Here is a 72,089-nt window from a genome sequence, read left to right on the forward strand (position 1 = left end):
CTCCATGGATACTGATGAGTCCCAGAGTAGCATGAGGATGTCCAAGCATCATGGACACGAGATGGCTGATTGACAGCCACAGGAGCAACACAGCCAGCAGCAACACTACTGTAACACAGAGTTTTAGCAAATATGTGCCTCCAGCTGTTGCAAAACTGCAACTCCAAGCATGCCTGGACAGTCAAACGACGTCTGGGCATTTTGGGAGTTGTAGTTTTGCAATAGCTGTAGGCACACAGCTGAAGGGAACACTGATGCAAAAAAGTTATCCAAACACTGTACCTCCAACTATTCCAAAACTACAAGTCCCAGCATTACAGGACTGCTTGCATGATAGGACAGGAGAGAGCAAATGGGAGTACTATCAATTCCTGGCAAGGACAGAGGTGGCCGCAGAGAGCACTGTGGTCAGACAGAAAAGAACTATACAACAGCCCCTGGAGCATACAGCAGCTGATAACTACTGGAAGGATTAAGATTTAAATAGAAGTCATTTAAAGGAGTAGTCCAGTGGTGACTCAGTGGTGAACAACTTATCCCCTATCTTAAGGATAGGGGATAAGCTGCAGATCGCTGGGGGTCCGACTGCTGGGGCCCCCTGCGATCTCCTGTACGGAGCCCCGACAGCCCGCGGGAAGGCGGCGTGTCGACCTCCGCACGAAGCGGCGGCCGACACGCCCCCTCAATACAACTCTATGGCAGAGACGAAGCGCTGCCTTCGGCAATCTCCGGCTCTGCCATTGAGATGTATTGAGGGGGCGTGTCGGCCGCCGCTTCGTGCGGAGGTCGACACCCGCTATCTGGCCGGAGAGCCGGGCCCCTGTACAGAGAGATCGCAGGGGGCCCCAGCGGTCGGACGCCCCGCGATCTCAAACTTATCCCCTATCCTTAGGATAGGGGATACGTTTTTCACCACTGGACTACCCCTTTAACCTGTATAACTTTCTGGCACCAGTTGATTTAAAAAAAAAAAAAAAAGTTTTTACCCCTCTTTAAAGGGGTACTCCGGTGAAAACCTTTTTTCTTTTAAATCAACTGGTGGCAGAAAGTTAAACATATTTGTAAATTACTTCTATTAAAAAATCTTAATCCTTCCAGTACTTATTAGCTGATGAATGCTACAGAGGAAATTCCTTTCTTTTTGGAACACTGATGACATCACAAGCACAGTGCTCACTGCTGGCATCTCTGTCCATTTTGGCAACCATGCATAGCACATGCATAGCACATGCATAGCAAATGTATGCTAAGGGCAGCATGGTGGCTCAGTGGTTAGCACTGCTGCCTTGCAGTGCTGGGGACTTGGGTTCAAATTCCACTAAGGACAACAATAAATAAAGCGTTATTATTATTATAATAACGTCAGCAGAGAGAATTGTGCTCATGATGAGAGCATTCAGAGAGCATTCCAAAAAGAAAAGAATTTCCTCTGTAGTATTCAGCAGCTAATAAGTACAGGAAGGATTAAGATTTTTTTTAAAAGAAGTAATTTACAAATATGTTTAACTTTCTGCCACCAGTTGATTTAAAAGAAAAAAGGTTTTCACCGGAGTACCCCTTTAATTGAAGTTGATGGATTTTTATCAAGACATACAGTTACATAGTTACATAGTTACATAGTTAGTATGGTTGAAAAAAGACATACGTCCATCAAGTCCAACCAGGGGATTGAAGGGAAGGATGTAAGGGGATAAGGGAAAGGGATGTAGTTTTATAATTCTGCATAAGCATTAATGTTATTTTGTTCCAGGAATGTATCTAACCCTGCTTTAAAGCTGTTAATTGTTCCTGCTGTGACCAGTTCCTGAGGTAGACCGTTCCATAAATTCACAGTCCTCACGGTAAAGAAGGCGTGCCGCCCCTTTAGACTAAACCTTTTCTTCTCCAGACGGAGGGAGTGCCCCCTCGTCCTTTGGGGGGGTTTAACCTGGAACAGTTTTTCTCCATATTTTTTGTATGGGCCATTTATATACTTATATACGTTTATCATATCCCCCCTTAAACGTCTCTTCTCAAGACTAAACAATTGTAACTCCTTTAATCGCTCCTCATAGCTAAGATGTTCCATGCCCCATATTAGTTTAGTCGCGCGTCTCTGCACCCTTTCCAACTCCGCAGTGTCCCTTTTATGAACAGGCGACCAAACAGTCGCGATGAACAGGCGATGAACAGTTATCAAAGTCCAGTAAGTGAGGGTGGGCTAGAACTCCCCTGTGCTCTCTCCTGTCTGATAGGACTCCTCAGTGCTCTCTCCTGGACTCATCTGTTCTCTCTCCTGTCTGACAGCACTCCTCTGTGCTCTCTCCTGTCTGATAGCACTCCTCTGTGCTCTCTCCTGTCTGATAGTACTCCTCTGTGCTCTCTCTTGTCTGATAGGACTCCTGTGCTCTTTCCTGTCTGATAGTACTCCTATGTGCTCTCCCCTGTCTGATAGTACTCCTCTGTTCTCTCTCCTGTCTGATAGAACTCCTCTGTTCTCTCTCCTTTCTGATAGTACTCCTCTGTGCTCTCTCCTGTCTGATAGCACTCCTCTGTGCTCTCTCCTGTCTGATATTACTCCTCTGTGCTCTCTCCTGTCTGATAGGACTCCTCTGTGCTCTCTCCTGTCTGATAGCACTCCTCTGTGCTCTCTCCTGTCTGATAGGACTCCTCTGTGCTCTCTCCTGTATGATAGGACTCCTCTGTGCTCTCTCCTGTCTGATAGCACTCCTCTGTGCTCTCTCCTGTCTGATAGCACTCCTCTGTGCTCTCTCCTGTCTGATAGGACTCCTCTGTGCTCTCTCCTGTCTGATAGGACTCATCAGTGCTCTCTCCTGGATTCCTCTGTTATCTCTCCTGTCTGATAGCACTCCTCTGTGCTCTCTCCTGTCTGATAGCACTCCTCTGTGTTCACTCATGTCTGATAGCACTCCTCTTTGCTCTCTCCTGTCTTATACTACTCCTGTGCTCTTTCCTGTCTGATAGTACTCCTCTGTGCTCTCCCCTGTCTGATAGTACTCCTCTGTGCTCTCTCCTGTCTGATAGGACTCCTGTGCTCTCCCCTGTCTGATAGTACTCCTCTGTTCTCTCCCCTGTCTGATAGCACTCCTCTGTGCTCTCTCCTGTCTGATAGCACACCTCTGTGCTCTCTCCTGTCTGATAGCACTCCTCTGTGCTCTCTCCTGTCTGATAGCACTCCTCTGTGCTCTCTCCTGTCTGATAGTACTCCTCTGTGCTCTCTCCTGTCTGATAGGACTCCTCTGTGCTCTCTCCTGTCTGATAGGACTCCTCTGTGCTCTCTCCTGTCTGATAGGACTCCTCTGTGATCTCTCCTGTCTGATAGGACTCCTCTGTGCTCTTTCCTGTCTGATAGTATTCCTCTGTTATCTCTCCTGTCTGATAGCACTCCTCTGTGCTCTCTCCTGTCTGATAGCACTCCTCTGTGCTCTCTCCTGTCTGATAGCACTCCTCTGTGCTCTCTCCTGTCTTATAGGACTCCTGTGCTCTTTCCTGTCTGATAGTACTCCTCTGTGCTCTCCCCTGTCTGATAGTACTCCTCTGTTCTCTCTCCTTTCTGATAGTACTCCTCTGTGCTCTCTCCTGTCTGATAGCACTCCTCTGTGCTCTCTCCTGTCTGATAGTACTCCTCTGTGCTCTCTCCTGTCTGATAGGACTCCACTGTGCTCTCTCCTGTCTGATAGCACTCCTCTGTGCTCTCTCCTGTCTGATAGAACTCCTCTGTGCTCTCTCCTGTCTGATAGTACGCCTCTGTGCTCTCTCCTGTCTGATAGCACTCCTCTGTGCTCTCTCCTGTCTGATAGCACTCCTCTATGCTCTTTCCTGTCTGATAGGACTCCTCTTTTCTCTCTCCTGTCTGATAGGACTCATCAGTGCTCTCTCCTGGATTCCTCTGTTATCTCTCCTGTCTGATAGCACTCCTCTGTGCTCACTCCTGTCTGATTGTACTCCTCTGTGCTCTCTCCTGTCTGATAGCCCTCCTCTGTGCTCTCTCCTGTCTGATAGCACTCCTCTGTGCTCACTCCTGTCTGATAGCACTCCTCTTTGCTCTCTCCTGTCTTATAGGACTCCTGTGCTCTTTCCTGTCTGATAGTACTCCTCTGTGCTCTCCCCTGTCTGATAGTACTCCTCTGTGCTCTCTCCTGTCTGATAGGACTCCTGTGCTCTTTCCTGTCTGATAGTACTCCTATGTGCTCTCCCCTGTCTGATAGTACTCCTCTGTTCTCTCTCCTGTCTGATAACACTCCTCGGTGCTCTCTCCTGTCTGATAGCACTCCTCTGTGCTGTCTCCTGTCTGATAGTACTCCTCTGTGCTCTCCCCTGTCTGATAGTACTCCTCTGTTCTCTCTCCTTTCTGATAGTACTCCTCTGTGCTCTCTCCTGTCTGATAGCACTCCTCTGTGCTCTCTCCTGTCTGATAGTACTCCTCTGTGCTCTCTCCTGTCTGATAGGACTCCACTGTGCTCTCTCCTGTCTGATAGCACTCCTCTGTGCTCTCTCCTGTCTGATAGAACTCCTCTGTGCTCTCTCCTGTCTGATAGTACGCCTCTGTGCTCTCTCCTGTCTGATAGCACTCCTCTGTGCTCTCTCCTGTCTGATAGCACTCCTCTATGCTCTTTCCTGTCTGATAGGACTCCTCTTTTCTCTCTCCTGTCTGATAGGACTCATCAGTGCTCTCTCCTGGATTCCTCTGTTATCTCTCCTGTCTGATAGCACTCCTCTGTGCTCACTCCTGTCTGATTGTACTCCTCTGTACTCTCTCCTGTCTGATAGCCCTCCTCTGTGCTCTCTCCTGTCTGATAGCACTCCTCTGTGCTCACTCCTGTCTGATAGCACTCCTCTTTGCTCTCTCCTGTCTTATAGGACTCCTGTGCTCTTTCCTGTCTGATAGTACTCCTCTGTGCTCTCCCCTGTCTGATAGTACTCCTCTGTGCTCTCTCCTGTCTGATAGGACTCCTGTGCTCTTTCCTGTCTGATAGTACTCCTATGTGCTCTCCCCTGTCTGATAGTACTCCTCTGTTCTCTCTCCTGTCTGATAGCACTCCTCGGTGCTCTCTCCTGTCTGATAGCACTCCTCTGTGCTGTCTCCTGTCTGTTAGGACTCCTCTGTGCTCTCTCCTGTCTGATAGTACTCCTCTGTGCTCTCTCCTGTCTGATAGGACTCCTCTGTGCTCTCTCCTGTCTGATACGACTCCTATGCTTTCTCCTGTCTGATAGGACTCCTCTATGCTCTCTCCTGTCTGATAGCACTCCTCTGTGCTCTCTCCTGTCTGATAGAACTCCTATGTGCTCTCTCCTGCCTGTAGTACTCCTCTGTGCTCTCTCCTGTCTGATAGCACTCCTCTGTGCTCTCTCCTGTCTGATAGCACTCCTCTGTGCTCTTTCCTGTCTGATAGGACTCCTCTTTGCTCTCTCCTGTCTGATAGGACTCATCAGTGCTCTCTCCTGGATTCCTCTGTTATCTCTCCTGTCTGATAGCACTCCTCTGTGCTCACTCCTGTCTGATAGTACTCCTCTGTGCTCTCTCCTGTCTGATAGTACTCCTGTGTGCTCTCTCCTGTCTGATAGTACTCCTCTGTGCTCTCTCCTGTCTGATAGTACTCCTCTGTTATCTCTCCTGTCTGATAGTACTCCTCTGTGCTCTCTCCTGTCTGATAGCACTCCTCTGTGCTCTCTCCTGTCTGATAGCACTCTTCTGTGCTCTCTCCTGTCTTATAGGACTCCTGTGCTCTTTCCTGTCTGATAGTACTCCTCTGTGCTCTCCCCTGTCTGAGAGTACTCCTCTGTGCTCTCTCCTGTCTGATAGCACTCCTCTGTGCTCTCTCCTGTCTGATAGGACTCCCCTGTGCTCTCTCCTGTCTGATAGTACTCCTCTGTGCTCTCTCCTGTCTGATAGCACTCCTCTGTGCTCTTTCCTTTCTGATAGGACTCCTCTATGCTCTCTCCTGTCTGATAGTAGTCCTCTGTGCTCTCTCCTGTCTGATAGCACTCCTCTGTGCTCTTTCCTGTCTGATAGGACTCCTCTGTGCTCTCTCCTGTCTGATAGGACTCATTAGTGCTCTCTCCTGTATTCCTCTGTTATCTCTCCTGTCTGATAGCACTCCTCTGTGCTCTCTCCTGTCTGATAGCACTCCACTGTGCTAACTCCTGTCTGATAGCACTCCTCTTTGCTCTCTCCTGTCTTATAGGACTCCTGTGCTCTTTCCTGTCTGATAGTACTCCTCTGTGCTCTCCCCTGTCTGATAGTACTCCTCTGTTTGCTCTCCTTTGTGATAGTATTCCTCTGTGCTCTCTCCTGTCTGATAGCACTCCTCTGTGCTCTCTCCTGTCTGATGGTACTCCTCTGTGCTCTCTCCTGTCTGATAGGACTCCTCTGTGCTCTCTCCTGTCTGATAGGACTCCTCTGTGCTCTCTCCTGTCTGATAGGACTCCTCTGTGATCTCTCCTGTCTGATAGGACTCCTCTGTGCTCTCTCCTGTCTGATAGGACTCCTCTGTGCTCTCTCCTGTCTGATAGCACTCCTCTGTGCTCTCTCCTGTCTGATAGCACTCCTCTTTGCTCTCTCCTGTCTGATAGCACTCCTCTTTGCTCTCTCCTGTCTTATATGACTCCTGTGCTCTTTCCTGTCTGATAGGACTCCTCTGTGCTCTCTCCTGTCTGATAGCACTCCTCTGTGCTCTCTCCTGTCTGATAGTACTCCTCTGTGCTCTCTCCTGTCTGATAGGACTCCTCTGTGCTCTGTCCTGTCTGATAGGAGTCCTCTGTGCTCTCTCCTGACTGATAGGGCTCCTCTGTGCTTTCTCCTGTCCTATCAGACAGACAGAGTGCTAGCCCACCCTCACTTATTGGATTTTGTCCATGCCTGTGCTTTAGCTTGAACAAAGCCATGATTTTATAAGCCATGATTTCTATAAAAGGTAAAAAAAAATTATTTAGAAGTATATTAGAAAGGCTAATGTTTTGCCAAGATGTATAATATATAAAAAGTTTTTGTATCTGTTTTTTTACTTATGTGATCTACTGCTATGTAGGTTTGCACATTTTAGATCACAGATTTTATGTCAATGTTATGCACAGGTTGCCTCACATTGTTTAATATGAAACCATAGGATTAGATTTATTTATTTTATTTATTATTGGTTTGATCTCATTTATTTAATTGTGCATATTTGATTATCTGTTTGAAGCATTTCTGTCATTAAAAACAACTTTTGAAATGTCAATCAGACATGTCAAAAGTTATTGATCACATCGGGTCTCAATGCTGAGACAATCTGCAATCGTGAGATGTTTGCTGGGGAAGTTGGCGCGATTCGCTCCACTCCCTGGTGGTCGAGAGATCTGTATATTTCTCTGTCTAGACATCTAATGCTTTAAGTTCATTATTATATTCATGTACGCTGCACACTGTTCACGTAATGCATGTTTTAAGGCAATGTTCACAGGATGGCGGTTTGTTGGTTTATTTTTTTGATTATTAGTGTTTATTTCTCAATCACTGTAACAAAACATAGGGGTTCTCAATGGTTTACAAATATATTCACTGGGTATAATGTATTTTATGTTTAACCTGTTAATGACCATTGACGTCTATGCTCATGGAATACAAGTCAAGTTTTAAAGATTTTCACCTTGTACTGGTGGAGCAGCTGGAGGCCCCTGCTTGTTTGCCCCCCTTTTTTCCTCTGGACTTTCGGGACCCGGCACGCTGTTTGACTGCCCTGCTCTCCCAATCTTACAGAGCTCCTGTTTCCGGTACCATACAGTGGTGAGCTGAAGTATCCTGGTTTTTCTTTTCGTATTCATTTTCATGCATGTAGTTATGATTTTTTTCCAGAAGTACGACAAAATCAAACCTATATAAGTAAGGTATCATTTTAATCGTATTGACCTACAGAATAAAGATAAAGTGTCATTTTTACCGAAAAATGTACTGTGTAGAAACGGAAGCCCCCAAAATTTACAAAATTGTGGGGGGGGTTTTCTTCCCAATTAATTTTTTTTCCTGTTTCGCCGTAGATTTTTGGGTACAATGACTGATGTCATTACAAAGTAGAATTGGTGGCACAAAAAAGAAGCCCTCATATGGATTTTTAGGTGCAAAATTGAAAGGGTTATGATTTTTAACAGGTAAGGAGGAAAAAACGAAAGTGCAAAAACAGAAAAATGCTTGGTCCTTAAGGGGTTAATGTACGGTTTAGTATTTGGATGGCACGTTACGCTTTGTACGATTTAGTATTAGGATGGCACATTATTAGATGGCCTATGGTAGAGTGCGCGCATACTGGGTGTAATAAGGTAGGAAATTATTGGACTTGTAAAGAGATTGCTGTGAATGCTAGTAGGATTTTGCAGGCGCTGGGAGACACTAGGATAGTGCCGGCACATTAGGTAGGTGTTATGTATTGGAAGGAGACCTTCGCACGTACAGAATCTGCGTCATATTCGATGCGGTGTTAAATCATTGAGTTAGACTGGTATCTGCTGCATCAGTTCTGCAGCAGATCCTGTACGTGTGCATGTACCCTTAATCGTTATTCAGTTATATAAGGTTACTTGTCAAAGTTGCTACAATACCCCAAGGAAATTGACCGCAGGGCCCATACGTGTGGGCCAGGGCATGATGCAGAGGGCATGGATTAAAGCTATTTTGCACATTTTGATGCTTGGGTAACTTTTATTATTTAAGGTTTGTGAGCACTGGGCTTTTTCATTGCAGTATACTACGATATCTAGTGTTTGCTATTGCATTATATACTATGTATAAGGTGATGATGGTACATGGACCAGTGTGTTGTCATAGTATGCATTGATACAGACCCTTTATGTTAAAGTGACAGGCTTATTTTCTCCTAGTCGATCTGTTGTTAGTTCTTTCTGTATACAGGATTTTACCTTTTTACCTGTGTGTGGGACTTTATTAAAGATGGATTTTATTAGATAATTACTGGGTGTGCAATTTTGTTGTCACCCCCTCTTTTTTTTAGTATTTTTATATCTTGTTTGGGGTGGTAAGTAACGCACTCTGATTTAGGTGTAGCATAAACATGTATTATCTCTAGTTATGACATGAATGACTAGGTTATCTGATGGTCCCTTTAATGGTGTCACCTCTAGGTGTTGTTATCTGCCCTTCCTGTGATAGGACTCTGTTATCTCACCTGTCTGTGTGTAGCTGTCTGTATGCTCCCCAGCCCTCTGTGTACTCTGCCTGCAGCTCATACCAATATGTCTAATCTTTTCATGAATTATTAGGGTTATGATCCTTTAAAGCAGTGTTCCCCAACTTGCGGCTCTCAAAACTAAAACTCCCATCATGCCAAGACAGCCGAATTCTGCCAGTGCATGATAGGAGTAGTAGTTTTGCAACTGATGGAGACCTAAAGGTTGGGGATTGCTGCCCTAGAGGGCACTTCAAGGATCCTCTTAATACTGCCAACCATAAAATGGTGCTAGACTAGTCTGTTATACATTGAGCATGAATATTACAAGTTATTGCTCCGCCCCCTTTATTGGTTGGAGGATAGCCATGTATTTGTGCTTTAAATACATTGCAATGTAGATTGACCTTCAAGAAATGTGTTCATGTCCTTGTCAAGCTTCTGCGCTGTCACACAGCATCTTCTAGCTTCATATTTTTTTTTCCAGCTTTATGACATGTTATGTTCTGCACAAAATGTTTATGACATTATTTAAAGGCATATTGGGGGAGATTTATCAAAACCTGTCGAGAGAAAAGTTGCTGAGTTGCCCATAGCAACCAATCAGATCGCTTCTTTCATTTATAACAAGGCCTCTGCAATATGAAAGAAGCAATCTGATTGGTTGCTATGGGCAACTCAGCAACTTTTCCTCTGGACAGGTTTTGATAAATCTCCCCCCAATGTCACTGAAATAGGTTACCTTTATGTGTATAGGGAGCATAAACCCCACTGTTTAGAGACAGGTGTCCAAGGGTTAAAACATTAACAGAACCCACTGTCCAGCAGCTAGAACCAGAGGTACTGAGTTAAAATACTTCTGAAGACTGTACACCGGGGACTCTTCAGGAGCCCCTTACCAGCTTTTTACAGATGCCCTGTCTAGAGATGAGCGAACTTACAGTAAATTCGATTTGTCACAAACTTCTCGGCTCGGCAGTTGACTTTTCCTGCATAAATTAGTTCAGCTTTCAGGTGCTCCGGTGGGCTGGAAAAGGTGGATACAGTCCTAGGAGACTCTTTCCTAGGAATGTATCCACCTTTTCCTGCCCACCGGAGCACCTGAAGGTTGAACTAATTCACGCAGTCATCAACTGCCGAGCCGAGAAGTTCGTGACAAATCGAATTTACTGTAAGTTCTCTCATCTCTAGCCCTGTCCTTTAGTTATATAGCGCCAACATACTCTGCAGATCTGTACAGAGATTGGGACGACTTCCATTTGGCCCTGTTTCTAGTGGGACTCACAGTCTAAATGCATCTATGTTTTTGGAGTGTGGGAAGAAATTGAAATCCCTGGAGGAAACCCATGCAAACATAGGGAGAACATACAAACTCCTTGCAGAAGTTGTTTATGGTGTGATTTAAACCCAGGATTCGGAACACAGCGCTGCATGGAAACAGTGATTGACAGCTATCTCTGTATACCTGCTCATGCAGCAAAGCAGTCAGTTATGGAGTTGGGCTGCCCTTTGGACTTCCTAGAGCAGTGGTCTTCAACCTGCGGACCTCCAGATGTTGCAAAACTACAACTCCCAGCATGCCTGGACAGCCAACGGCTGTCCGGGCATGCTGGGAGTTGTAGTTTTGCAACATCTGGAGGTCCGCAGGTTGAAGAACACTGCCCTAAAGCAAAGGAAACAAAGGTTAAAATGAATAAAAGACAAGTAATACAGGACAACAAACCCATATATCAATATGGCCAGCTCTGCCTGCCCTATAACTTGCTGCTTGGAGACTGGATTGTAACTGTGACAGATTCCCATTCATTAAAGGAATTATGCAGTATAACAAAACTTATTCCCTATCAGCAGTAGAGGGGATAGTGTCAGATCACTGGGGGTCCCAGCATATCGTGTGGATAGGGATACATTTTTTGTTATACTGGACTACTCCTTTAAAGGAGATCTGTAGTGCAATATTACTTATTCCCTATCCGAAGGATAGGGAATAAGTTATAGATCGTGGGGGGGGATCCGAGCTCTGGGGCCATCCGGGACTCCCTGGACGGGGCTGCGGCAGTATACTGGAAAGGGGGTGTTCTGTCCACGCATGACGCGGTGGATGACACGCTCCATCCATGTACCCCATAGAGATACAGCGCTCGGATCCCCCGTGATCTATAACTTATCCCCTATCCTTTGGATAGGGGATAAGTTATGTTGCGCCGGAGTACTCCTTTAACTCCCATCATCACTATCCACTGCTGGAACTGCTGTAGTCCTCATGCTGCACTGCAGATAATTCTGGCCTGATGTTTTTTCTGCAGGACTCTCATTGTCTGGGAGTAATAGAAGTGCTGACATGATGGGACTTGGCACCACCTTCTTTACTAAGCTGTTGGATTTTCCAGGAAGTGGCTGTGACTTTCTAACTAAATAAAACCTATCCGAAAATGTTTTTTTTTTTTTTTTTTTTTTTTTTTGTGGGAACTTTACAGGGGAACTCAGTGTGGAATATATTTTAACCAGAGTTTAAAGGGCTTCAGGCCATGTTTTTAGACACTGGTGATATAAATAATGCTGCTTCTATAAACACAATCACTAAGAATAGTGCAGGACACCATCTTTGGATGATTTTAATATAGTGATCCCTCAAGTTACAATATTAATTGGTTACAGGACGACCATTGTATGTTGAAACCATTGTATGTTGAGTCCATAACTCTATGGAAACCTGGTAATTGGTTCTAAAGGCACAAAAATGTCATCCAAAAAAATTAGGAAAAAGTGAGAATTAAAGAAAAATAAGTAGATAACTAATACAGATAAATCAAATCCTTACATATAAAAGTAAGAAAGATCTGCTGGGAGCTGTAAATCACTGTCTATGTCAGTGTTTCCCAAGCATGGAGCCCCCAGCTGTTGCAAAACTATAACTCCCAGCATGCCCGGACAGCCGAAGGCTGTCCGGGCATGCTGGGAGTTGTAGTTTTGCAACAGCTGGGGGCACCCTGCTTGGGAAACACTGGCCTATGTAGAGGACAGGATCTTCTTCAGGGTCCTGTACAGTACACACAATGTCCTAAAAAAGTAACATGGAGTCGCCCTTACCTGGTGTCCAGAGGAGCAGGTAACCCTGGTACAGATAAAGTGTACAGAACATGTAATACCTCTCTGTACTGTAGGGGGCGCTACTAGACATTAGTCAGTGCATACACTTCAGTAATACAGGTGTTTTACCAGCCTATTCTGATTGGTCGGTTCTTCCAGCCATTGACACGTTTCACAGATCTGGACTGTCTGTATCATTGTATGTTGAGTCTGGTTTCAACTTACAATGGTCCAGAAAAGACCATTGTATGTTGAAACTATTGTATGTTGAGGCCATTGTAAGTTGAGGGATCACTGTACTCTATTTGTACAAATGAATTTACTATAGGTAACCAGCCACCTTGAGTGATTACTTGATTATTTGTAAACAATTGTTTGTTTCATAATTCAGGGAATGTTTACATTTTTAAATGTCATTTGTCAGTATATATGCAAACGGCAGAGGTGGAACACTGGTGATATAATAGGATGGGGTATTGAACATTATGGATAGCGGGGGGGGGGAAACACTGCGTGTCCTAAGTGTCAGAAATACAGCAAACTGCACTACAGTGATCCCTCAACTTACAATGACCTCAACATGCAATAGTTGCAACATACAATGGTCTTTTCTGGACCATTATAACTTGAAAACAGACTCAACATACAATGTACAGATAATCCAGATCTGCAAAATGTGCCAATATACTGACCAATCAGAATGGGCATTCACTGGTAACACACCTGTATTACTGAAGCATATGCACTGAATTCCTGTCTGGTAGCGCCCCCTACAGTACAGGGAGGTATTACATGTTCTGTACTACTCTTTATCTATGCCACAGTTAGCTGGGCGGCTCCATGTTACTTTTTTGGGGCATTGTGTGTACTGTACAGGACCCTGAAGAAGCTCCTGTCCTCTACATAGACAGTGATTTACAGCTCCCAGCAGCTCTTTCTTACTTTTATATGTAAGGATTTGCTTTATCTATATTAGTTATCTACTTATTTTTCTTTTAATCCTCACTTTTTCCTATTTTTGGATGACATTTTGGAGGCTTCAGAACCAATTACCAGGTTTCAATAGAGTTTTGGTCTCAACATACAATGGTTTCCACATACAATGGTCGTCCTGGAACCAATTAATATTGTAACTTGAGAGACCACTGTATATACATTATGGCCCGGATTTATGAAACTGTGTGAGAGAAAAAATAGAGGGATTTTCCCACAGCAACCAATCACAGATCAGCTAATGAGCTCTGGTAAAGTGAAAGCAGAGCTGTGATTGGTCACTGTGGGAAAATCACTCCATTTTGTGGTGTCCGGGTACAGGACATGTCCTTTCCCTTTTGTCTGGAGTCCCCTCAGCCAGAGTCACGCCATGATAATGGGCTCTCCTGGAGGGCTAACCCCTAGTCGCCTCTTAATATATTGATATTTAATAAGTATATTTATATATTTCATATAGGATAACTATGTATAGGACCTTAGAGGTCATGTGCCTATAATATATGTTATGCTATGGTTTAAGGACCTTTGGGTCATGTGATATACCCAGGGTTCCATGAGTCAGGACTGACAGGTTTGGCTTACCAATGAGCTTTGTCCCACCCCCTTAACCCCTTATGGACCCTTGACGTACGAGTACGTCATGACAACCTGGTACTTAAGGACCCATGACGTACACGTATGTCATGGAGAATTCCGGCCCCTGCCGCGTGCCGGGTGGGGATCGGACCGGGATGCCTGCTGAAATCGTTCAGCAGGAATCCCGTGCAAACGCCCAGGGGGGTCACCAGACCCCCCTATGTCGGCGATAGCTGCAAATCGCAAGTGAATTCACACTTGCGATTTGCGCGATTCCGGGTCATTACGGGTCTATAGTGACCCGTTGACCCGGAATATAAGGGGGATCGCGGTTGTCTAAGACACCCACGATCCCCCTGAAGGCATAGGAGTGAGGTGGCAGGGGTGCCACCCCTCCTATCCCTGCTATTGGTGGTCTAGACACGACCACCAATAGCAGATCAGGGGCGGGGGGGGTTAACTTTCGTTTTCCCCGTCCTGTCCACCCACAATAGGCGGGGCAGAACGGGGAACGAAAGGAGACCGGCGCCGAAGATCCACTTACCGATCTGGGCGGGCGACGGAGATCGGCGGGCAGCAATGACGTGCGGCTGGATCCGACGGAAGCCGGTGAGTTGCCTAGCAACATCTGGAGGGTACAGTTTGAGACCATTATACAGTGGTCTCTAACTGTAGCCCTCCAGATGTTGCAAAACTACAACTCCCAGCATGCCCAGACAGCTGTTTGGGCATGCTGGAATATGTAGTTTTGCAACAGCTGGAGGGCTACAGTTTGAGACCACTATATAGTGGTCCCTAAACTGTAGCCCTCCAGATCTTGCAAAACTACAACTCCTAGCATGCCCAAACAACTGTTTGCTGTCTGGGCAAGCTGGGATTTGTAGTTTTGCAACAGCTGGAGGACCACAGTTTGGAGAACACTTAACAGTGTTCTCTAAAACTGAAGCCCTCCAAATGTTGCAAAACTGCAAATCCCAGCATGCACAGACAGCAAACAGCTGTCTCAGCATGCTGGGAGTTGTAGTTGCGTACCTCCAGCTATTGCATAACTACATCTCCCAGCATGCACTTCGGCGATCAGTGCATGCTGGGAGTTGTAGTTTTGCAACAGCTGGAGGCACACTGGTTGGAAAATACTGAGTTAGGTAACAGAACCTAACTGAAGGTTTCCCACCCAGTGTGCCTCCAGCTGTTGCAAAAGTACAACTCCCAGCATGCATGATCTGTCAGTACATGCTGGGAATTGTAGTTTTGAAACAGCTGGAGGTTTGCCCCCACCAGCCCCCCCCCACCACCACATTCACATGGGCAGGTTTACAGCAAGTTTCCTGCTTGAAGATTGGACTGCGGCAAATTTTTCACCGCAGCGCAAACTCCTAGCGGGAAACTCACCGTAACACGCCAGTGCGAATGTACCCTAAAAACACTACACTAACACATAATAAAGAGTAAAACACTACATATACACCCCCTTACACTGTCCCCCCAAATAAAAATTTTAAATGTATTGTATGGCAGTGTTTCCAAAACGGAGCCTCCAGCTGTTGCAAAACAAAAACTCCCAGCATTTCCGGACAGGCATGCTGGTAATTTAGCAACAGCTGGAGGCACCCTGTTCGGGAATCACTGGCGTAGAACACCCCTATGTCCACCTCTATGCGATCCCTAGTTTAGTCCTCAAGTGCGCATAGAGCTCTCTCACTTCGGAGCCCTGTCGTATTTCAAGGAAACAGTTTAGGGCCACATATTGGGTATCTCCGTACTCGGGAGAAATTGCACTACAAATTTTGGGGGGCTTTTTCTCCTTTTACCCCTTATGAAAAGGAAAAGTTGGGGGCTACACCAGCTTGTTAGTGTAAAGAAATAATAAAATGTACACTAAAATGCTGGTGTTGCCCCATACTTTTTATTTTCACAAGCGTTAAAAGGAAAAAAAGACCCCCAAAATTTGTAACGCTATTTCTCTTGAGTACAGAACTACCCCATATGTGGGCGTAAAATGCTCTGCTGGCTCACAACATGGCTCAGGAGTGAGAGTGCACCATGTACATCAGCGGTTCTGACATAAACGCAAAAAAATAAATACCGATATGTGACCCCATTTTGGAAACTTGACCCCTCATGTAATGTAATAAGGGGTACATTGGGCATTTATGCCCCACAGGTGTCTGGCAGATTTTTGGAACAGTGGTACTTGAAAATGAAAAATTTAAATTTTCATTTGCACAGCGCACTGTTCCAAAGATCTGTCAAATGCCAGTGGGGTGTAAATACTCACTGCACCCCTTATTAAATTCTGTGAAGGGTGTAGTTTCCAAAATAGGGTTACATGTGGGGGGGTCCACTGCTCTGGCACCACGGGGGGCTTTGTAAACGCACATGGCCCCTGACTTCCATTCCAAACATTTTTTTTCCTAAAAGCTCAATGGCGCTCCTTCTCTTCTGAGCATTGTAGTGCGCCAGCACACATGGGGTATTTCCATATTCAGAAGAGATGGGGTTTCAAATTTTGTGGGGCATTTTGTCCCTTTACCCCTTGTAAAAAAAAATTAATTTGAGGGAAAACTAGCATTTTAGTGAGAAAAAAAAAATCATTTACACATCCAACTTTCACGAAAAGTCGTCAGACACCTGTGGGGTGTTAAGGCTCACTGGACCCCTTGTTACGTGCCTTGAGGGATGTAGTTTCCAAAATAGTATGCCATGTGTGTTTTTTTTTTTTTTTTTTTTTTTTTTTGCTGTCCTGGAACCATAGTGGCTTCCTAAATGGGACATGCACCCCAAAAACCATTTCAGCAAATTTTGCTTTTCAAAAGCTAAATGTGACTCCTTCTCTTCTGAGCATTGTAGTGCGCCCACAGTGCACTTGATGTCCACACTTGGGGTGTTTCCATACTCAGAAGAGATGGGGATACAAATTTTGGGGGTCATTTTGTCCTATTATCCCTTGTAAAAATTAAAAATTTGAGGGAAAACTAGCATTTTAGTGGGAAAAAAAATCATTTTTACGTCCAACTTTAACGAAAAGTCGTGAAACACCAGTGGGGTGTTAAGGCTCACTGGACCCCTTGTTACGTGCCTTGAGGGGTGTAGTTTCCAAAATAGGATGCCATGTGTTTTTTTTTTTTTTTTTTTTGCTGTTCTGGCACCATAGGGGCTTCCGAAATCTGACATGCCCCCCAAAAACCATTTCAGAAAAACTCACTCTCCAAAATCCCACTGTCGCTCCTTCCCTTTTGAGCCCTCTACTGCGCCCGACGAACACATATGAGGTATTTTCTTACTCGAGAGAAATTGGGTTACACATTTTAGGAAGATTTCTCTCCTTTTACCCCTTGTAAAAATTCAATAACTGGGTCTAAAAGAACATGCCAGTGTAAAAAATGAAGATTTTGAATTTTCTCCTTCAACTTGCGCGAATTCCTGCCCTTCCCCTTGCCCTTCTAATCCACTTCAAAACAGAACTGGTCCCTGAAAAATTTAGATTTTGAAAATTTTATGAAAAATTGGAAAATTGCTGCTATACTTTGAAGCCCCCTGATGTCTTCCAAAAGTAAAAACATGTCAACTTTATGATGGAAACATAAAGTAGACATATTGTATATGTGAATCAATGTATAAATTATTTGGGATATTCATTTTCCTTATAAGCAGAGAGCTTCAAAGTAAAAAAAAAATGCAAAATTTTCATCAAATTTTGGAATTTTTCACCAAGAAATGATGCAAGTATCGACAAAATTTTACCACTAACATAAATTAGAATATGTCACGAAAAAACTATCTCGGAATCAGAATGAAAGGTAAAAGCATCCAAGAGTTATTAATGTTTAAAGTGACAGTGGTCAGATGTGCAAAAAATGGCCGTGTCCTACAGTGAAAATTGGCTGGGTCCTTAAGGGGTTAATATATAAGGGGCTGCTGCCACTAAATTCTCTCTCTTAGTTCCGGACTAACTCAATTATCTTCAAATCAGTAGCACAGTGGCTAGCAAACCAAAGCTCATTGTATTCAGAAGTCCCAGCAAATCTGTGAGGAACCTGAACTACGGTCCTCTATACAAAGACTGTTTTGTTAACTGCAGTTGCATAAAATATGAAGTAAAGTTTATTCCGGTTTCCTCAAGTATCTGCTGTGGACATTCAGTTATTTCTCCCTACCGTTTCTGGGACTGTTGGTAGTAGGACCATTTATCTAAGGAAACCGCATCCTGGTGTCACGACAATATAGGGTTAATGCCAACATACCCTACACTATTACCTGCACCACCTAGTCACCACAATTTTTCTTCTCTCACACAGTTTTAGAAGTTTGGGCTTATATATGAGTATGTGTATAGATTAGGGGAGAAGTAGCAAAAACATCTCCTACTCTTTCTGTATGTATATATCTACCATTGACCGTCTTGCACCTGACCTGTGGCTGCATGATCCTTCTTGCATTCTCATCTTTAGGGCACGTTCCCACTTGGTGTATATGCAGCGTATTTCACGCTGCGCAAAATCTGCAGAAGCAGCGGGAAATACGCAGCATATCCCTCGCTCACCATTCACACAGGGATTTCCGGCAGCAGCCCTATGTGTGTAGTGAGTTTTGGAGGCAGAGCCCTGCGTCACAGTCACGCCGACACACAGCCCCACCTCCAAAACTCACTGCACACATAGGGCTGCCGCTGGAAATCCCTGTATGTGCGTAGTGAGTTTTGGAGGCGGGGCTGTGTGTCGGCGTGACTGTGACGCATGGCTCTGCCTCCAAAACTCACTACACACATAGGGTTGCCGCCGGAAATCCCTGTGTGAATGGTGAGCGAGGGATATGCCGCGTATTTCCTGCTGCTTCTGTAGATTTTGCGCAGCATTAAATACGCTGTTTATACGCTGAAATACGCTGTGTCACTTTGCCCCATAGTAGTGGTCTTGTCTGCATGTACCACTAGTCAGGTGTCACAGGAAATTGTTTGGGACATGCAGCCTGAGACCTGGGGCCCAGTAGCCCCTTGCTGTCTGCATAGCAGTCTCCTTGGTTGTTTGGGTTGTCTTAGCCAGTATAAATTGAAGCAGTCAGTGCGCTTGTACCTGCTTGTTGTTAGTTGTTGCTTTTATGACAGCCGGATTGCTTTAATAGCTGCAATTCAGTCAGTATCATGTTTGCACAAGTTTGGTCTTTGAAGATTCCCTGGTATGTGGAATGTGATTGGAGCTGTAACAAACAGACTCAAATGTTTTATAACAAAGAGGAATGTTCACTGTGCTGCAGTTCTACTGCATGTGTAATCCAGACCCCTGTCCACCCTGCAATCGCTAAAATGGTTTGTTGTAAGTGAATACCTTGCAAATAGTTTAGTATTTATCTGCTTAGGCTGTGCGCTTTATAATTATTGCATGTGCACCTATGTTTTTTTATGTATTTTTAAGGATGTTGAATGCTGGTACAGGGTGGAGGTGAGGTGAGGTACTATGATCATCTAGACCACCTGTTGATGAATCCGGTTTATTGATGATGAGTTTTCCTAGACTTTAAGGGTGCGTTCACACGCTAGTAGCTAGCAGCGAGTTTCCCACTGCGGGAAACCCACTGCGAGTTACGCTACCATTAATTTAAATGGGTCTGCGGACAGTCCGCAAATCTGACACTATTGCGGACTGTCTGTGAACCCATTCAAATCAATGGTAGTGTAACTTGCAGCAAGTTTCCCGCTAGTAATAGCGTGTGAACGCACCCTAATACAGTCTTCTTAATCGGAAGGCACTAACTTTTAAGGCAAGTTGAAACAGTACTGCTAGTTTTTTCAATTACCCACTTGGGCAGTCGCCAAATCTTCTATGACTCACCATAGACACAGTGACAATCTCTCTTGAAAAGCAGCAGAAACACTACACACAGTCTTTATAACTCCATTAAATAGCCGAACATTCTGGCTTCATAAAACTCACCTCAAATCATGAAAAAAGTGAATTATCTTAATAAATGACAAAGAAAAAAAAATGGAATCACTTAATGGTATACTTTAAAATGATGTCATCACCTTATAATATTCATCGCCAAAGCAAATACGGTTAGCAGTCTAACAAAGTAAATGAGCTTGTACCGTATATACTCGAGTATAAGCCGACCCGAATATAAGCCGAGGCCCCTAATTTCACCCCAAAATCCCAGGAAAAGTTATTGACTCGAGTATAAGCCTAGGGTGGGAAATACATCATCCCCCCTGTCATCATCCAGACCCCCGTCATTAACACCCTCATCATCACCCTATTATCATCCCCCCTTCATCATCACCGCCTGTCATCATCCCCTTGTCATCATCCCACACACCCCCTCATCATCCCCTTGTCATCATCCCACACCCCCCTTCATCATCCCCTTGTCATCATCCCACACCCCCCTTCATCATCCCAAACCCCCTCTTCATCATCCCCTTGTCATCATCCCACCCCCCCTTCATCATCACCTCCCCCCTTCATCATCCCCTTGTCATCATCCCACACCCCCCCTTCATCATCCCCTTGTCATCATCCCCACCCCCTTCATCATCCCACACAAACCCCTTCATCATCCCCCTGTCATCATCGCACCCCCCCCCCTTCATCATCCCCTTGTCATAACCCCACACCCCCCTTCATCATCCCCTTGTCATCATCCCACACCCCCTCTTCATCATCCCCTTGTCATCATCACCGTTTGTCAATATCTGATACAGTGGTCTTCAACCTGCGGACCTCCAGATGTTTGAAAACTACAACTCCCAGCAAGCCGGGACAGCCATCGGCAGTCCGGGCTTGCTGGGAGTTGTAGTTTTGAAACCTCTGGTGGTCCGCAGGTTTAAGACCACTGCGGCCTTCGACATCATCCAGCCCCCCCCCCCCCCCCTCTTCTCACCCCCTTTAGTTCTGTACTCACCTCCGGCGGGACGTTAGGGTGCGCTGGTCCGTTGCTGCAGGACTGTCCAGTGGGGAGGTCGTCCGGTGGGATAGTGGTTCCGGGCTGCCATCTTCACCGGGGGGCCTCTTCTCCACGCTTCGGGCCCGGAATAAAGGTGTTGCCTTGACGACGACGCAGAGGGACGTTGGTAATGAACGTCCCTCTGCATCGCGTCAAGGCAACGTGACTATTCCGGGGCAGGGCCCGAAGTGCGGAGAAGAGGCCCCCCGGTGAAGATGGCAGCCTGGAACCACTATCCCACCGGACGACCTCCCCACCGGACAGTCCTGCAGCACCGGACCAGCGCACCCTAACGTCCCGCCGAGCGGAGGTGAGTACAGAACTAAAGGGGGTGAGAGGGGGGGGCTGGATGATGTCGAAGGCCGCAGTGGTCTTCAACCTGCGGACCTCCAGAGGTTTCAAAACTACAACTCCCAGCAAGCCTGGACAGCCGAGGGCGGAGAGTTCACTCGAGTATAAGCCGAGGGGGGTGTTTTCAGCATGAAAAATCGGTAGTATACGGTAGTTATAATGGAAAGTGATTTTAGAACTTAAAGGGGTACTCCGTCCCTGAGACATCTTCACCACTGGAGTCCCACCCCTGGGGACCCCCGTAATCTTGTATTCGCCACCCGCCTGTTTGAGCTGCACGCCGCAGTGCCAGCTCACAAACAGCCGGGTGGTGACCACGTGGCCGGAGTATCGTGACGTCACACGACTCCGTCCCCGTGTGACGTCACCCCCCGCTATGCAACTCTATGGGAGGGGTGACGTTACACGGGGGCGGAGTCGTGATGTCACGATACTTCGGACCCATGGTCGCCACCCGGCTGTTTGTGAGCTGGCACTGTGGCGTGCAGCTAAACAGGTGGGTGGCGAATACAAGATTGTGGGGGTCCCCAGCGGTGGGACCCCAGTGGTGAGACATCTTATCCCCTATCCTTTGGGGCCGGAGTACCCCTTTAACATGCTGTGGGCTTGGCTTACTGAATGTGAAGCTGAATGTAATATGAGAATCATCAGTTGTGTCAATGAAAAGTATGCTGTTTGTAAAGTTTTGTGCACATATAAACAAAATTGCAAGGTTATAAAAGAAAGGTATAAGGGTAGACCAAGGAAGATGAAAGCATAAGGGTGGACCAAGGAAGATGAAAGCATAAGGGTAGACCAAGGAAGATAAAAGCCTAAGGGTAGACCAAGGAAGATATCAGGATAAACAAACTAAGAGTAGTATACCTTGAAAATTAAAAACAGAATAAACAGTGGTCAGTGTTTGCGATAGAAAGGTAAGAAATCAGCTAAGGGAGATGGGACTTGCATATACTGTACTGTGAAAAATTTAAAGCCAAGACTAACACCTAAACATGTGAAAACAAGGTTACAGTGGGCTAAAGAGCAGTAGTGATGGAGTATGGATGACTGGATAAAAGTGATATTCAGTGATGAATCACTTATCTAGATTGGTCAAGAAAATGATGTAGAAAGGTTTGTCTAGTGCCACCCTAATGAAATATACAAAGGTGACTAAAGAGTCAAATGTCCTCTCTCATAAATTATCATATGATAATTCATAGTTACACCATAGGTTTAATGGCCCTTTGCAGGATCACTCTTTATGAGCCAGAGCAAAGAGCTGCTAAAAAAAACCCAGCTCTCATTGTGAAGTAGCCAGCCTGCTCATATATATATTATTTATTACATTCTGACTTTCTTCAATATAAGCCAATCACCAGGGGGTTCTAAATCCATCTCAGCTGATCACTAGGTCAGCTTTAATATTTAACAGGGTGATTATCTTCATGGTCTGAACTGCTCCTTACCGGTGCCACAATGAGCTGATCCTTTGGACATCAAGGAGAGAATTTATCATTGTTGGTGTAGATGAATGATTTTTGTGCACCTTTATTTTGTGTGGTGCTAATGTATACATGCACCAAATGTTTGAAATGGTTACAAGGCATTTGATAATTTTTGCTCAGGTACACGTTTCCTAAAATTTAGGATATTTTCATGGGTTGTGGCGTGTTGTGGCTTAAAAAAACCCTCAACACTAGAAGGACATATTACTATTGCAGTGACTGAATAATATCATCACACTGTTATGACATAAAAACTGCTATACACAGACCAATACCACCACTATACAAGGGAAAAATAATACTGCCGCCTGGATGATACCACAATACTGATACCATACTACACTGCACACACACACCAATATATCCTCATACAGTGACCATATACTGGGGATCCCAGCTGTACAGAGGAGTTGCAGACCATAATAGAGGCTTCATTGGACTTACATTCAGTGACTCACAAGTGGTGTTTTCTTGGAGTCATTTTTCCAGCAGCCCCCCCCCCCCCCCCTCGTCTTATGTAGGTAATCTCCCCACACACATTATGTAGATGACCACAGTATGTAGATAATGCCTGCACCCCCATAAAGTAGAAGCCCCCAGTAGTAAACCCCCCCCCCCCCTGAATTAGATAGATATCACCAGTAGGTGTAGGTAGGTAGTTTCTCCCCCATGGAGCGGTGCAGGATTTATCCTACAGGCTGCACACAAAGTAATTACCGAATCAATTAGGCCTGCAGCAGAGGCCCTGCACCGTTGAACAGTACAGTAGAAGTCTGGATAGGATAGGAGTCCATGATCATGTATATACCTTTCTTAACATGATAAGCTACTGGCACCATGGGCTGGCTCTGCCTATAGGCAAAATAGGCAGCTGCCTAGAATGCCCCCTTGATGGGGGGTGCCGCTCTGCCCGCCGCAGGAAAGTTAGATAACAAGCATCCGAACCACTCGCTCAGTCAGAAGCACCACCACCCCACATCAACTCGGCCCCAGTAGTAAAGGGATTACATGAGGAGGAGGTCCCCAGTAGTAAGCTAATTACATGAGGAGAGGGCTTGTTACAGTGTGTCACCCCAGTAGTAAGATAATTACATGAGGAGAGGGCTTGTTACAGTGTGTCACCCCAGTAGTAAGCTAATTACATGAGGAGAGGGCTTGTTACAGTGTGTCACCCCAGTAGTAAGATAATTACATGAGGAGAGGGCTTGTTACAGTTTGTCACCCCAGTAGTAAGAAGATTACATGGGGAGGAGGTTTGTTACATTGTGTCACCCCAGTAGTAAGGTGTGTGTCAAAGGGCGGACAAATGTGCAGAGTCAAAGGGCTGCAAAATTAGCTTTTGCTGAGGGTGGCAAAAATCTATGCACCAGCCCTGCTGCCACCCCTAAGAATTTTGCACCTAGGGCAACTACGCTGTTGCGCAACTACGCTGTTGCACAACATCTACTCTCAGCATGGCATGCTGGGAGTTGTTGTTTTGCAACAGTGGAGGTATCTTGGTTAGAAAACACTGGACTAGACAGTTTAACATACACAGTCACTGGCAAGTACACTTTGGCTTTTTCCCAGTATGGTCAGTGCTTTCTCCAAATGTTTTTAGTTTGTTCTGGATTTATAGTTGTCCCTAAAAGGAGAACTGCCATTGCCGTTTTTGAGCCAAAACCAGAAGTGGATGCAGTAGGAAGAAGCATAAGTCCTTCCTTTTCTATTTTCCGTTCCTTTTGAATCCACTCTCAGTTTTGGCTCGAAAATAACTCCTGTGTGGCAACAGCCTAATAGTAATTGTTTATTTATTTGTGTCTGCTATTGTATTACAAATAAATGTTTCAAACTATGCAACTCCAAGAAACAAGGGTGTGCTAAATAAATCATATTAATGTGAATTATAAATAAGCTGTATGTAATTATAGTACTGAATGTATTGTATCATTGTAGTCATACTGTGATCTTATCAGTAAAAATAAATAACAAGGGAGAGCATAATGTCCATTGGGTAGTGCCATTCAGTAAAAATGGGTTGTCCTGCCCTTAAATATAGTTTTCATTGTAAAGATTAGAAATAAATTAACACATTTGGCACTTACATCCATTAAAAAATGATCCATTCAAGCGTTATGAAATGTACTAGGATGGCACCACGTGGTGCTGATGTATAGCAAGATGCACATCCCATGTTCAGTCCCTTTCCCCATAGCCAGGTGCCAGAGTGGTTCCCAATCTGGGGTACAAGTACCCCCAGGGGTACTTAGCAGTTCTCCAGGGCGTACTTGGAAAAAAAAACAGTAATGGCGGCTGCAGCCACTGGTCACTGCTTATAAAGAAAAAAATAAATAAACCATAGATCTTTGTAGGCTGGTATGAGTGCGCCGAGGAGTGTAGTAGGAGGACAGCAGTAAAGAAGAGCGGGTATCGAGCTGCTGTGGGCAGTTAGTACCATTAGCTTTGATGCTCCATTGCTCTTGCGGACCCGGGACCTACTGCTTATAGCAATAGATTCCCAGACTAAGTGAAGCACCGAATCAAGACAGTATGGGGGCCTAAAACTATATATGGGGGCCTACAGCCATATATGGGGCACAAAAGGGGCCTGACTACTTTATGGGGCACAAAACATGAACTATTACTGTGTGGGGCATGGAGAGTTTGTAAAGTGGTGAGTATTGTACTGGAGAAAGAAGCCTAAAATGTTTGCTTGGCTGGTTTTGTGGGGACATGTCTTGGCCAGGAGATATCTTAATCGGGGTCTAGGCCAGATATTGAAGAAATGGAAAAGTAAAAAACTCTGATCAGAGAAGACATCACCTGTGAATCACAGGACTGGGGACATAGGGAGAAGAGCGGGGGACCTGGTGAGAGGATATGGAGTAAAGTTAAGCTTATAAATTATACTACACTGCTCAAAAAATAAAGGGAACCTTAAAGGGGTATTCCAGGGAAAAAAAAATTTTTTTTATATCAACTGGCTCCAGAAAGTTATACAGATTTGTAAATTACTTCTATTGAAAAATCTGAATCCTTTCAATAGTTATCAGCTACTTAAGTTGAGTTGTTCTTTTCTGTCTGGCAACAGTGCTCTCTGCTGACATCTCTGCTTGTCTCGAGAACTGCACAGAGTAGAAGAGGTTTGCTATGGGGATTTGCTTCTAAACTATGCGGTTCCCGAGACACGTGTCATCAGAGAGCACTTAGACAGAAAAGAACAACTCAACTTCATCAGCTCATAAGTACTGAAAGGATTAAGAATTTTTAATAGAAGTAATTTACAAATCTGTTTAACTTTCTGGAGCAAGTTGATATATAAAAAAAAAGTTTTTTACTGCATAACCCCTTTAAGATAACACATCCTAGAGCTCACTGAATGAACTAATCGTGTGAAATGCATTCGTCTTTACATAGTTGAATGTGCTGACAACAAAATCACACAAAAATTATGAATGGAAATAAAATTTATCAACCCATGGAGGTCTGGATATGGAGTCACACTCAAAATCAAAGTGGAAAACCACACTACAGGCTGATTCAACTTTGATGTAATGTTCTTAAAACAAGACAAAATGAGGCTCAGTAGTGCGTGTGGCCTCCACGTGCCCGTATGACCCCCCTACAATGCCTGGACATGCTCCTGATGAGGTGACATCCTCCCAGACCTGGACTAAAGCATCTGCCATCTCCTGGACAGTCTGTGGTGCAACGTGGTGTTGGTGGATGGAGCGAGACATGATGTCCCAGATGTGCACAATCAGATTCAGGTCTGAGGAACAGGTGGGCCAGTCCATAGCATCGATGCCTTCCTCTTGCAGGAACTGCTGACACACTCCAGCCACATGAGGTATAGCATTGTCTTGCATTAGGAGGAATTCAGGACCAACCGGACCAGCATATGGTCTGACAAGGGGTCTGAGGATCTCATCTCGGTACCTAATGGCAGTCAGGCTACCTCTGGCAAGCACATGGAGGGCTGTGTGGCCCCCCAAAGAAATGCCACCCTACACCATTACTGACCCACCACCAAACCGGTCATGCTGGAGGATGTTGCAGGCAGCAGAACGTTCTCCACGACGACTCCAGACTCTGTCACCTCTGTTACATGTGCTCAGTGTGAACCTGCTTTCATCTGTGAAGAGTACAGGGTGCCATTTGCGAATTTGGCAATCTTGGTGTTCTCTGGCAAATGCTAAACATCCTGCACAGTGTTGGGCTGTAAGCACAACCCCCACTTGTGGACATCTGTCCCTCATACCACCCTCATGGAGTATGTTTCTGACCATTTGAGTGGACACATGCACATTTGTGGCCTGCTGGAGGTCATTTTGCAGGGCTCTGGCAGTGCTCCTTCTGCTCCTCCTTGCACAAAGGGGAAGGTAGCGGTTCTGCTGCTGGAATGTTGCCCTCCTAGGGCCTCCTCCACGTCTCCTGGTAGTGCCTCCATGCTCTGGACACTACGCTGACAGACACAGCAAACCTTCTTGCCACATCTCGCATTGATGTGCCATCCTGGATGAGCTGCACTACCTGAGTCACTTGTGTGGGTTGTAGACTCCATCTCATGCTACCATTAGAGTGAAAGCACCGCCGGCATTCAAATATGTTAAACGTATATAGCTATACGTTTAACATATAAGTCAAAAAGGCACAGTGCAGCTGCTTCTCTCCTCATCGGTCTTGAGTGACACATCTCTTCCTAGTATAGGCCACCATTAACCAGATGTTCCTGGCCACTTTTAAAGATTTGTTGTCTTTGAAACACCCAAGAGTTTCAAAATAACTCATAGTTTACTGTCATTGGTTTGGGCAGCATGAAACAAACAAAAGAATTACAGCAGCACATTGCTAGCGCTAAGATATATGTGTAATATAACACTTTTTTCATTGCAATATTGCTATAGAGAGGTCACCCTATCGTGGTGGGATGGTGCACACTATTTGGCCAAAAGGTAAGCTAAGAGCCTTTATTTTTCTATATAGCAGTATTGCAATTAAAAAGGGTAATATAAGGCTGCTTTCACACTATAAAATGTATCCGTTTTAAAGATCCGTTCAATGTTCTGTTATAAAAAACCTGAAAATCGGCCACTAAACGGCCGTTACAAAATCCCATACGGCCGTTACAAAATCCCATTATAGTCTATGGGATTTTTACATAATCCGTTTTAACCCGTTATAGCCAGTTATTAATAACAGACGTTATTTTATGACGGAAGATATTAACGGGAGACATGGTGCATGCACTTTCTTCTGTTCATTCACCCGTCACAAAATAACGTCTGTTATTAATGACGGGCTATACTGGGTTAAAACGGATAATTTAAAAATCCCATTGACTATAATGGGATTTTGTAACAGACGTTTAACGGATGATTTTCAGGTTTTTTATAATGGAACATTGAACGGATCTTTAAAACTGATAAATTTTATAGTGTGAAAGCAGCCTTAGTGCTAGCAGTGAGCTGCTGTAATTTGTTTGTTTGTACTTGTAGTTCAGCTGCAGCAGCTTGCACCTGTGTACTTGATATATATAATAGTTGTGTAGGATCTGCTGACCTATTTTTCCATTTTACGGCAGCATGAAACAGCTGTTAGGTTCCCCTAAAGCTTGTACAGCTAATGTGCAATCTCTGTGTTCCACCCCTTTTATACGCTTTCCTAAAACTGACTGTACACTGCTGAGGCAGTAACTAGCTTAAACCTTGACAATGACCTTTGAGCCTATTTGTCAATTTCATGATGAGACAGATCGCAGCGAGTGTAACTTCTGACACCTGTTGCGATCTGTCTATTAATGCAGGTACTACAGCTCCCAGCATTGAGCAGAGTGTGCTCCATGTTGGGAGTAGCAGTAGTTGCAGTTAAGGAAAGATCACAGCGGATGTCACTCCTGACACCCGCTGTGATCCTCCTGTATAATGTATAGACGCGGCCGGACACTCTTCTATGGTCCCCTGCACTGATGTATATATACACCTATTCATATTTCCCACAGAGAGTTGTGATTGGCTGGAACCATCTGGCCAATCACAGCTCTCTGCTGGAAATATGAATAGGTGTATATATACGGCAGTGCAGGGGACCATAGAAGAGTGGCCGGCCTCATCTATAAATTATACAGAAGGATCGCAACGGAACCCGGGCGATCTGTCAGTTAGTACAGGACTTACTACTCTCATCATGGAACAGTTTGTTCCATGCTGGGAGTAGTAGTACCACCTAAAAAATAAAGGGAAAAAAAGTGAAAAACACACACGCACTACATTTTTATTACCGGTATTGTCAGCTATATTTTTAGTGCCCTGCCCGCCCACATAAATTGATCCCTGTTTAAAAATTTATAAAAATGTTGTTATAAAATAGATACATTTTGTTAAATATTATTTTTTCCATCATTGCTGTATCTTTTTTATAATTTTTTTTTAATGGTACCCTACAAAATTTTATTAAAAAAAAGGTATCTCCATCACTTTTTTGGATCGGTAAAGTCCAAAAGAGAATTAAAAAAACACCTGAAAAAACGCCAAAGATAAAACCGACATGGCCACAATTTCAGGAAAAAAAACGCCATAGGCTCAACATGCTGCAATTTTTCAAAACCGCCAAGGAGCTTAAAAACACCAAAAAAGAGGGAAAAAACGCCAAAAGGATTTAAAAAAAAAACTCCAAACTGAAAGACGCCAAGTGGAAAAAGAATTTAGCAATTTCTCATAGATTTCCAGCTAACATCTGGCCATGCGGCATAATTTGCGTTTTTCCCCAAAAAAAACAAGTGGAATTCCAGCCTCATGGAGGACAAAAAATGCAGATATTTCAGGGCAAAAGAACCTGCTGCTAAATGTTATTGGGAAGGAATCCTAAGGGCCCGTTCACACGTCGGAATTCAAGAGGAATTTACGCGAGTAATTCCTCTTGAATTATCCGCTCCAAAAGAATTGCCATCTCCTCTGCCATTGACTTCAATGTAATTTCTGCTGTCCTGTTCACACAGCGTAAATTCCGCTAGCGGAATTCCGACGCTGAATTCCGTTCCGCTTGAAGAAAGAGCATGTTCATTCTTCAAGCGGAATCCGCTAGCAGAATTCAATTGAAGTCAATGGGGAAAAATTTTTTACGCCCGAGATCGTTTCCGCACGGAATTCACACGGAATTTGCGAGGAAAAATGTAGACAGCCCATGGAAAAAGGATGACACCCATTCTACACCCCACACCTTTTTTTTACTCTTCAGCCACATCAACTTGTAATTTGTTTGTAGATTTTTTTCGGGACATTTTGGGGCTTATATAACACTTGCAGCTCTAATTTCTGACTAGTACAATCATAAAATGGCCGATTTGGCCCCCTCCCACAAACCCTCCCCTTCCTTCTTCCCCCTTTACGCGCGAAATTAAATTTCGATTTTTCAGACGTAATTTTTTCTGCTCGAATTCCTCTTGAATTCCGACGTGTGAACGCACCCAAAAGGTTCCCATTAGAGATGAGCGAACTTACAGTAAATTGGATTCGTCACGAACTTCTCAGCTCGGCAGTTGATGGCTTTTCCTGCATAAATTAGTTCAGCTTTCAGGTGCTACGGTGGACTGGAAAAGGTGGATACAGTTCTAGGAGACTCTTTCCTAGGAATGTATCCACCTTTTCCAGCCCACCGAAGCACCTGAAGGCTGAACTAATTTACGCAGGAAAAAACCTCAACTGCCGAGCCGAGAAGTTCGTGACGAATCGAATTTACTGTAAGTTCGCTCATCTCTAGTTCCCATAATTGTGATATTGTTGTCTATTGGTCTTAGTTGTAGCTTATAGGCTACTTAGAGTTGTAGCTTATAGTCCTTACATTTATATGTGGGTTTTTTTCGTAGAAAAGAGACATGTTTATTTCTCCTATTGAGCTGCTGGATTTGTGCCAGACTTCTGACATAAAAGGGCATTGCAGCTGCTGAGTTTAGCATTGCGGTCTGCTGGGAAAAAGTGAGCACTCAGGCAAATGACAGGGCTTGCCTCGCCTGGATGGAGGCAAAGTGCGTGAAAAGAGTTCACTAGTTTGGTGCATTTGCTGTATAAGCTGTCTGCTCTCCCTGGTTATCTCTCAACGTCTAAAATTAGTTGTGTAGTTTTTCTTCCCTTATTTTATTTTTTAAACAAAATACTTTACAGTATTATAAGACACATGGATTCCATTTCTTTGTCTCCATGAAATCCAATAGAAAATAAACAACATATTTACCAAGTGTAGTAAAGATCTAAACTCAATTAGCCTTTCTACTTATGGGAACCTGACAAATTAAAGGGGTACTCCAGTGGAAAAAAACTTAATCTCTTATCAACTGGTGCCAAAAAGTTAAACTGATTTGTAAATTACTTCTACAGTGATCCCTCAACTTACAATGGCCTCAATAGTTTCAACATACAATGTTTTTTTCTGGACCATCGTAACTTGAAACCAGTCTCAACATACAATGTACAGACAGTCCAGATCTGTGATATCTGTCACAACTGGAGGAACTGACCAATCAGAATGGGCATTTTACTGGTAAATCGCCTCTATTACTGAAGTGCATGCACTGACTGGGTGTCTGGTAGCGCCCCCTACAGTACAGGGAGGAACTACACTGTGCCAGGGTTAGCTGTTCTTTTGGACTCAAGTAAGGGCGGCTCCATTTGGGACACTGTGTGTACTGTATAGGACCCTGAAGAAGCTCTTGTCCTCTACATAAACCATTGTTTCCCAACCAGGGTGCCTCCAGTTGTTGCAAAACTACAACTCCCAGCATGCCCGGACAGCCAACGGCTGTCCGGGCATGCTGGAAGTTGTAGTTTTGCAACAGCTGAAGGCACCCTGGTTGGGAAACACTGACACAGACAGTGATTTACAGCTCCCAGCAGATCTTTCTTACTTTTATATGTAAGTATTTGCTTTATCTGTATTAGTTATCTACTTATTTTTCTTTAATCCTCACTTTTTCCTATTTTCAGATGACATTTTGGTGGCTTCAGAACCAATTACCAGGTTTCTATAGAGTTATGGTCTCAACATACAATGGTTTCAACATACAATGGCCGTCCTGGAACCGATTTAATATTGTAACTTGAGGGACAGCTGTATATGAAAATCTTAATCCTTCCAGTACTTATCAGCTGCTGTATGCTACAGAGAAAGTTGAGCAGTTATTTTCTGTCTGACCACAGTGCTCTCTGCTGATACCTCTGTCCATGTCAGGAACTGTCCAGAGCAGGAGAGGTTGGCTATGGGGATTTGCTTCTGCTCTGGACAGTTCCTGACATGGACAGAGGTGTCAGCTGAGAGCACTGTGGCCAGACAGAAATGAACTCCCCCTGAAACATACAGCAGCTGATAAGACTTCGGCTGTCTGGGCATACTGGGGGTTGTACTTTTGCAACAGCTGGACGCAACCTGGTTGGGAAACACTGTCATAGGGAAAGGCTAAAAGTCACTGATAAGGATTGCCAACTGGACTCATGAGCTGAGAAGAAGCAGAAATTAATAGATAAAAAATTATCCTAGATCCTTTCTTATAAAACTATATATCCAATCGCTCTGCTTCCCTTGCTTTATAACATGCTGCATGCAGAATGAAAAATATTTTTAATGTGACAGGTTTTCTTTAAAGAGAAACTGACAACTATTTAATCTGCACTAAACCCAATATACTGGGCTATATTGCGGGTGAATAGCTGTAAAAAATAAATAAATAAATAAATAAATAAAGTGCTATTTACATATTTGCGTTAGGTATCTCCTGCATTTTACCTATTAGTAGGTACGTTGTAATTGAGCTCTAGCGCGCAATGGAGGCAGGTAGACGGCTCACCCAGCTCCCCTGCCTCATCAATATTCCGCCCCCAGCCCGCCTGCGTGTTGGGGGGAAGGTTTCAGCGATGAGCGTGTCGCTGTCTAGCTACAGTCTGGTGAAGCGAGGAGCAGAGCGCCCCCAGGCACTCGTCATGGAATGGGCAGAACTCTGGTCATACCTAATGAAAATAGGTATATTATGTTGGGTTTGGTGTGGGTAAAAAAGCTGTCAGTCTCTCTTTAAGTGAAAATGCACTTTACTGCTCTATGTATTCATTTCAGTTTCTGCTTATTCTGCCTATTATGCAATGATGAGTCCAGGGGTCAGTTCTAATCTCTGCTTAGAATGACTAGAGATTTAAAGGTGTACTCAGCTGCTCAGCTGTTCCAAATGCTTGAGACGGGAGCTCGTGACGTCATAGCCCCACCCCATCATGACGTCACACCCCGCCCCCTAAATGCAAGTCTATGGCCATCATGCCCCTCCCATAGACTTGCATTGAGGGGGTGGGGCGTGACGTCATGAGGGGACAGGGCTCCCGGCTCCAGCGTTCGGAACAGTTTGTTCCAAATGCTGAGCAGCAGAGTACCCCTTTAAACACAAATATGAAAAAACAAACAAATAACAAAACTATCAATCTGCTCAGCTCCTCCTTCTCTATAACAGGCAGATTGGGATTCATGTTTAGGTTTTCTTTAAATAATCGCCAGGACACCTAAGCAAGTTTCTCCACATGTAAAACACAGTAAAAAAAAAAACATGTATGTATTTTTAAATTTCCATTTTTATGCACCAGCTTATATTAATATGCATTACTGCAGTAGATTAGCTCATGTTCATTATACACATAGTGTAAAGTAGCAGGGACATAATAAACCATTATAACAGGAAAGCCTTAGGTCCACTCCAAGGAGCCATGTTTCCTGTTCTTATAAGATAAGCTAATAATGTCTCTGACTTTCCTCTGTCACTTCAATGCCACCCTCTGTTTATACTGGAATTAGTATTGACGGGGATGTACAAGGGGTTAAATGGCAGAGATTAGAGGTTCCTTACTGCAACATTTTGGACTATGTCCCACAGTCTGTATATATTTGCTGTTGCACTATGGAAATGGATCATTTAATTGTATCAAATCATTATGGGGGAGATTTATCAAAACCTGTGCAGAGGAAGAGTGGTGCAGTTGCCCATAGCAACCAATCAGATTGCTTCTTTCATTTTCCACAGGCCTTAGAGGCCTGTGGAAAATGAAAGAAGCAATCTGATTGGTTGCTATGGGCAACTGGACCACTCTTCCTCTGCACAGTTTTGATAAATCTCCCCATATGTGCTTAGTGACCGGGATATATATTAGATAAGGTTCTAATCCCTTTTTATTTAGTATAGTTTCTTACATAAAATGTATACAAAGTTGGGCGACCACCATAGTTGTGCTGCTTTGGAACAAATCATACTGGCCTGTGTCCAACATAGGACAAAGATGTCTTTTCAAGTCCTCTCAGTAACTTGGAACAAAGAGGGGTTTCACCAGAGGGTTTTTTTAACCAAGCCTCTTAATAGTGGGAATACTCTGGTTTTGAAAGACAGTGTGGCCAGTGTGTTTACCAATGAGAAAACACGAGGATGTAGAAAGTTAGCAGTCTCTTAATGTGGGCAGTAGAGATGAGCGAAGTTACCGTGATTCGATTCGTCACTAACTTCTCGGCTCGGCAGTTGCTGACTTTAGCCTGCATAAATTAGTTCAGCTTTCAGGTGCTCCGGTGGGCTGGAGACTCTCTCCTAGGACTGTATCCACCTTTTCCAGCCCACCGGAGCACCTGAAAGCTGAACTAATTTATGCAGGTTAAAGTCAGCAACTGCCAAGCCGAGAAGTTCGTGACGAATCGAATCACGGTAACTTCGCTCATCTCTAGTGGGCAGTGATGTGTTTAATGTTTTCATTTTAGGGTCCCATATAATTGGGTAATGCCATCTGAAAGAAATGTGCTGCATGCTGTAGATCATTTAATGTTAGGCAAAGTTCACTATTGCAAATGTATCACAATTCTGTCACAATTTGTTTCCATAAAAAATTGATACGCATGCAGTGTGCCACATTTATTATGTCTTTTCCTGCCGCATCAGACAAGGGTGCAAGAATTCAGGCAAAAAGGAGCATGGCTTAAAATGTCAACAAGAATCAGTAGCCCTTAGGCACATGAAAAGGTATATAACCTTATCAGTCAGTCTTCAGTTGTCTCCTTGAAAAAGCCACGTTAAGTGGTGAAACATGTAGGAGTGGACAGTGTGTGTTTTTAATCTGTTCTCTAGATCCTGGTCCTCAATAAATAATACATGTATAAGGAAAGTGCAATTCCGTATGTGGCAGGTGCCACACGACAACCTGAAGCTTGTGGTGCACAATAGGCTGATGTACATACAACACATCTTATTGAGTGAGAGGGACTGATTTCCCCTCAGGATTAAGTGTGATAATATATTGAGTGTGGTACGCCTATACATTAAGTGGCAGTTAATGTATAACTCATAGTATCTTGGACATGGATGCACTATATATCGAGTGATTACAGTTAAGATGGAAGATACAGGACAAATTGGGACTAGAATTTTAATGCAAAAATGCAACAACAGTGTTGTTATTGAAAGCTTTGAAATAGGCGCTGTCACTTGGACATACTTTGCATAGCTCAATAGTCCACGCAAAAATATAAGAAACTTTGTAATAGATCTTACTAGACAAAAGTGCTTCTTTCTCCTGTTTATAAGAATTGTTTTCCCCTCCCTCCTGTTTCTGCTCAAATCTTCTCTAAAATCAGCTCAGCTTTGTCCTGTGTCTGCATGACAAGTAATAGAAGTCTATGGAGTGGGGGGAGGAGTGAGTTCCGCCCACCACTTCTGGGAGAACTGCAAATTAGAGATGAAAGCTGCGGAGCATAAATCTGCCCTGAAAAATACCTATTAACAAGTTATATAATGGCAAGAAATAGTGCACAGTGCAGCTTATCTTAAAATGTCAGCTGAAATGATGGGCACGGGATTAAACAGCCTTTTTGAACATTATAAAGTTTGGGGGAAAGACCCCCAAGTAAACTTAAAAGGTCATTCTACAAGGCTATTGTCCACATCTTGGCCAGAGACAGTATTTGCTTCAGTTGACCAAATTTACAGTTCTGGTCTACACCACATTTTTGTAAAGCATTCTGTGGTAGATGTTGTTTCTTCTTGGCCATTGTCCCACCCTAGACTGGTATTGTTCTGATATATCTGAAATTCCAAGGGGCATAATGAAAGATCAAGCAAAAAAATGAACCAGTCTTTTTTGCAAATCCTCCACTTTCTGCAACCTCCACCTTCTATTCGAGAATGAAAAGGAGGATGTGTACATAATTGGTACTTGCAGAGCACGCATCACGCCAAGCTATTTACTCATTTCTGCTGCCTGGTTACAGTCTTTTCAAAGCGTTGCTTCCTTCATACATGTAAGGGGGTTGGCAAGCACGATATGTTCACTGTATAAGGAAATCAGTGCACAGGTGGTGAAGAGACTGACCATTTATCCAATTACAGATTTATACACGGAGCTAACATGCTGCTGCTCAAGTTGGCATCTTCCTGTTGCTTTCTTCCAATCTGCTTACGAACATTTTGAATATGTAAATTAATATATCTCATAGGACCAATGTAATTGAATAATTGAATATAGTTTCATTTCCATTGACACTTTTGCTTGCCAGTGTGGTTTAGTTCCTTGGCTCTGCAAATGTCCTCTTGGGGTTTAAAGGCTTGAGCTCAAACTATGGAATGATATGCCAGTGCTCCGGTGCCTTATTGCAAGCAATGGCCTGTCAGCAGTGGAATACATAGGATCGAAGGGGGCCCCCGATTATGGTGTACAATTTTGCCTCACAGGGCAAAAAGTTTAGGGTGTTTTTTCTCTGTGCTTTCCATGACCCATTGGCCAATTCTCATGTCCATATATTTTTTTGACAATGCAGATAACTGGAGAGGAGAATTATACCGTTTTTTTTTACTAATGAAAAAAAAAATTTAAAAAAACTGGGGCTTACTACTTCTATGATATGTACGTACCATAGCCATGCTCCCCAGATGGTCCTCGCAGCTCTCATTCAGCTCCATCTGGTCCATTAGTCTTCTATATTCTTCTATAGTCTTCTGCTTCCTAGCTGAGCACTCATTGCCTCAGCCTATCACAGCAATATCCTGTCTCAGCCAGTGATTGGCTGAATGAACAGGTCCTGCCATGAGCACTAGTCTCTGAAGCAGGAATAAGAAAGAAGACCAGGGGACTAGATGGAGCCGAACAGGAAATATTGGATCTCTGTATTTTATTTCCTTACCTACCCTGCACCACATCAGATTTTTTAAAACACTGAATAACACCTTTTAAAGCATAGTTGTCTTTTTGAGTAATTATTTAGGATATGCCATCATATGTGCATATGAGGAGTAGCACTATTTCTGACCATTATATATAACTTATAGGCGTCATCTCTAAATTTGTGTTTTTCATGAGCTAGTGGGTGGAGCCTGGCCTCTATGATGGCTCCCGTACACTACACACAGAGAGGAGGGTCCCTGCTCTGCTATATTTCTACAGCACATCCTTAGTAGTGATGAGCGGTATATGCCATATTCGAATTCGTGATATTTTGCGAATATATGGACGAATATTCGTCCTATATTCGTGAACTTTGCATATACAATATATTTGTGGTTATTTTTGCATGCACATATGCAAATGCGGATAGCTATCTTCCTATCTAGAAAAATTGAATATCTGCAGCAAACAGATTCCAAAAAATCTAAATTTATTCCAAAACGTGTCAGTAGCAACGTTTCGGCTAGCTCACCTAGCCATTCTCAAGGTGAGCTAGCCGAAAGTTGATACTGACACTCACGTTTTGGAATACATTTTTATTTTTGGGAATCTGTGTGCTGCGGATATTCTATTTTTCTGCATTACATATGGACCCCTGACCCAGGTCTGGACTCAGCGTGCACTAGTATCATTTTTTGTGACATGCTGCTACCCTATCTGGATAGCTACCTATCCATCTATATTATCTATCTATATTATCTATCCATCTATCTCCCAATATTCACAAATATGAGGATATTCATGAGAATTCGCATATTCTCATATTTGCAAACATTTGGTTTCAAGTCGAATACAGTAAGTAGTATAGGAGTCTTCTTTAGACCAAAAGCTGGAAGCAGGGAGGGATGAGATCACTGTGATGTGTTCTGTGGGGGAAAAAAAAAATATTCATAATTGCGAACATATAGTGCTATATTCACCATATTCACGAATATGCGAAATTTGCAATAAATATTCAAATTGCGAATATTCACGCTCAACACTAATCCTTAGAAGTAGCAGCATGGAGGACGTTATAAAGCTGTACTGAAAAGTCTGAGCTGATAATTATTTCTTAAGTTGAGACATAATACTCACAGTAAACTTGGGTAGTCTATTTGCAGGCTTCTGTCTCTATCTAGTCACATAACGACCCCCCTACACACACACACACACACACACACACACACACACACACACAGTCTTCTTTCTCTTCCCCTTCCCCTATTCATAGACTTGTATGGGCTGTGCAAAATAGATACAAAGCCCAACATACCCCCATTGATTTTATTGTGGTCCTTTGGATTTCCAATCGTGTCCATCATTCTACTGGAACATAACTGGGCAAAAAATTGGTTTGTTCTATTAATTTGGTTAAAACATCAGATTTAATGAGGATATGCCAGCTCTCCTGAAATGTCAGATTTAGTAAATACTTGTATTCACCATAAAAGGACAACTCATTTTTCTTAGAACTGTGCATCGTGTTATTCCTGTTATTCATCTCCAAAGTTTTACTATTCCCCTTGTTATTGACACGGTCAGTAGTAATTGGACAATATAGGACTGTGAAGGTACATACACTTTTTCACAATAAAATGGTAAAACTCAGTTATTTATTCATAAATTTCCTGGAGGGACAACTGAGCAATGGCATGATACACAAATCTCCAGAATTGATAATTTTGAGAAATGAAAATATTTAGTTAAAGAAAAAGTAATTTTCAAGGAACAAAATTTCAAATACAGACAGGCATGCTTTTCCCCCTTGTTTCTTTTTCCATGGTCAGAGTGGTGTTTTGGATCATCACACTAGAATGTTTATTTTTATATGTTTTTGGCACTACTTTCTTTAGAAACTGTTCCACAGTATTACTTGGCTCCAGATTAGATGTAAATGTTCTTTTCTTTCATAAATGGCAATAATTCTCATTGACTGTTTCATGTGTTGCCCTTTACAAAGCATAGTGGTGTAGGAAGATCCATGTGACCTGCATTTTAGCAAAGAGTCTGGTTACTGTTCTAAAGAGTGTAAAGTAGTGTTATTATTCATTATTATTTACTTGTATCTGTCCCACAACGATTTGGATAGAGACCGACAGAGCTTATGAATATTGAAACAGGTTTTTCTGGTCTTTTGACATTATTTTGCTTAGTACTGTTGGACTTTTGAGGAAATACATAAGAGGACAAACACAATATCATACTGTTAAAACTTTAAAAGGAAATGTATATGGATGTAATGTATGTTTTAATATTCTTGAAGTGAGTTTTTTATACCGAGGCAATAAATACCCCTCTTAGTTCTTTCGCTATAAAAAAAAAACTGTTTGTTTAACCTTTTATGCACGTGGCTACCTTGTTTCCGTGTTAAAGAAGAAATCTTACAGTATCTATTGTTTTCTATATAAGGCAGCTGTAACCAACCAGTAGCTCAAGAGCTATATATGGCTTGTGAGTTACCACTGGAAGGGTGGTTTACCATAGGAGTTGTACCAATCTGGATGGATAATATTGTCAATTTTTAACCTGAAATATTTATCTGCAAATTGTTTGAATTTGAGATTTATGGCTGAACCATGTTTAAGTTTTGTGTAAATTAAAATGAATCATAATGTTCAGTATCACTGCACCTTCAGACCCCCTTTTAAAATATAACTTTTATTAGATTGACAATATACAAATTAATAATCCAAGGCTTTTTATTAAGTGTTACACCGATACCCTTTACTAGATTATAATAATCTACATCTTTATGACATATAATAGGTCAATTTCACTGTAGATACTTCTAGAATTGTTTATTAAAGAGTACCTGTACCAAACTAAACTTCTAATATATTGTTCCTTATGTAATTATAAGACAATTTACTATTTTCTTGCTGTTAAAATTCTCAACCTTTTTATATGTTTTTAATGTGATTTGAAAAAAAGGCCACTAGGTGGCTCTGTTCTGTTCCCTGTGCAAGTCAAACAGTTAGTTTGGTCTCCTCCTGACCTGGCAGGAGACCAAACTCAGGAAGTGCATGTGGGGCATGGCGAAGCACAGCTTTCACAGGCTTCATTGACGTTGCACCTGCTGCTGGGGAACGCCCACTTTCTCCTGTCGGGAGCTCACACAATGTGAGCAAGGGGAAGGGTAGGATACAGAGCTTTTTAAAGCTCGAGAAAAAAAGGGCGGAAGGGGTGTTCAGATTAGTTAAGGATTTAATCTGAGTTAGTTTATAAAATATGATATGGTGACAGGTACCCTTTAATGCATTAAGTGCTCCCTGAATAGCTGTGCCTCATAGAAAAACCCATGTTACTTACATTTGATGTTTTTTGGAACTTGTAGCTTGGAGAGCAAAGAAAACAAATGCAGAACATGTGCCAATGATACACAAATAAATCAAATGGAAACGTAACCTCTAATGTGTATAGAGGACCATATAAAGAACCAACTTCAAATACAAATAGAGTATTACCTCCAAATAAATGTACAAATAGGTTTCCAAAAAGCCCAGATTTTAACTCTAGGTACCAAATGAGTTTCAATGTAAAAAAAAAAAAAAAAAAAAAAAAGGAGCATGACTGCTTATATGTAAGGCTGTACCGACCGCCTGGGTAATGACTGGTATACATTATATCCAACTAGGTTAGACTGCATAGAAAACCAAAGTTGTACAATATAAGTAATAACTACCTGAGGCAAAAATTACATGGACAAGCAGGGTCCATACTTAGCATCTGAACTGCATCACTTAGATTATTATAACTGATACCCGGTGGCACACAGTGAATAAAGTATAAAAAAAAAAAAATATATATATATATATATATATATATATATATATATATATATATATATATATGAAACAAATGGTGGAAGCAGCAAACTTTTTCAATAGATAGAGATGGTGGGTGCCCGTGGATAATAACCTGATCCCAGTCGTAGATCAGGTATAGACATCCAAATACCAAACACATTGCTCCAACGGCACTCCAAGTAGTTTAAAGCAAAAGCAGTGTTTATTGACCCATGGTCAGCAGTGGATGTGACGTTTCAGCGGCATCTCGCTGCCTTTCTCAAGCATGTTTATATATATATATATATATATATATATATATATATATATATATATATATAATCAGTCATGAAATTATTCAGGAAAATGAAGTATTTCTCACAGAAAAGGATTGCAGTAACACGTATTTTGCTATACACATGTTTATTCCCTTTGTATGTATTGGAACTAAGCCAAAAAAGGAGGAAAAAAAGCAAATTGGACATAATGTCACACCAAACTCCAAAAATGGGCTGGACAACATTATTGGCACCCTTTCTAAATTGTTGATAAATAAGATTGTTTCAAGCATGTGATGCTCCTTTAAACTCACCTGGGGCAAGTAACAGGTGTGGACAATATAAAAATCACACCTGAAAGCAGTGTCTGCATTGTGTGTCACACTAAGGCTGCTTTCACACTATGAACATTCATCCGTTATTAAATGTCCGTTTTCTCTGTAAAAACGGACGTTTAATAACGGATGAAATAAAGGGTGCTAACGGCTGAATAAATATTCATCTGTTACCCTTATCCCTCATGTATGGCCAAACACCTCTGCCTACAGACTCCCACAGCCGGGACTACTACTGCTCCCATCATGAAACAGACTTGTTTCCATGATGGGAGTAGTAATTCCCTGGCTGCAGGAGTCTGCAGACAGCTGGGGAGGCTACATTAGTGCTTGTACTACTACCCCCATCATGGAACAGACTCTGTTCCATGATGGGGGTTGTAGTACGGGGGCTGAGGGATTGATCGCATCGGGTTTCACTTCTGAGACCCGATGCGATCAAAAGTTATTAAGCAGGGGAGCGGGCGGCATGCTCCGCAACCCTGCGATGTATCAGTGTGTTTTAACTTTCATTTTTGAATCCCCTGTGGGGAGCCCTGAATGGCCGATCAGGGCCCTCAGCGAGAGATTGAAAAATGAACTTTGAGAGTAGCAGGGGCCAAAGAGCAATGTGGGGGCCAGATATATAGCGCTGCAGACAGAGGGGGGGGGGGCAGACATATAGCCTATATATCTAGCCCCACAGCAGCGCATTAGCTATGACCCCCGCCTGCGCATTAAATATATACCCGCTGGCGCATTAAATATATACCCCCCCGCCGGCGCATTAAATATATACCCCCGCAGCGCATGTATATGTGCCCTCGCAGCTTTTCTATATACATATACCTCTGCTGCCATATGAATGAAAAGTATTTCTATTAGCAGCGCATAGTGTTGGCTCCCGGCTCTATGCGCTGCTAATAGAGATACTTTACATTCATATGGCAGCAGAGGTATATGTATATAGAAGAGCTGTGGGGGGCAGACATATAGGGTTATCTGCCCCCCCCCCCCCCCCCAGTGCTTCTACATACATATACCTCTGCTGCCATATGAATGAAAGGTATTTCTATTAGCAGTGGATAGTGTCGGCTCCCGGCTCTATGCGCTGCTAATAGAAATACTTTTCATTCATACGGCGGCAGGGGCATGTGTATATAGAAGAGCTGTGGGGGGGCAGACATATAGCGTCATCTGCCCCCCCAATGCTTCTACATACATATACCTGCGGAATCTGTAGGCGCTGCGGAATCTGTAGGCGCAATATAAATATATAAATAAATAAATATACCTCTGCTGCCTTATGAATGAAAGGTATTTCTATTAGCAGCGTATAGTGTCGGCTCCCGGCTCTATGCGCTGCTAATAGAGATACTTTTCATTCATACGGCGGTAGGGGCATATGTATATAGAAGAGCTGCGAGGGCACATATACATGCACTGCGGGGATATATATTTCATGCGCCGGCGGGGGGTATATATTTAATGTGCAGGTGGGGGTCATACTTAATGCGCTGGCTGCGGGGGGGGTTAGATATATAGGCTATATGTCTGCCCCCCCCCTCTGCAGCGCTATATATCTGGCCCATCTGGCCCCCCACAGTGCTCTTTGGCCCCTGCTACTCTCAAAGTTCATTTTTCAATCTCTCGCTGAGAGCCCTGATCGGCCATTCAGGGCTTCCCGCGGGGGATTCAAAAATGAAAGTTAAAACACACTGATACATCGCAGGGTTGCAAAGCATGCTGCCCGCTCCCCTGCTTGATCGCATCAAGTCTCAGAAGTGAAACCCGGTGCGATGAATCCCTCAGCCCATGTACTACAGCCCCCATCATGGAACAGACTTTGTTCCATGATGGGGGTTGTAGTACAAACACTAATCTAGCCTCCCCAGCTGTCTGCAGACTCCTGCAGCCAGGGAATTACTACTCCCATCATGGAAACAAGTCTGTTCCATGATGGGAGTAGTAGTCCACCCTCAGCACTGCAGGAGTCTGCTGATGTCACCTCTTCTGAGCATGTTCAGAAGTAATAGCGGATATAATAAACTGTGTGCAAACGGATGACATAAAGGCTCATCCATCAGCCATAGACTTCAATGTTAAAAATAACGGCTGTTAATTTACCCGTTTCTTGTGACGGTAGAAAAATTAGTGCATGTGCCGTTATTTCTTCCGTCACAACTAACGGCCGTTATTCATGACGGACTATAACGGGTCATAAAGGATAATCAAAAAATCCCATAGACTTTAATGGGATTCTTTAACGGCTGTTTACCAGGGCTTTTCTAACGGACGTTTGTAACGGATGAATTTTTATAGTGTGAAAGCAGCCTAAGCATGGAGGAGAAGAGAACTGTCTGAGGACTTGAGAACCAAAATTGTGGAAAAAAATTAACCATCTCAACGTTACAAGTCCATCTTCAGAGATCTAGATTTGCCTTTGTCCACAGTGCGCAACATTATTAAGAAGTTTGCAACCCATGGCACTGTAGCTAATCTCCCTGGGCGTGGATGGAAGAGAAAAATTGATGAAAGGTGTCAATGCAGGATAGTCCGGATGGTGGATAAGCGGCCCCAAACAAGTTCCAAAGATATTCAAGCTGTCCTGCAGACTGAGGGAGCATCAGTGTCAGCGCGAACTATCCGAAGACATTTAAATGAAATGAAACGCTATGGTAGGAGACCCAGGAGGACCCCACTGCTGACACAGAGACATAAAAAAGCAAGACTACATTTTGCCAAAATGAACTTGAGTAAGCCAAAATCCTTCTGGGAAAACGTCTTGTGGAGAGATGAGACCAAGATAGAGCTTTTTGGTAAAGCACATCATTCTACTGTTTACCGAAAAAGGAATGAGGCCTACAAAGAAAAGAACACAGTACCTACAGTGAAATATGGTGGAGGTTCAATGATGTTTTGGGGTTGTTTTGCTGCCTCTGGCACTGGGTGCCTTTTAATGTGTGCAAGGCATAATGAAATCTGGGGATTACCAACGGATTTTGGGTGGCACTGTACAGCCCAGTGTCAGAAAGCTGGGTTTGCGTCCGAGATCTTGGGTCTCCAAGTAGTACAATGACCCCAAACATACATGGAAAAGCACCTAGAAATGGATGTCAACAAAGCGCTGGAGAGTTCTGAAGTGGCCAGCAATGAGTCCAGATCTAAATCCCATTGAACACCTGTGGAGAGATCTTAAAATTGTTGTTGGGAAAAGGCGCCCTTCCAATAAGAGAGACCTGGAGCAGTTTGCAAAGGAAGAGTGGTCCAACATTCTGGCTGAGAGGTGAAAGAAGCTTATTGATGGTTATAGGAAGCGACTGATTTCAGTTATTTTTTTTCCAAAGGATGTGCAACCAATAATTTTTTCCAGCCCATTTTTGGAGTTTGATGTGACATTATGTCCAATTTGCTTTTTTTCCTCCCTTTTTTGGTTTAGTCCCAATACATACAAAGGGAATAAACATGTGTATAGCAAAACATGTGTTACTGCAATCCTTTTCTGTGAGAAATACTTCATTTTCTTGAAAAATTTCAGGGGTGCCAACATTTACGGCCATGACTGTAAATATTTACATCATATGTCATGACAGGTTTCTCCCCCATTGCTCCAAGTCTTCCTCTAGAGCAGGGATCTCAAACTGGTGGCCCTTCAGATGTTGCAAAACTTCAACTTCCAGCATGCTCGGGCAGTTTTTGGCTGCAGCCATCGGCTTTCTGGGCATGTCCAGGCATGCTTTGAGTTGAAGTTTTGCAACATCTGGAGGGCCACCAGTTTGAGACAAATCCCCATAGCAAAACTCTCCTGCTCTGGACCCTTCCTGATTCTGACAGAGGTGTCAGCAGAGAGCACTGTGGTCAGACTGAAAATAATTCCAGATAGAAAAGAACTTCCTGTGGAGCATACAGCAGCTGATAAGTACTGGAAGGATTTTTTAATAGAAGTAATTTACAAATCTGTTAAACTTTCTGGCACCAGTTGATTTAAAAAAAATTCCACAGGAGTGCCCCTTTAAAATATTGTAGTATTGGAACATAAAGTATACAGTATTAGAATTTACCCATTCAGTGATAAACCCAGAAACTCTTGTAATGTCTCATCCCTAGTTCAATGCGGCTCTGGACTAAGGACAACATCAAGAAAAGTTAACCATGTTGCTTCCTTTTTCAAGTCTTAAAGTGAAACTCCTGCTTCGGATATATATACAGTGAAACCCCTTTTAAGGAGACCATTCTCTAAAAAATGGTCTGTGTCTGGCTTTTAAAATAAAATGACCACCATGCATAATGTATGTTGGACTTAAAATCCATCACATGAATTCTAGTTTGGATTAGAAAGTAATCTTCCCAAAGAGTTTGTGTTTTGGAGAGGGTTTTGTTATCTCTTATTTTTCTACCACTAAAGTACATGGAGACCATCAAAAACCAAACCTATGTCTGCATATGTATTGTACAATAACTTTATATTTCATTGACATTATGCTGTATGTACCACTTTTCTGGTGTTTTTTACCATGACAAAAATGTGAAATAAAAAACAATGGTACAAACTTTGGCACAAACAAAATGAAAATCATCCTCTTGTTTGGCCGCACTTCATATACACGAATAGTAAAGTCCCTTACTAAAAGCACTCGCCTGTTCTTATGATAGAACACTGTATAAGTAGTTCAGACTGTATGTTAAAGGAACAGTTTCACACTGTGTACGGCTCCGTTACAAACGGCCGCTAAGGGCTCCTTTTTTATTTTATTTATTTAAAAAGAGAGAATGCCTCAAGCCCTGTACTAGGATTATTAGCATCAGTTTTATAGGGAGTGTTTATTTTAGCCCATTTAGTCTTTGGACTTTGTCATCAATAGTTAAGGTTTATTAATATGCCATTTTATAAATTTTGAGTTTTTTGTGACATATGAAATAATTATTATTTATTATAAATAATCATAAAAATGAATCTTTTTGTTTTGCAGGTTTGGCGTCCTGATGGGGCAACCATGCTCCTGCCTCCTACGCTTGCTCAAACATTTATTCAAGGAAAATATGAGTAGCTCCAACTTTTTCTGGTGCCCAACATTACTTGTTTTCCTTCTGTTTTCACTGGCTACAGCAATACACTCGGAGGAGACCAATAATCACACTTCCAATGGTTCCGAAGCAGTATTGGAATCACTACCTGTGATCACATCTAGGGTAGATCACATCATTGTGAAAGAAGGAAACAGCGTGATCATTCACTGCAATATTGAAGGCAACCCTGATCCCCATTTCCAGTGGTATCATTCCAAGGAGTATCTACGAAAAGAAAATGGTAAATTCCAATGATAAGAAATGTGTAAAATGTAAAGATACTATAGATTCATGTTTCAGTAATTAAAACTGTATACAATGGGGGAGATTTATCAAAACCTGTCCAGAGGAAAAGTTGCCTAGTTGCCCATAGCAACCAATCAGATTGCTTCTTTGATTTTGAAGAGGCCCTGTTAAAAATGAATGAAGTGATCTGAATGGTTGCTATGGGCAACTGGACAACTTTTCTTTGCACAGGTTTTGATAAATCTTCCCCAATGTCCTTTTATACAGCTCATTATTTAGATACATATATTGACATTTGGTCAACAGCTTTGTTTTGAGAACTCCCCTTCACTGTATGTGTTCTGTTTGGGGAATATGGAGAAAGCTGCTGCCAGACTCCTGCAGTTTATCTGCTAGTGAACAAAAGGATTTGGCAGCATACCCAATCCTACTTTCACTCAACATCTGCTGTCAGGTGACCACTATCTGCATTAGGTAGTCATTGGGTCCTGGCAAAATCGGCAGATTCAGGCGACACAGATCTAAAGTTTGTGGCTAGATTTAAATCGTTTTCCCACTAGATAGTTAAATCCTTTGTAATGACTGGGGGTCTGATCACTGGGATCCCCTGTGATCTCAAGAATGTTGGTCCCTGTGAGAATGGAATGGCAGTGCACTTGCGTGGCAGCTGCTACATTCACTGCTATGGGACTGGCAAAAATTGTTGAGTGAGTTCTCCCATTTCATTCACTCGGGGAAATTGAGGATCACAGTTTCTAGATTAGAGATGAGCAAACTTACATAAATTAGATTTGTCACTTTAGTCTGCATAAATGAGTTCAGCTTTCAGGTGCTCTCGTGGGCTGGAAAAGGTGGATACAGTCCTAGGAGACTCTTTCTGTATCCACCTTTTCCAGCCCACCGGAGCACCTGAAAGCTGAACTAATTTATGCAGGATAAGTCAGGAACTGCCGAGCCGAGAAGTTCGTGACGAATCGAATTTTACTGTAAGTTCACTCATCTCTATTCTAGATCATTGGGGTCCTTTGGATTTGTGATGCATTGTTTTAGTGGGAAAATCCCTTTAAATATTGGTCCGTTGGATTAACAGCAATAGCTGGTGGCATCAGCTACTCGTATGAGTTCATGAGATGTCACTAAACTTCATTTTGCAAGTAGCGAGTAAGTATTTATTAATCCATGAATAAAGCAAAAAAGTAGCCAAAACCTCTTTCATGAAAGTGAACAGTCACAGAAATTTCTGCAACCATTCTGCCATGTGAATTTACCCTTAAAGCGCAACTGTCATGGAAATTATACCCCCCAGACTAATAACATGATAGTATAGATGATGATACGTGTAATGTAGCTGTACTTTTGGCTGCTGTTTATCACTCTTTATCAGCAGGAAAATAGTTTTATCATGGGGTCAGCAACAGTCGGGTAGGCGTGGCTGGGGATCGTAATGCCCCACCTCCGCCACGCCTATCCCCTGTAAGTGAGCGCTGGACCACTGCGTGATTGACACACAGGTCCCCACCCCTCGATGTCCATGATGTGCGGGCCGACGTGACTCCACTGAGCCTATACATATAATGTGCACCTTTATGTTATATGATATACAGTGCCCGTACTCCTCTTCTTTCTTCTCATGGTGCCGGGGCCGCGCTGCTTCTACTTTCACTATAGGCAGAGAGCTCATTCCCGTTGTCTGCCGCCAGCTCAGTGCGTCTGCGCAGTGCTAGAGGCAAGGAGCGAGCTCACTGCCTATAGTGAAAGCAAAAGCAGCGCGTCTTCAGCACCATGAGAAGAAAGAAGAGGAGTACGGGCACTGTATATCATATAACATTAAGGTGCACATTATATGTATAGGCTCAGTGGAGTCACGCCGGCCCGCACATCATGGACATCGGGGGGTGGGGACCTGTGTGTCAATCACACAGTGGTCCAGCGCTCACTTACAGGGGATAGGCGTGGTGGAGGTGGGGCATTACGATCCCCAGCCACGCCTACCCGACTGTTGCTGACCCCACGATAAAACTATTTTCTGGCTGATAAAGAGCGATAAACAGCAGCCAAAAGTACAGCTGAATTACACGTATCATAATCTATACTATCATATTATTAGTCTGGGGGGGTATAATTTCCATGACAGTTGCGCTTTAAGCAACTTTTTAATTTAATTTTAACAGAGTCTTTAATATTATGTTCTTTTATGCCTGAAAGTGAATCCCTTCAAAGCCTTTAACACAATAGAGCTATCGTTGGATCATGTGCTTTATATTATGTAGCTGAAATAGTTCCTAACACAAAAGCTGAATCAGATATCAAAGCAGCCATTCAGTAAGTGTAATTTTCTCCTCAGAGTGATGATCTTACTTTTGGGCATTCAGGTAACATGGAATACTAAAGATGATCTCCTCCAGCTCCATTATTGCAACCTGTTTCTTCTGGCCATTCAGCAGCTTCAACAATTTTGGCTGACTGTAGCTTCAAAATTAAAAGAACAAATAAAAACCTCACATAAGATAATATTTTTTGCCTTTCTTATGTCCTGTATTACAATTTTCAAAACTCGAAAATGAAAACTGAAAAACGTAGAGGAGGCCAAGATTAGGATGCACATGTTGCCTACACACTAAGCATTGAACAATTGGCTGGTAGGACTCTTCCAGTTAGCAGGAGTAGTAACCGTACCAGCACTTGTACACATAGTGAAGGACTCACCGAAGACACTTTTATGGCAGAAGCAATCATACTGATTGCACATTGCAGGGAACGGAGCCCTATAATATCGGTAGCAGCACAGGAGCAAGGAGGGTAAGTGTGTGTGTGTTTGTTTTTTTATAACTTCCCACTCCCTGGACAAATGCATAATAACCTTGCTGCCCGGATAACCCCTTAAATCCCATTACAGTTCATTTTCATGCAGGGGGTCAGAACTCAAGCCCACTCCAAACCCGATGGGTTCCAGCTACTTTGAGCATTTGGGGGCTGACGCTAATGAAGCAATCTATGATGCAGACTATTTAACTATATAAATGCAGCTGTCAAAGTTGACAGTGCCTTTTAAATGGCCTTATAAATTTTATTGGTGGTGCAGTGGCTTGGGTCGACTGCGCTGATTCGTTGTTATGGCAGCCCAAGGCCTTTGTTAGGCTTCTGTGGCTGCCAAGTATCTGCTATTAATATACTCTGACTATGGCAGGCTCTACCAATAGAGCACATATCTAATGGATTAATACAGTAGATAACTCATGCAATGATCTATATGATCAATCAAATAATTGCTCATTCAAGTTCCCTAGGGGGACTAAATATTGAAATAATAAATAGCTTGTACAAAAAATTGAAATAAATCCATCCCATAATAAAAATTCAATTCACCCCTATTTTCCAAATAAAAACATGTAAAAAATATAGGTATAGCCGCATGTGGAAGAAATATTAATCACGTCACCTCCGCAAAAATGTAATAAAATATGCCATCAAGAAGTCCCATCTAAAATGGTAATGCTGTACTTTTAGTAACAGCTGTGCAAGGTACTACAGAGTTGTCCCATTCATATGAATAGGGAAAAGCTGCAGCAAACATTGATGAGCTTGAGGCGCTCTGATGAACGCTGTGACTCCTTCAGCTGATAATGGGGGTGCTGGGAGTTGGACATTAGCTGATATTAATGGCCTGTCCTCCAGATAATGCTTTAAAAATCCTAGGCTCTGTATATTACACAAAGTTTGGTAAAATACACATTTTCTGTGGATAGGGGACAAGTGTCTGATTGTGGTTATCTTTGGTTCTTCCATAGAAATTATTATTCAGTAGCATGCACTCTCTGAGAGCCGGAGCCCCATTCTGGATACTATGGGGGGTCCCAGCGGTCGGACAATTAACAAATCTGCCACTGCAGTACTGGCCATGTTCCGCACAGTAATATCCCTTTAATGCACTGACAACTTTTTAAACATTGCAAAAAAAATTAGCCACTTTTTATGCCAAAAACCTGCATATTGTAAATGCATATTCAAATACACCCCCTTACCCCCCCCCCCCCCCCCCCACTGTTTTAAAGCTATTGTTCCACAATATTAGCCACTTCAGTGAGGAAGTCATCTTCCTTGAACTTCAAAAGGATCACTGGATGGGAAGTTTGTGCATAGGAAACTGTCAGACTAGTGTATATTTTAGAGCTTTTAGTGTATAACCATATTAAGTTACTATAATATGATTTCAATCTCCACAGTAGCTCTACTGCTACCAAGACTAAACATTAGCACAACCTGTTCGGGGGTTATTTCCTGTTATTCAGATAGTGTTCTCAGGAAATTGGAACAGTGGTCCTGTTTTCAGATTCAAGTACAGCAGCTGCATTCTTCCAGCATATTCTGGTGTGTGTGTGTGTGTGTGTGTGTGTGTGTGTGTGTGTGTGTAAAATGCAATGCATGTCTGAACTATTTAAAGTTCGTCATGTACTGTGATCATTGTAAGATTTATTTTTCCTCTGAAATATTAGTGTTATTACTAAAAGAGACAGTTAAATTGGATTTCCTACCCTTACACCACAATGTCCTACCTGAAGGTCCATCATGCAGAGATTTCCAGGTGCTTTGAGAACTTCATGATACCACCTGTACCCACACTTACTGGAGAGGTGTCCTGAGAAGTTTTCTAATGTATATAAAAATATTCTAAATATATCCAGTGTGTACCTGCCGTCAACAAAATTTTTTATGTAATACAGATAATACCATTATATGTATATTTGTAATATACATTGATTAGAAAATGTGTATTTTTTTTGTTAAATAATGCTGCCCCTGCAGCTATTGTCTGTGGGTCTCTATGAAGAGTCCAAATACAGGAAGTGAGGGCAGGACTAGCAGGGCTCTGTGCGGGCTCCTGGCTTGTCAATGATCCTTCTGTGTGAGCCAGGGGCAGGTCATAGAGCCTAGTGCACAGAACCCTGCTTGTCCTCAGTGCATATAGCCCGGCTTGTCCACCCTCACTTCCTGTATTTGGACTCCTCATAGAGACACACAGACAATTGCTGTAGGGACAAAAATACACACATTTTTTTAACCAATGTATATTACAAATATACTTATAATGGTATTATCTGCATTATATAAAAAGTTTTTGTTGATGACAGGTACACTTTAGTCCTTTTTATATGAATCCTAATTCCCTTGTTTATGTTGCTCACACTGTCTGCAGTTAGGCAAGCATGACACTTGCCCTCAAATCTCATGTGGAAACTTCCTCACCCCTCAGAGCTGACAACTGACTGCTCTGTATACTGAGGTTCTCTGACACACCCCCAGCTCCCAGGGCAGGCTTATCCACAAGCTGGGATCATGTACAGAGCCTTCTTGTCTCTCCCACACTTCCTGTGTTTTGTCACAAAGACAATAGCTTCAGGGACAGTTTTTGACAGTGGAGAGACCGCTAGTGGTAAGAAGTATGGAGCATTTTTTTTCACCCAAAAATATACACATTTTTTAATCAATATATATTACAATATATATGTACATTTAATGTGCTTATCTACATTACATAAATGTTTTGCAAATGACATGGCCCATTAAAAAAATGAAAAATTACAAACAAATCGTCAATAATTCTTGATATGTTTCACATAAAAACTTGGTTTAAACAATGTCATTTCTGATGACACATTTCGTTTCAAATACATTCTTATAACTTCAAAAGCTACTCTTGCTAACTAAGAGTTTTTTTCTCCCTCTATGACAACGGATTCACATTTTCCTCAATATTGAATAATTGTTGCAGCCCTATAATGCCTATAATATGAGGGTTACTCATTGGAATTTACGTTAAATAGTTTTGATCTTGTGACCAGCTTGCTCTATGTGAGGTCATCCAGCACCATAGAAGCTTTGCCACCTTGTTTTTGGGTACTTCTGGTCATGCGACGTACTGTTTAGACTTGAGAATTTGCTGGGAACTTTTACACAACTTTAGGACAGGTAATGCAACTACAAACTAATGTGTGTGTTTTTCTTTTTTTTTTTATTTCAGAAGGAAAATTGTGGATTCTTGATAGTGGACTATTAAATATAACTACTGTGTCATTTGAAGACCGAGGAAAGTACACGTGTGTCGCTACTAACTCTTATGGCACTGTGAATAATACAGTTACACTGCGGGTTGTCTTTACCTCTGGGGACATGGGCATTTATTACATGATAGTCTGTCTGGTGGCTTTTACTATTGTGATGGTGTTGAATATAACACGATTGTGCATGATGAGCAGCCATATAAAGAAGACTGAGAAAGCCATAAATGATTTCTTTAGGACAGAGGGACCAGAAAAATTGCAAAAAGCTTTTGAGATTGCAAAGAGAATACCTATTATCACATCTGCCAAAACACTCGAACTTGCCAAAGTTACTCAGTTTAAAACAATGGAATTTGCCCGATATATTGAAGAACTGGCTAGGAGCGTACCCTTGCCGCCACTTATTATGAACTGTAGGATCATAATGGAAGAGATCATGGAAGTGGTCGGTATGGAAGAACAAGCACATACATTTGTACGACAGGGTGCGGTTGGTCAGGAAGTTTGTGATGTGGATGACGTGTTCACCATTCCTAATGCTTTACAAAGGAGTGATTCTCCAATGGCGGATTCGGATGCCTCCTCTCTTCATGAACCTCCTCGGCAAATTGCCATTACAGTCTCAGTTCATCCAATGACAAAGAAATCGTGTCTAGATACAGACTCTCAGGACAGCATACAGTCTTTTGTGAAAGAAGATTCTACATCAAAAACATCTGTGGACACTCCTGAGCCAAGTGAACCTCCAGCTAATAACCCTACTACATGCATTATATACGAAAGCCATGTCTAGATAGGAAATCTATGCAGATCACTTATAGACACAAAGAGCACCTTATAGAGAAGATGTAAAGAATTATTGCCACTTAGCCTTACTAGAAGAAACCACCATATCATGCCATTCTCCTAAATCATTTTGTGGCTAAAGCTGCTGAATCTGCTTACTGAGTAGAGCTGTATGGCATTATATTATTGCTGGTACCACTGGATTTTCGCTCACATATTTAAAGTATAATATAGAGATATCTCCATCTGTTACAGAGCCAAAACAGTTACAGTGGAGTCTAATATATCAAGTATGTATTTATCATTTTGTGGTTTATTCACTTGCTTAATTCTTGACATTGTTCTGGCAATGGAAGTGTCATGGTACATTTGTGAGTATTGTTTCAGATTGGAATCGTATTACCAATGAAGGTGAATGGCAGGGAGCAAATGCTTGCCTAATGGTATCTCCCCTTGGACAAATAATGGAACTAGCCATGGATATGTGTTCCAGATGCATTAGAAAGCCCATGGGCCTTGTCACTAAGCAATCTTGATTGTTGCTTTGTCCTTAAGTGTAAGATCAATATACAGTGTCCTTCAAAACAGATTAGTTGCTCAAAGGGGTCAGGTTAAGTGATTGTATTTTTGCCAAAATCAAAGTGAGCTCTTTTCTCTGTAGGTTAAGAGCTATTCTGCCTTGGTATCCTGTACACTAAAAAAAGAAAAACCATGTGAGCTGAGCTCATGTAAGTGGCACAAAATACCAAAGAGCAGAGATTACATAGTTCCTTTCTAATTTAATCCACTATACTGTGAGTGTCGGTAGAAATATTCCTAGACACACCCTGGGAACTGGGCTGAGCTGCCCAACTTACAGACCTGTTTGCTGTCAGACAGGATCTGCCATCTTTATTTATATAGTACAATTTGTTCATCGGCCAAAAGCATTAGACCGGAGATGGTAAAAATGTTCTTTGTAAACCTTTTAATTTTTTTTTTTTTTTTTTTACGGTCTAATTTTTCCATTAGACATCAGAGCCTTTTAAAATGTAACATGTAAGTTACTCATAAGTTATGTTTGGCAGGTCCAGCTAACGTCAGCAGGATAAAGTTGTAGTCTAATGTCTAAGGAGGCTTCCATGTAGGGCAGTGGTCTGAAACTGTGGCCCTCCAGATGTTGCAAAACTTCAACTCCCAGCATGACCGGATGGCCTTTGGCTGTCCGGGCATGCTGGGAGTTAAAGTTCTGCAACATCTGGAGACCCACAGTTTAAGACCACTAATGTAGGGTGTGAAATATATCTGACAGTTCTGTATTTGGATTTTTATGTCCATTTCTATTGTTTTTCCTAAGATGTGTGGCACTTGAGATGTCTAGTAGCTTCCCCTTCCACACTTTAATAGAATTAAAATGCTAATTCAGGCAAAGTAATCTATTAGGTTAGGACCTGTGGTGTCTTTAAAAAAATTCAGCTCTCTCATCCATGTCTAGATGTCAGCGCACAGATTATTTTGTAGATCCCTCTACTCCACAGCTCTTGGTGGCGTTAGTTTTGGTTCCCAATATGCTGATGAGCAGAAAATACAAAAGTTATCCTGTATCTTGGTGCATCACTCAGACCAAGGTATAGGTTAAGTTAGATTTATTAAAAGAAACAACGTGTTTCGACACTGGACAAGGGTCTTCATCAGGTTAATCTGATGAACACCTTAGTCCAGGGTCGAAATGTGTTGTTTCTATTAATCTACCTTAACCTATATCTGGGTCCCAGTGATGCGCCAAGATACAGGATAACTTTTGTATTTTCTGCACATTTACCAAACATGAGGATCCCCAGACCAGGTCCATCCTGAGGCTGCTCACCAGACAAGTTCTTTCCACATGCTACTGGGTGTAAATCGTTGCCATTTGGTAAGGGCAACTATTTACACCCAATTTTTTTTTACATATGCCTGACTATCCCTGACAGGCTTCACTAGGGGCAAACTAGGCTTTCTCTTTTTATTTCCCTACATTTTACAATATGCTGATGGGGGTATTATCTGTCAACTAGACCTTCACCACTCTTCAGTTCTTAATGGAGAGAACAGATGTTAACAGAGCGTCAACCTGAGCACCCAGTTTAACTATGTCTATGCATGCATTGGCCTATGAGGTGCCAAAACTCATGTCACCAAAAAGGGGTATGGGGGCTTTAAAAAAAAATAAATAAAATACGCACACATCTATGGACAGGCAACTAGACATGGATGATGCGAGCTAACAAAAACATGGCCACTTTTTCAAAAAGATTATTGCACTTTTTCGTAAGACTGTGTGGTATTGGAACTCTTTTCCTATACCAGTGCTGAGCTGCAGTGCCACAGTCTTTTGACAAGTGTGGCTCTGTTCTTGGAAGAAAGCATACATGGTTTTATAATCACATGAACCCTATTAAATTAGGATCAAGGGTATGACCCAGACTGAAAGTGCCTTATGCTCCAGTTATAACTTAGGCTCTTAAATTGGTTGTCTACACACAATTCTTGTCAGCAAATTGTAGTGACGGTATGTCAACCTAAATAAACGCAGAAATTGAGTATTCCTTGACCTTTCCAACAACCTATGGACAATTTTATCAGATTGATAGTTTGTGGATTCACACATGAATAATTGACTCAATTAACAAGATGACCTTCACGGTGAGACGGTTGCAGTCTTAAAATAGATTTTCATTCTTTAAACCATTTGTATCTGTATACCTTCTACACCGAGAGTAGCCACATGTAGCTTGCAGGTCTTTCTTATGTGGCTCCTGAATATATAGTTTATTTTAGATATGTGGTGGATGCTTCCATGACTGAGGCTCCTAAATGGCAGCTAGCCTTCATTGTGGCTCATAAAATCAAACCAGCTAGACCTCGCTGATAGGGTATGTTGACAAATAAGTAAAAAAGAAGAAAAAAAAGCAAGAGGTTTAAAATCCAAATGCACACTTTTCGATATCGTACACTGTTAAAAAATGGGAAATCTGTACAGTTAGGCTGCATTACCTAAGGTTGATCTGTGTGCCTCAAATAGGGATTTTTACATAACAATAACAGGGAACCTGTTTTCGCTTTCATGCTGCCTGAACCACAAGTAAACAGGGCGGTCCCCAGAGGCCTTGAAAGATTGCTACCTGTTTGAGTAAAGGGAGAAGCTGCCAGGGCTTGTGGGTTAGGCAGCAAGTGATAAGTTCACTTTAAAGAATGGAGTAAATGCCAGTACAACATATTCTGATAAGTTCTTTCTTAACTACTTGATTTAGAAGAGCTGCAGGATATGCAAACTATACCACATAATGCATTAGTCCTTGTGAAAATGATCAGGCCAGAACCGTATAAGAATGTCATTGAATTAGAACACATTAACAGGCTGGTCCATCCATACTTGTATTCTAGTTCCGCTGGCCTGAAGAGCCAAAGGCTTCCTTTTACTAGTTAATTAGTTTACAGTAAATAAAGATGGCTTACCAGGATTGTAGATGCTGCCGAACCCAAAGTCCATATTTCCAATAAGGAGCACTAACAATTACCTTTGTTGAAAGCTGCCACAGGACTTTTTAGCCAATGTTAAAGTGTAATTGTATGAAAGTGTCAGCAACTTACCTGTCCACGTTCCTTATCTCATAGTTTCTGTAATAGTTCTTCAGTCCATACCTGACATTTTTTTGCCACCTAGAATTGCCATTTTTGCATTTAGTTTTGACCTCACCTCAGACATAAAGGCTTACCAAGATTTGTCACCAGATAATCTTTCCCAAGGCAAATTGTTTGATCTCAGGCAGTTTCGTCTATGGCTTTTGGAATAATTTCAATATTCATTTTTGTCTAGCCATCTGAAAAATACTGGCACAAAATTGGTTAATTTCCAGATATTACTGGTGGTACAGTCTCAATGGATTTTATTATGGATTTGCCAATGTCACAAGGGAAGACAGTGGTCTGGGGGGGGGGGGGGGGGTCAACAGATTTAGGAAAGTATGTCATTTTGCCGAGTTATAAAAAAAAATTGGCTTCTCTGCTTGTTAATCATATTGTACATCTACCCAATATTCCAGAAAATATTGTTTTGGATAGAGGTGTGCAATTTTGGAGATTGAATATTGCTATGTCATTCTCTCCTACTTTCCCCCATGAAACCAATGGCCAGATAGAACACTTGAATCAGTTCTTAGAGGAGTATTGAAGATGTTTTTTTTGTGATCGGTAGTCTAATTGGGTGTCACATCTAGTTCTCAATTGACATAAGAACCATGACCATAGTTCCACTAATGTGTCCCCCTTCATTTGTAATTATGGGTTTCACCCTCATTGAGCCTCAGTATCTACTTCTAACTCATAAAATCCTGTGTAAGTCATTGTCAAAGATCTGTGCACAGCATGGGCTCAGGTTTAAGCGATTCTGAGTAACTCCCAGGAGACCCAAAAGAGAGTGGCTTAAAAAAAAGTGTTCTGTTTTTTCCCCGGCATTTTCTGTTGGTGAAAAGGTATTTCTGTCCACACACAAAATTTACACCTCAGGGTACCTTCTGGAAAACTTGCACCTTATTACATTGGTCAGTATAAAGTTATCAAAGTGGTTCATCGACTATTCCATATGAAGCATAGAAAAACAGGGCAACTCACGATAGATGCTTCAACTTCTTTATTCTGGCAAACAAAGACATAGGACAATGTACATGGGCACGTGTGGATGGACAATACAGAAATCCTTCTAAGAGGCGACTGGTGCCATTTCACGCTATCCAAGTGCTTCAGCTGGCCTTGCGTCACTTCCTTAGAGACTTAGTTAAATAACCTCCAGTCTGGGTAGTCATAGTAACAATACACAAATAAATTAGTGTTAGTTTTAAACCATCTCTAAAAACATGCAAACAAAGGAACATATTATAACAATACAATAAGCTCATTTCGCTCATTTAGTCCAAGTAGACCTGTTGCATCCAGTCTTATGATCCACCTGGCCTCTTTCCTGTATCTGTTTGTAAAATTGTGTTTTTTATTATTTTATTTAAGGGGGTATTGTCAAATGTGAACATGAGCCTAGAACATTAAGTTTTTTCTTTTTAGTTTTTAATAATTTTTAATAATTGGTATTTTTTTACAAACAGATACAGACTTAAGCCCCATGGTAAATACAAAACCAATCATTACATATAAAAAGAATAAAACTATTAGAGATTTTTTTTTTAAATCTGAAGCCAATAAGAAAGAAAACCTGAGTTGGTTAAGTGAAAAAAAAGATGGTTGGAAACTTTAAATGTGGCTCATGTTCTTTTTTGCAATTTAAACGCACAATGTAAAGCCATAACATTAGGAGGACATAACCTAAACATCAACCAATTTATCACTTGCCGATCTACTCACATTGTGTATGCCCTGGTATGTGCATGCAATTTCTATTACATAGGAAAAAGAAAACTACTGCTTTTCCGCAGGATCAGGGAGCACTTGGAAAAGAGTGACGTGCGCCCGAGATGGTGTGGATAAGCATACCTTGTTGCAAAGGAAATAGGCCCGGTGGATCATAAGACTGGATGCAACAGGTCCACTTGGACTAATTGAACAAAATGAGCTTAGTGTATTGTTATATGTTCCTTCATTCACATGTTTTTAGAGATGGTTTTGAACTAACCCGAATTTGTTTGTCTATGATTACTATGACTACCCAGACTGGGGGTTATTTAACTACGTCTCTAAGGAAGTGATACAAGGCCAGCTGAAGCGATTGGATAGCGTGAAACGGCACCCGTTGCTTCTTTCTGTATTGTCCGTCCGCACTTACCCATGTACAATGTCCTGTGTCTTTGTTTGCAAGAATAAAGAAGTTGAAGCATCTATGGTGAGTTGCCCTGTTTTCCTATTCTTCACATGGAACTTTGTATCTACTACTGTTGCTAACAGTGAGCCCCACCATATGCAAGTATAGCAGCTGCCGCACATAGGGGGAAGTATATCTGCTGGAGGGAATATACTACATTACATTGCAGTGCCAAGCTATTTTCCTCTTTGGATATTTGGTTTATCCACTATCCTGCCATCTTAGTTGCCTGATTCATTTAGGATTCGCTATGTATTTCACGGGTCATTGTTAAGAAATATGTTGCATAACTCTAGTGATCATTCAGGGGGAATTGGAGTATGAGGTCTCAAATCCTTGCCCGCAGGAAAGTCCTGGGGGCCTTGTAGTATCTGGTTTATTGGAAGGACTATGGTCCAGAGAAGACCATATGGATAAATTGATTTAAACATTCAATGGAAATTATACTGAGAAACCTTCTCCAGCTGTTAAGGGTCCTAAGGCCCCAGGGGGGTACTGTCAAGGACTTACGTTTCATTGATCCCACACTGAGCCTGGTTTTGGCTCCTTTGCCACACCCATCATCTTCACTGTGCTACGGGTTTCTCAGGAGAACGAGAGGCATGGCAGGGGTTACTGGCCAATCAGGAGGCTGGGACAAAGGTCCATTCAGAGCTGGGGCTGGCATACCATGCTTCCTAAAAGTGTATGTACTTAAACTGGCATCTGCTGGCCACAGATTCCTATGATCGGTCTGTCTACAGCCTTCATTAGTTTTATTGAATACTCTGCTATCCCTAGATTCTGGCCTTCAGCTAAATTCCTTGACTCAGTTGCCTGTCATTTTGGATCTGATGTTATAATCCCAATTTGACCTTTGCTTTTTTTGTGTTTCTGCATCTGGTTCTGATTTTGTACTTTGTTGCTATCCTTGTTCCAACCTAGCTTTCTGGTTTACTCTTTTGTGTTCTGATTTTGTACTTTACTTGCCCATTTAATATTATGCTGACCTGTCTGGCCTTCCCTTGCTTCTCTGTGCAAGTTAATCAGTAAAGGGACAGTCGTCAAGTTGGGAGCCACCATTTAGGGCCAATCATCTAAGTAGGTAGGCACAGTGGCTGGGGTGAGAGCAGGGCTGCAATGTTCCCTACCTATCATTACAGAAAGTTTCTAAGAAAAGTTAACAATAAATCATGGCAAGCCATGCATTTTTTTTTTTACATAAATAGAAACTTGCACCAGGATGTTGGTAATCCATGTATATACAGATGTCCTTGCTATGCTACTGTACAGCTGCTTTTGTAACTGTGAGAACAGTGATGCCATTATTTCTCTGTGCCTGCAAACACCTTGTATATTGACTGACCAAATAGCCATTACTTCTGTGCAGTGACAGCAATGACAGGCATGGTATAATGTATTTGTGGAACCTTGTTCTTTTTTTTTGTCTCTAAACAATCTGTAAAAGCTGTAAAACCATCTACAAAGCAACATAATAAAGAAACAACTGCAATATGTCTTTGGTTTCATTTGTTTAAAATTTATTTTGGTTCTGGTATGAAATACTGTAAGTTTTGAGAAAAAAGGGAAAAAAAAAAGACATTTTTTTTTATAATGTGCAAATTATAAAAGTGTAATGGAGGCAGGTTTGAAGACTTGGTGCAATGCTCAGGCCATCCCTTGAGCACCGTTTGCGCCGCCCTATTCATTAATATGCATGTCCTCCTCTCCCATATTTCCATGATGTGGGAGTCCCGGACCATGTGACCACTCTACTGCAGCGCTACCGTACATGGGCCATGGCCGCAGTGCAAAGTGCTGTGTACTGTGGCCTCGGCATATGCACGGAAGCACTAAAGCAGAACAGTCACATGGTCCAGGACTGCCAGGTCATGGAAACATGGGTAAGAGGAGGATGTGCAAATTGATGAATAGGGTGGTGCAAATGAGGCCCAGGGGACAGCCTAGGGCATTGCCCCAATTTTTCAAATTCCCCTCTGTTTGCATATTACAAAACTGTCTAATATCTCGAGAACTGTTAAACCAATATAGGATCACACACACTATCCATCTGCATATTCAAGGTCAAGTGGGTGATCCAGCTGTCTGTTTCCCTTTAAAAAAATAAAAACTTTGGGGGAGATTTATCAAAACCTGTCCAGAGAAAAAGTTGCTGAGTTGCCCATAGCAACCAATCAGATTTCTTCTTAAATTTTTTAAAAGGTCTCTGAAAAATGAAAGAGGAGATCTGATTGGTTTCTATGGGTAACTCAGTAACTTTAACTCTGGACAGGTTTTAATAAATCTCCCCCACTATGTCCACCAGAATGAATGTCGATATTGACTAAAGCAAGCTGTTTTAACCACTTCAGGACTGGGCCATTTTTCCTGTTGAGGACTATACACTTCTTATTATCCAAGTAATTTTTGCATCTTCTTTTCTGTGATACACAGAGCTTTGTGCTTATTTGTATGCTTCTTATATTTATATTAGTATTTTTTATTTTTTTGTGAAATGGAGGGTAATAAATATACACTAAAGCTTTATACTTTTATTAGCAGAAACTCCACTAAAATACTTTTATTTTATTTTGTTTTAACTTTGCATATTAGCTTCTGGATAGTAGCTGTCTCTGTCTTTCAGGAACGTCCTTGAAGGGCAGCCTGTGAAGCGGCTTAACGTTTTAGTTATTGAAAAGTCTGCACGTAGTTAAGCCATATTGTTTGATAAATGGTGACTTTTAATAGATATAATCGATATATGTTCTCAATTGCCATAAAACTGCAACAAAGAGCTTAGGTTGCTCAAAAAAAGGGTCCGCATGTTATTTCTTAACTGCAAAACCAGACATAACAGCCGGGTTTCGCCGATATAGTGACGGAACTGGTGACGGAAGTTCCTAAACTGAACTATTTCATAGTGTGAAAGAGGCTCTCCACAATCTTCTCCAGTGATGGGATGAATTTCACCTTCATACGCCACAGACTATACGGCAGCTGGCTGCTCGAAATATAAAGCTATAATTAGCAATGGAAAGGAACAAGCATCATTTGTCAGCTCCTGTCCACACAGGCCTTCTCTCCAATGTCTTCCAGAGTACACTCACTGCAATCTCTAAAATGGAGTTCAGCCTGAACAATAGCTGCAGATTACAGTCATTACAAACACATTAGAAATGCAAGAAGTGAAAGGGAAGGACAATTGGGATGAACTGCTTGTAGAACATGTGGCTCCTGTGTGTTTTTCCACAAATCATTTTGAAATTGCAGAACAAATGTATTTAGTGGACAAATTATTTTCTATTAAAGGAGATACAGTGGTCCCCCGACCTACAATGGCCCCGACATACGATAATCTCAACATACGGTGGCCTCTCAGAGGCCATCGCATGTTGGAGGCAGCATCAACATACGATGCTTTTGGATGTCGGGCCATCGCATAAACAGCTGCTTCAGCTGCTGCCAGATAGCCGTTTAAAGGGGTACTCTGGGGCTTACACATCTTATCCCCTATCCAAAGGATAGGGGATAAGATGCCTGATCGTGGGAGTCCTGCAGCTGGGGACGCCCGCGATCATGCACGCGGCACCCGTTAGTAATCAGTCCCCGGAGAGTGTTCGCTCCGGGTCTGATTAAGGTCGACCGCAGGGTCGGCGGCGTGTGACGTCACGCCCCTGTGTGACGTCACGCTCTGCCCCTCAATGCAAGCCTACGGGAGGGGGCGTGATAGCTATCACGCCCCCTCCCGTAGGCTTGCATTGAGGGGCGGAGCGTGACGTCACACGGGGGCGGGGGCGTGACATCACACGCCGCCGGCCCTGCGGTCGACCGTAATCGGACCAGGAGCGAACACGCTCCAATTGACTGATTACTAACGGGGTGCCGCATGCATGATCGCGGGTGTCCCCAGCTGGGGGACTCCCGCGATCAAGCATCTTATCCCCTATCCTTTGGATAGGGGATAAGATATGTAAGCACCGGAGTACCCCTTTAATGTGCCCCGTGTGCTCCGGCGAGTGTCACTCACCTGTCCCCGCCGCTCCAGACCGTCCTCTTCGTGCTACGCTGCATGGCCGTCGCTGTCCTTCGTTGTCATCATGTCGCCAAGCACGCCGTCCCGTCATCCAATAGGAGCAGCGTGCGCAGCGACGCGATGACGGCGATGAAGAGCGGCCATCCAGGGCAACGGTGACGGTCCGGAGTGGCGGGGACACCCCGGGGACGTGATGCAGCGATGGAGAGCGACAATCCAGGGCAGCGGTGACGGTCCAGAGCGCCGGGGACGTGATGACGGCAATGGGGAGCAACCATCCAGGGCAGCGGTGACGGTCCGGAGTGGCAAGGACACGTGAGTATAACTTTCTATATTATTATTATTATTTCACGGTTCCCTCAACATACAATGGATTCAAGTAACGATGGTTCATTTGGAGCAAATTACCATTGTATGTTGAGGGATCACTGTATCTCATGGATTAAAACTTATCTCCTATCTGCAGGATAGGGGATAAGTTTTAGATGGCGGAGGGTCCAAGCACTGGGGCCTCCCCGCAATCTCCTGTATGGAGCCCCAGCTAAACCCTGGAGCGGCACGTCATGACCTCCGCTCGAAGCAGGGGCCGCCACGCCCCCTCCATATCCCTCTATGGGAGAGCTGTTCAGCTCCATACAGGAAATCATGGGGGACCCCAGCACTCTGACACCCCACAATCTAAAACTTCTCCCCTGTCCTGCAGATAGGTAATATGTTTTTATCCATGAGAAATCTCCTTTAAAGGGATTTCCCCATCTAGGACATGAAAGGTATATTCACACTGGCAAAACCCGCACTAACAAAGAGAGTGCAGTTTCCATCTTTATTGACTTTGGTAATGTTTAAAAGCCTGTGTGAATTTTGCCTGGTGAAGCTGCGCTTGCTCAGTGATTTGCTTTGCATTCTGGACAATAAACTTGTATTTATCTGCTCCTGCTGTTGCTGTTGTCCTGTCAGCGCAGGTTAGATCCTGCTAAACGTGGAAGCTGGTACGATAATATTTAGATTTTTGAAAAAACAGCGCTGAAAAAAAAAAAGACATGTCACTTGCCACTTTTCAGAATTGTTCCGCATGGATGCTCACATTGGAGATGGAGTTTTTATTTTTGCTTTTTAATTTTTTCTTCCTCGCCTTTTAAGAATAATTTTTTCCTTCCACAGACCCCTATGATAGCTTGTTTTTTGTTCGACCAATTTTACTTGTTAATGGTACCTTTCATTTTACTGTGATAGCCCAGTACGGGATTTGTTCCTACAGTCCTGTCAGGTTGAGTCCATGTACGTCCTCAGGGCTCTCCTGCAGTGTTCCCCCATAATGTGAATAGGTTGTATATTAAGTGCAAAGGACCTTTTGAAGTGGGTCACATGATTGTCAGTCACATTATAATGTTTGTCTTATATTTAAGTCATATGTTTGTTACACAGAGAGCACCAGGTGACTCGCAGTTGGCCTATCGGCTGCTTGCTCAGCCATCCTTTATAAGAGGGGGAGGTACTAAAATCCCTCTCTTGTTTTTCACTTTCTGCTGAGGTCAAGTCGAGTCCAGACGACTCAGAGCCAGTGTCCAGCACAGCTGGGGGCCTCAACCTAAATTGCAGCCACAAGTCAAGTCATCTTTATCTGCTGTCATCATCTTCAGTCAAGTCAAGTCAATTGTAGTCAGCGTGGCCTGCACCTATTGTCTCTCAAGTCACCGCAAGTCCCAACAAGCTGCGAGGTCCCCTGTGTTACTGGTCACCTCTCTGGGATCCTGGCTGAACTGTAAAGACTGTAACACCTGTCTACCTCAGTAAAAGCTACCATTAACCTTAACCTGGCCTTAAACTATAATTTGCCCCTGCCTAACCTAGGACTAGCGGTTCTACCTTCAGGGGGTTACGCCCTTGCGACACAAACACGAAGGGGTTAATACCATCTACCCCTGGGAAACGCCATCTGCCCCTTACAACTCACATCACACTCGGTGGCTCACCACATTACTATAAAGTGTTTTTTTTTTTTTTTTTTGGGGGGGGGGTTGTTATTATACAGTGCACTTTATGGTAAAAATTACATGTGCTCTTCATTCTGTTGGGAAATGCAATTAAAACATACCAAAATTATATTGTTGAAGCGCGAAGTATCGCGAGAAATGGACCGTAGCCTGTAAAACATCCCCGTATGAGCGTCTGCCGCATTGATGTACCATCTTGAGGAATAAAAATCACACAAGCATCAAAACCGTGAGTGCCCAGTGTATTTCTTTCTCTTGCCGGAGATGTTGTTTGCACTGGACTATGCCTTTATCACACTGTGAGCAGCACTGAATTATTTTGTGGACGGAATCGCTACTTGTGGAAGTGGTGAGGATCCATGAGAGTGCTTTAAGCCGAGTAGTGCCGGGAAGCTGTGTTGAATTACATATATTGGTTTTTTATTGTCCTCTTCTGACCCCCCTATAACTTATTTTTTCATATACTTTTGTTTTGATGGGAATTTTTGATGAGCATTTGTGACATTTGGTATTTTTTTTTAACGCTGTTTACTGTATGGGATCATAAACATCATAGATAGCCAAGCACTATCTTAGACTGTGTTGAATGGAGTGACAGCATGCATTTTTGACCACAACACACTTAATCTCATGATCATGAGACATCTTATCCCTTATCGAAAGGATAGGGGATAAGATGTCAGATTGCGGGGGTCCCGCCGCTGGGGACCCCCGGGATCTCGGCTGCAGCACCCACCTCTTGCGGCTTCCGGCATGACCGAAGGCTTTCATCCTAATGCCTCACGACCACGGTGACGGGAGATTTTGACGTCACGCCTCTGCCCCCGTGTGATGTCACACCCCGCCCCCTCAATGCAAGTCTATGGGAGGGGGCATGATGTCTATCATGCCCCCTCCCATAGACTTGCATTGAGGGGCGGGGCGTGAGGTCACACAGGGCGGAATCGTGACGTCACGCTCTTACTTCACCGTGGTCGGGAGCCAAAGCCTCCAGCATTTCCGGAAGCCACAACAGGTGGGTGGTGCAGCCAAGATCCTAGGGGTCCCCAGTGGTGGGACCCCCGCGATCTGACATCTTATCCCCTATCCTTTTGATAGGGGATAAGATGTTCGGGGGCGGAGTACCCCTTTAAGGAACACATTGTTTGCATGGGGAGATGTACTGCTAACAAAATTAAGTTAAGGCCACTTAAAAAGATTTAATCGCTGGGCCTTTTTATGTGGGACAATAATGGCTTTATTAGCCAATAAACACTCAATGGTCTTAAGCTTCCAATAATAAAATGATTATTATTTGGTAATTGCACCCCATATGCTCAGGCAAATGAACCTTAGTAGGGGGGAGCCTTGGCAGTCACTTTAAAGGACTCACTCACTTGCACTTAATCCACAAAAGAAGGTTTCTGAATAGATAGAAATGATTGCTTACAAATAACTTTGCTGCATTCCCATGTAAATGACTACAACATAATAGAGGTAACCAGCTAACTGCAGGAAACTGGCATGAACACATTGATCAAGTGACACCAGTGTCTGAGTGCCCAGACCTAGTGACGCCAAACGTTCAAAATCTTTATTCTCTCTGCAGCTTTCACAATAGTGCCACTTCAAAGATATTCCACACTGCAGTGTATTGTCGTGTAGTGCCAGCACAGCAATCAGGTTTACACAAAATTGCTCAAAAGTGCCAACCACATAGAATTACTTATAAAATTGGCCTATAAAATAATCAGTCGTTTTTGTTACAGCACAATTAAATGTGGCAAATTTTTCACTATAATACAGTGGTCCTGCAATGCTTCTACTAAAGCTACTGTACACCTGTTGGCTCATCATGACCCCTCACCCCAAAAGAATCTTTAGTGGGCAAATCATAGGTGGAACCAGCTGTCTGCAGTAGGTGAGGCTCAACTGCAGAGCTAATGAGGTAAGGGATGAGGTGTCAACATTGGGTTGGGCTTGCTGTTTATATTTTGTTATAAACTAATAAACATGGCTTCCATTTTGCATTTTATCATAGTTCTTTGGTTTATCTTATTATGCATTCTATGGGCTCAGGTTGCACCACATATTAGTCTTCTTCTTTGACGTCCGGACTGTCCATAATGGAATAGTCTCCGCCACAGTCCTGGACGGTCATCAGGCATTTACTGGGAAGCCACGAACCATCCTTATAACATTTCATAAGGTGCCAGGCCTTCTGGATAGCCCCAACCATGTAACTGTTTCTGCAGCATGGACGGACTATGGGTGTTTCCTGGCAAGCCACAAAGTATCCTTATGATAATTCAAATGATTGAAAAAGCACCAAGTGCTGAAATAGACTGCTATTATGAAGCAAAGTTGTTTTATTTAATGAATGGGCACCTCATGCTGTATCTGGTGTTGCAAAGTCCATGGGTATGCGTGAAAGTTCTTAGGGATAGGTCTTCCCGAATGGACATCAATGCAAGATCTTTGTGCCTGTTGGTAAGTTAGCAAGAAATCAGACCTTTCAAATCTTATATGGAGACCTGGAATAAACCCAGTTGTAAGAGTAGGAGTAGTCCTACATTTCCTATCCTAGCCTCCTTCAGGGTAGCAGGAGAAGGAAGTGAGACACTGACTGAGTTGGGATATCCAGAACTCCTTTCACACCCTTGCATGGCTCCTTGTACATGACCATCCATTTTACTCTGTCCAATTTGGAGCCCAAGATTATGTACAAGTGTGTCCTGGTAATGGCCTGGCATACGGTGACAAGGGGGGACAAGTTTACACTGTGTATTGAAACACAGGCAAAATCTCATTACTTAGAACAAGATTCTTTCCCTCCATTGTCAATTGTCTAAGGGTCTACAGTCTGAAATTGGAGTTGACTTTAGAGACACTCCTTTCCTTTCTTACAGAACCAGACAAACAATGATCTTGATACAGTATGGTTGGATGGAGATATTTACGGTTTTACATAATGCATACAACCAATCCATAGGTATCCTTCATTACAGACCAGCGAGGTGGGGAGAACAGTTCCAAAATAAAGCAGTTCCAAAATAAAGCTATATCGCATGATAAGTTTTAGCAGTTGTACACAAGGTCTTATTGTAATAACAAATAGGAGCGCTGAATTGCTTAGCCTAGCCGATCCATTTAGGCAGCTGGGTCAGAGCCATTTTAAGATTTAGTTTCATACATCTCAGCTTCCTGAAACAATAGACTTTGCTCTTGTCATGATTGTGTACATCTGCGCCCATGCTTTAGAAATATTTATTTTTTTCTGCTACAATCAAGTTCCCAGACGGAAGATGATAATTTCTTCACTAATCTGTCTTCCTTCTATTCCGCCGATATGAATATTTATTCAAAGCAAAGTTCAAAAAACCCCGTTGCCTTTGACTAGAGTTGCCTAGTACAAGCAAAACAGGCTGATAAGGTATTCCTTCATAGCATGCCACCAGTAGGCTTGGCAGAGGCACTGCAGAATAAGGTAGTGAATAACAATCAGTTTGCTGGACAAATGTTTGAATTTTAAGAACTCTCATGGGTATCCAGTCTATTCTTCCCCCGTGCTCTAATACAAATGGCAATAAACTACAGTGTCTTGGCTCCAGCAATAGACTTTCCCATCTGATCTGGTAAAAGACAAGACACAGGCTCATACAATTTATTAGGTTGGGAACCAGTTATCTAACTTAATTGCTTTCACAATTCTGTATGAACACTTCCTATGAGGATCACACATTTCATGGCAGAAATAAAGTGGGCATGCAACAGGGAAAAACAATCCAAAATGCAGTCTAAAGAGGGTGTTACTCCCCCTAACATGCTCTTCAGGGCATAGCCTCTGACTGGGTGACATGCAGGATCCATTATTAATTGAAAAAAAACCTCCTGTGAACAGGAAAGGGGGCACGGCTAGAGATGATTTCACTCCTCGTAAGTTGCACAGCTAAAAAAAAGAAAAACATAAAAATAGCCAGCGCAACTACAACTAGATTATTTATTTATTTATTTATTTTTTTGTGCAAGTTAGGGGGAGTGACACCCTCTTTAGCCATGCACCCTTCCATTTTCACAGGAGGTTCTTTTTCAATTGATAGTGGATCCTGCATGTCACACAGTCACAGACTATATGTCCAGCAGAGGTGAGTAAAATGAGTGTTAGGACCCCATCCAAAGTGAGGCCACCTCCGCGGGGTGGATGGGGGGGACACGTTTTGATCTAAAAGTGCGCTAACAGCCTCTATTTTTTGACCAAGTGTGCTGCTGCAACCTTCTTTTTTGTATACTTTGTATTTGCCACAGCAGCGTGCATCCGTGTATTAGGTTGTTATGGTGGCTATTTTATTTTTAATTTTTGCATAGCAATATTGGGTGATCTTGGACAATAAATATAATATTATTTTGCCACAGTTTGAAATACTATTAACAGGTCAGATAGTAAATTAATAACAGAAGAAGGTCGCTCTTAATGTTGTATTAAATTGCCCAACTATCTAAGGCAGAAAGTTCTATAATTTGCCTTTAATGTGAACTGGTAACTCCAAATGACTTCTGCCATCTTACTGTGAGATAATTATACTGTAAAATGTCATTTTAATGTTGGCACCTATAGACCATAGAAGTGTCTGGAAAATGTAGCTTCACAGCAGCCTCTGGCAAAAAATATGGAAAGTATGCATAAACTGTAGATCTAAAAGCAGAACCGAGCAATCCATTGTCTGTAGAGAGCAATTATCCTTTTATTCCTGCTAAGAAGGGTCTTGTAAAAGCAGCTGAATCATAAGTTACACTAATAGTCAAACTTCTTTATTCTGGCTTAGTTTTAACAGCAATTATACAGTTCACTTCCGAAACTCGGGGGTTAAGGCTCTTTTACACAGGACAATTATCAGTCACTAGGATTCCTCATTCTCGATAATCTGGTGGAAAAGGACCAGCAATCTGCAAATGCTCATTAGTCAGCTGATTGGACCTTTTTTGCGCCCAATAAAATAATTGTTATCGGTCGTACATCACCTTTTATTAACACAGGATGTGCGGCCAATTATTAGGAACTTGGCTGTACGACAGATCCAGCTATCATTTGTGATGACTAGGCAATCGAGCGCTGATCGTCACATGTTTTCTGCCTCCCGTTGGCCCAAGTAAAAGAGACCTAAGACAGAATTATCTCATGTGAGTCACAAGGCCCACTTGGCTTTATTAGTAGAGAGCCCCCCAGAATATTATCAGACTTCGTGTTTTCTAGACTGAGGAGCAGATTCTAAAAGAATCCCCTGAACTGGAATCTGAACTTCACTGCAGGAGACTCCAAGGTCACTAATCTAAAATAACAGCATCTGACATATTTCAGACATAGAACAGAAGTAGTAGACAGAAGGGAAAGTCGTACAAGCTAAGGTCAATGCAGCCAGAGTACTGTCATCATGGCAAACTAGCAGAGAATCAGAACAGATAGACTGGAGATGGCCTTAGGCCTAGCCAGGTCAAATCCTTGGGAGCACAGTAAAAACTCTTTATCAGTTCTTTAAAGGGGTCATGTCCCCTCCCATAGACTTGCATTGAGGGGGCGGGGCCATGACGTCACAAGCTCCCGGTGTCGGTTCCATCGTTCAGAACAGTTTGTTCCAAACGCTGAGCAGCGGAGTACCCCTTTTAATACAGAAATCTACAGTATTTCTCACAGTGGTGGTTGCCAGTATCTGGACAAGGCAAATGATTGTGCCCCCAACGGGCCCATGAATATAAGGGGCACACTCAGGATCTTCTCAATGTGGAGACTTAAAAAGATTAAATAATACCAGATCCTCATATTACCGCTGCAGTGATTTCAATAAATAATACAATCATACTGTTATCAAATAAAAAAACACTATAGACAGACCAATATTACAAATAATTCTGCCCCAGTATGACCACATATTACCTCCACAAAGGGACTGGCATACTGACATTGAATAAAACCACTGTACATAGTAACTGATCAAGCACCAGGTTTGTTTCTTGCTGTCGGTTTTTTTTTTTCGCAGTGTGGTGGGGGCAGTGCGGGGGCGGGGCATTATCGGCTTATCGGCAAGGTAATTGCCGATACCGATAATGCCCAAAATCGTGATTATCGGACGATAATATCGGCCATACCGATAATCGGTCGGTCCCTAATTTAAATCAATCACTTTGAAGAATCCATTTTCTGTCTTAGGATGTTGGTGCAGTCATCTAATTCTTGGGTTTCCTGCGCACAGATTGTCAGGTAATCTGGGGTGAATGCTGGTTTCTGCTGGAGCAGGTTGGCATCTCTGAGGGTAACTAGGGCAGGATGTGGTTAGAAATACATCCTTGCTAGCAGTGTCTGGAAGTGCAGAGAGTTATGATTCCTACTATAATCATCATTGTATTCCACAGCCTCTTCATTTATTTGTACTATTGGACAACAATTAAATGGTGCAACCTGAATGGAATCTGCCATCTGGGAAAACAAGGATGGGTATATCCCAGAGGCTCCTATAGTAGTAAACAAGCATATTTGACCACTCTGGTTGACCACTCTGAATATGCATATTTGACCACTCTGAATATAGGAGATACAGCTGCTGACTGTACAAGGGTGCAAGTGACAACTAACTTAAAGGGGTACTCTGGTGGAAAACTTTTTTTTTTTTTATCAACTGGTGCCAGAAAAAAATCCTAATCCTTCCAGTACTTATTAGCTGCTGAATACTACAGAGGAAATTGTTTTCTTTTTGGAACACAATACTCTCTGCTGACATCACGAGCACAGTGCTCTCTGCTGACATCTCTGTCCATTTTAGGAACTGTCCAGAGCAGCATATGTTTTCTATGGGGATTTTCTCCTACACAGTTCTTAAAATGGACAGAGATGTCAGCAGAGAGCACTGTGCTCGTGATGTCAGCTGAGAGCTCTGTGTTCCAAAGATAAAAGAATTTCCTCTGTAGTATTCAGAAGC

At 42.6% G+C, this 72,089-nt stretch overlaps 1 protein-coding gene across 6 annotated transcripts; it reads left to right on the plus strand.

The window, feature by feature from the left end:
- The first annotated feature begins 8,323 nt into the window (after positions 1-8,323).
- MFAP3L (microfibril associated protein 3 like) lies at positions 8,324-60,628 on the plus strand. 6 transcript variants are annotated; one of them, XM_056560884.1, is made up of 3 exons: positions 8,324-8,388; positions 46,122-46,459; positions 52,484-60,628. In XM_056560884.1, exons 2-3 carry the CDS (start codon positions 46,135-46,137, stop codon positions 53,314-53,316), a joined length of 1,158 nt encoding a protein of 385 aa, XP_056416859.1. In that variant the 5' UTR covers positions 8,324-8,388; positions 46,122-46,134; the 3' UTR covers positions 53,317-60,628. The 6 variants fall into 6 exon arrangements, with proteins under 6 accessions (XP_056416859.1, XP_056416867.1, XP_056416849.1 ...); XM_056560892.1 differs by lacking the exon at positions 8,324-8,388 and adding an exon at positions 8,666-8,686; XM_056560874.1 differs by lacking the exon at positions 8,324-8,388 and adding an exon at positions 32,522-32,581.
- The last annotated feature ends 11,461 nt before the right edge of the window (positions 60,629-72,089 follow it).

The sequence above is a fragment of the Hyla sarda genome, chromosome 1 (genome assembly GCF_029499605.1).
Source record: "Hyla sarda isolate aHylSar1 chromosome 1, aHylSar1.hap1, whole genome shotgun sequence".
NCBI lineage: Eukaryota > Metazoa > Chordata > Amphibia > Anura > Hylidae > Hyla > Hyla sarda.

Bases quoted from the DNA above. Each gene is read 5' to 3' on its own strand.
- MFAP3L (XM_056560874.1), top strand. From the start codon at position 32,547: ATGGGCAGAACTCTGGTCATACCTAATGAAAATAG. The intron at 32,582-46,121 runs GTATATTATGTT...TTTGTTTTGCAG, and splicing joins GTCATACCTAATGAAAATAG to GTTTGGCGTCCTGATGGGGC. The intron at 46,460-52,483 runs GTAAATTCCAAT...TTTTTATTTCAG, and splicing joins GTATCTACGAAAAGAAAATG to AAGGAAAATTGTGGATTCTT.